This window comes from Phalaenopsis equestris, unplaced genomic scaffold (assembly GCF_001263595.1).
Source record: "Phalaenopsis equestris unplaced genomic scaffold, ASM126359v1 Scaffold000224, whole genome shotgun sequence".
Lineage (NCBI taxonomy): Eukaryota > Viridiplantae > Streptophyta > Magnoliopsida > Asparagales > Orchidaceae > Phalaenopsis > Phalaenopsis equestris.
In genome coordinates this window covers 1,276,129-1,348,217 of record NW_018164666.1, presented here as the reverse complement: position 1 = coordinate 1,348,217, position 72,089 = coordinate 1,276,129, and the positions used below count along the sequence as shown (strand labels likewise).

At 34.8% G+C, this 72,089-nt stretch overlaps 5 protein-coding genes across 5 annotated transcripts in view; 3 read left to right on the top strand and 2 right to left on the bottom strand.

The window, feature by feature from the left end:
* The window catches only part of LOC110023302, a 29,653-nt gene extending 27,088 nt beyond the window's left edge, over positions 1 to 2,565 (top strand). Inside the window, exons 2-4 of the mRNA XM_020722624.1 lie at positions 819 to 887; positions 1,635 to 2,001; positions 2,136 to 2,565. Coding sequence (XP_020578283.1) covers positions 819 to 887; positions 1,635 to 2,001; positions 2,136 to 2,182 — 483 coding nt within the window. The 3' untranslated portion in view covers positions 2,183 to 2,565. The remainder of the gene's footprint in view (positions 1 to 818; positions 888 to 1,634; positions 2,002 to 2,135) is intronic.
* Positions 2,566 to 11,128: 8,563 nt separating this feature from the next.
* LOC110023488 (protein BRANCHLESS TRICHOME-like) lies at positions 11,129 to 12,102 on the top strand. The gene has a single exon (XM_020722938.1). It carries the CDS (start codon positions 11,255 to 11,257, stop codon positions 11,927 to 11,929), a length of 675 nt encoding a protein of 224 aa, XP_020578597.1. The 5' UTR covers positions 11,129 to 11,254; the 3' UTR covers positions 11,930 to 12,102.
* Positions 12,103 to 19,122: 7,020 nt separating this feature from the next.
* Positions 19,123 to 25,424, top strand: LOC110023384 (COMPASS-like H3K4 histone methylase component WDR5B). Its single transcript, XM_020722776.1, has 3 exons — positions 19,123 to 19,942; positions 24,635 to 24,947; positions 25,121 to 25,424. The coding sequence occupies exons 1-2, from the start codon at positions 19,271 to 19,273 to the stop codon at positions 24,926 to 24,928; spliced, it is 966 nt and encodes a 321-aa protein (XP_020578435.1). The 5' UTR covers positions 19,123 to 19,270; the 3' UTR covers positions 24,929 to 24,947; positions 25,121 to 25,424.
* A 12,794-nt stretch (positions 25,425 to 38,218) lies between these two features.
* Positions 38,219 to 59,467, bottom strand: LOC110023382 (5'-nucleotidase SurE). Its single transcript, XM_020722774.1, has 10 exons — positions 59,229 to 59,467; positions 58,888 to 59,151; positions 56,336 to 56,430; positions 53,704 to 53,771; positions 53,571 to 53,614; positions 46,703 to 46,780; positions 44,902 to 45,055; positions 39,198 to 39,374; positions 38,496 to 38,564; positions 38,219 to 38,403 (listed from the first exon to the last, which is right to left on the bottom strand). The coding sequence occupies exons 1-10, from the start codon at positions 59,405 to 59,407 to the stop codon at positions 38,290 to 38,292; spliced, it is 1,242 nt and encodes a 413-aa protein (XP_020578433.1). The 5' UTR covers positions 59,408 to 59,467; the 3' UTR covers positions 38,219 to 38,289.
* A 7,814-nt stretch (positions 59,468 to 67,281) lies between these two features.
* Positions 67,282 to 72,089, bottom strand: part of LOC110023507 (zeta-carotene desaturase, chloroplastic/chromoplastic) — a 9,751-nt gene continuing 4,943 nt past the window's right edge. Inside the window, exons 7-14 of the mRNA XM_020722964.1 lie at positions 71,932 to 72,089; positions 71,496 to 71,583; positions 71,080 to 71,122; positions 70,842 to 70,998; positions 70,304 to 70,432; positions 70,145 to 70,217; positions 68,165 to 68,329; positions 67,282 to 67,553 (exon numbers count right to left, since the gene is read on the bottom strand). The exon at positions 71,932 to 72,089 is cut by the window's right edge and continues 87 nt beyond it. Coding sequence (XP_020578623.1) covers positions 67,395 to 67,553; positions 68,165 to 68,329; positions 70,145 to 70,217; positions 70,304 to 70,432; positions 70,842 to 70,998; positions 71,080 to 71,122; positions 71,496 to 71,583; positions 71,932 to 72,089 — 972 coding nt within the window. The 3' untranslated portion in view covers positions 67,282 to 67,394. The remainder of the gene's footprint in view (positions 67,554 to 68,164; positions 68,330 to 70,144; positions 70,218 to 70,303; positions 70,433 to 70,841; positions 70,999 to 71,079; positions 71,123 to 71,495; positions 71,584 to 71,931) is intronic.

The window sequence follows — 72,089 nt, the reverse complement described above, 5'->3', positions numbered from 1 at the left end:
AATTTATTTATTTGTGTATGAGATTTTCATGCATTGTTTTAAGAAAAATTTCTCTCTGCCGCATAAACATTTCAACAGAAGAACTAACATTTCATTTTGTATTAAACAGTAAAGTAATAAAAATATTAATAATAAATAATGCAAAGGCATTTTGAAAGTCTTTATAACACACACACACACTCACAATGATTTAAGTATACTAATGTTGCTTTGAAAATTTCTTTTTTATAAAATGCTTTTAAGTTGTTTTTTCTTATTTTTCCTTTTGAAAACGGTGAAAACTTGGATCTACATTATCCATTTGGTGGTATAAACAAATTCAGATGTTCTTACATTCACCGATATAGGTATTTGGATAATTTTAGTGAACTGATTACAACTTAAATTCACCTTGATTATGACTGTGTTTTAACCTATTTATGAACTGGTGATGACTTGTTAGCATAACAAGAATGACTCAACAATAACTCGCTGACTCCAAAATAACTTGTTTGTGGATTATCATCTTATGGATGAGTTCTTTGGTTGGTTCATCCACAATTCAATTATTGAGCCTCAAGGAAAGTTAAAAAAATTTCATTTTGTAAACGTTCAAACTTAGCTGAGAGAATATTCCGTGAACTAAAATGATTATATGTCCAAGTTTGTATTTTCAAAGTCTTTTGTATCAAGACCTTCATTCTCTCAGCACCAGTAAAACTGATGCCCCCACCCGCCTTTTTTTACTGCTCATAATGAGTAGTAATCCATGATTTTTTTTTTTTTCATACTGATGACATGATTTGCATTTTCTTCATTTTCTCTGTGGCCTTTTGCAGCATCATCCAGATGTCAGCCGGGATCAGCAAGCTGGTGAAGTTTTCAAGAAAATTCACTTGGCATATGAGGTTTTCTTACTATTTCCTCTATTATTTCGAGTTAATTGATTATTTCAAAATCATATTTTGAATGTTGGCAATGATTAAAGGTGCACTTTTGTTTTTTTACATTCTGTTTGTCTTTTTAGAAAGTACCTTCGGCACTGAATATCATCCACTGGAATACTTTTTCTACTTGCTTTATTGCAGCGTTTCCTACTAGCTATCAAGGTTTATTCTCATGCCTTTTTTGTGTAAGGGCATCCTTTCACCTTTTTTCTCATTTATAGACGGAATTAAAGATTAAAAAGCTATTTTCACATCCATTTGTGTTTCCTGGTCCATTTATCTCAAAACTGATCACCAATATTTTTCTTTTGATGATTCTCTTGGGTTTTCAAAGGTGATATGGCACAACCGGTAACTTTTTTTTGTCTCAAAGGCTACTTTTTTTTTCTTTTATAAACAAGCAGATACAGGTCACAAGAGCTATATCAGGGGACATTTACATACCAACCACTTCTTATGTATTTGCATATTTAACTCCCAAAGTGTGTTTTTTTACATTTATACCCCCCAAATCATTCATATCACATAAAAAATACCACTCTTTTAACTTTTAAAAAGTGAAATACACCTTCTCATGCATAAGTATGGTACAATATATGAAAAAGTATATGTTTAGATTTTAGATGTATAAATTCATAGGAATTGAGCGGTATTTATGTAAATCTTCCTTATATCAAGCAAAAACCCTAACTGCCTTTCATCGATCAGGTGCTATCTGATGAAGTAAAGCGTGCAAGGTATAACCTGACTTACAGGTTCCCCGCTGTCCCTAACCAATCAAGGCGAAAGATCTACAATTGGGAAGAACTAAGGCAGCAGATGCACGCCAAAAGGCAGAAGAACAAGGATGATTCGTGGACCTATCAAGCCCAAAAGAACCAAGATACAACTTCCTACGAAAGAGAACCATTTGTCGAAGTCCTCCGATTCGCCTTCTTCGCTCTCTTCTTCATGCAGACCATCGGCTGTCGTGCGTCCCTCACGCTATGCGGAATCTCCGCTTTCCTTGACAGGCAATTGGATGCGGGGTATAAGATGGGGTATGTGATGGCTTGGTTTTTAGGAGGCAGGACAGGTATTTTACTTACCTTGTGCATATATTTCGCAAGCTGGTTGTGTGGGAAGAGTAGCAGCGGCATTGTTGCTTTGGTGGTGGTTGCTATGTGGATTGGGGCTAACGTAACCAGATTTGCTCCTCCTCTTCCTCAGGGTGCTGTTCTTACCTTGCTTTACATGTCCATGAAGCTGCGGCTTGATTCTGAGGGAACAAGGTAAGTAAGCACCATTGAATTTCTCTTTTTTTTTCTAACCGTATATTTTCTGTATATATCCGTGTGATTGGGAGCTGATAAAAAAAGAAAATATTTACTATATTTCTCAAAGTATTGCGTCTTTTTTTGGTATATGGTCGATGAAAACTCAACTTAAGTGAGGTTGAGTGAGACTAACCACGAGAATTGAAACAAATGGTGAAAGTTGAGATTGTGAGAAGGGGCATATTGATTTCCAAACTCAAATCCTTTTGAAAGTTGTAGCTTAATGCTATATGCCTCGAAAAAATTGGAGTAATTACATACATCCCCGCTCAATTCCTATGTATTTTTGCATCATGACATCTTATTTATCTATACATGAGAAGTTGTATTTACTTTTAAAAAGTTAAAATAGTGGTATTTTCTGTGTGATATGAAAGATTTGGAATATATATATGTAGAAGGTAAAGTTTAGACATTAGATATGTAAATACATAAGAATTTGGTGGTATGTATGTAAATGCCCCCAAAAAAATTCATGTTTATCTTGGATGATTTTATGAACTATGTGATAATATTAGCTTTTGATTTTTAGAATTATCTTTACATTGCATTTAGAATTATCTTTTTATGCTAAAGTTTAGCATAAATTTGTGGGATGTCTTTTATGTAACATATTCAAATTCATTCAAGGGTAAAATATCCAATAGGTTCTTACATCTTTTGTTTTGCTTCGAGATGGTTTATATTCCATCCCTCTCTTGCTTTTAAAGACGGCTAGCTCTGTCAATCTTCGAAAGATTCTTGAGTAAACTTGGAGGATGATGGTATTTTAATTATGAAAAAAATTATTTTATTTTAATTTTAATTAAAAAAATTAGCAAATCATCAATTAGTTAATGAAATATTTAAAATTGCGACCATTAACGTGAGGTGGGCCCGAACTTATTTTGGGCTCAATTTTTGCCTAAGCTTTTGTTAAGACCAACTCAAATTGGGCTTTATTCAGTAGCCCACTTTCTTTCTTCGTTCGCTAAAATTTAAGAATGGATATATATGTATATATATATTTCAGCTAGTCGCCTACATTCCATCGACCGTTGATTATTTACTCAACATAGTGTGTATGAAGAAACCAATAAAATGATTAATCTTGTTAACATTGCAAAGGATGTTCGGATAAGGTAAGTGATATTCTAATTGTCCTTGTATGCTTCTTAACAACCATCACTATTATACCTTGTGTTCATGAAATAAATAAGAGCATAAAATTATAAATATTTTTTGAAATTTTTATGATGTATATAAACTTTATTATATTTTCTTATCTTTGTATTGCATGGTTCTAACCATATTTTTTTTAATTAATCAGCAAAATTCAAGTCGAATAAGCCTTATTAACTTTCTCTTTGATTTTGTCAGAATTTTAATTGAGCCAAAAATAGATCAATTCAATGTAAAATAACAGTCTACTCAATATTCAACTCTTAAGTCATTATTCCTTAATTTGGAATTTGGTCAAATTTAAAGCACAAGTCCTCATCGATGTTGTCGGTGTGCAACAGTCGAACCGATGACCGTTGCTGCCAGCGTGCCATCGCCGACCGTCGCAGCCATAGTTGTTGTTACCAATTGTCATACTAACTGCGGCTCGCAGGCGGCCATTGCCGATGACTATCATTGTTTTCGGCCATCGCTATTAGCCACCGTCAATAGCCACCGTCCTAACGACACTCATTGGGTCGCTTGCAGCTTTTCTCGGCTACTAAATATGCATTACATTGTAATATACTATTTTTTGTGCAAGCCTAGAGAGAGGAAGAGAGAGAGAGAGAATTATCCACAAAAAAAATAATTTGGTTTGAATGTAAATGGTAAAATATTTTCTTTTAATTTTATAAAAAAATAATTATCTATAACTGCGTTGTTTGTCTCTTACAAAATAATATAGAATATCTTATACACCATAATTTATTTTCTTATATTTCATGCATATAATATACAAATTCTTGTAACAAGGCCCAGCAAATCTTCAGCAATAGCTTCTAAGCATGCACCTTTTTTTTTGTCTTTTTGTATTTATTTGTGATTTATAAATCACTTACAAATGGCTCTGTTGCATAGTTTCTGTTGAATTATGGCACTATACTTTTATTTTTTTTTTTCAAAATTTCGTTTTTTTTAAAATATTTGGAACAGCTTTCAGTAATTTTTTTTTATTTTTTTGAAAATAATATCCATAAATAATATTTTGCTTCTTTTTATCATCCGCATGTGGCAGCAAATCATAGTTAGATTTATCCAAAAGCATAGTCTCTGTCCATGATATTACAACAGAAAAAATTAAATAAATGTGGATATTTACATACATGCCACCCAATTCTTATGTATTTGCATATCCCATGCCTAAATTTTAATTATTACATTTATACCACCAAAATCTTTACACATGTTCAAGAAAGTGACATTTATGTAAAACTTGAATCTTTAGGGGGTTATATTTGTAAATACAAAAGAATTGAGTGGTATGTATGTAAATATTCTTAAATGAAGTAACCAAAAAAATTGTTCTTATTTGAAAGAAATATTAGTTGACGTGTGAAATCACCATATGGCGACTATATGGCTCTAAAAGTAATTTTGAGTATATATATCTTACAGTATCCTGAGTTACCCCTCATTGTTATTAAAATATTTTTATTACCTAAAGTCGACAATTACTATAACGCTGAAAGTGGATTAATTTCTATATAATAGAAGTTTACAAAGTCAAACACTTTTATAAATATTTTTAATGAAAATAATAATAATTTGCATGAAAAATGTTAGTGTTTAGTTAGAATATATGAAATTTTGTGCATGCATTGGGGCTGCGGCGTGGTGTCGATGCGGTTCGCATCGCATTTTGACAGGTTTTTTTAAAAAGCTGTCGCTGAAATATGCATTTTTTACTTCACCTCTGGTTATGTGAGGTGTTAGCTTTGTAGTGACGGTCAGACTTAAAAAAAAAAAAAATATTGTAATAATCATCACAATTTTTTGAGCATAAGATTATTATTCAGCAGTTTCACAGCTTCCCCAAACATATCCTTAATAGTATCGATATATGTGGATCTATCAATTAATTGTTAGATTTTTGTTGGTTTGATTATAATACATGATTATGATGCAAATCATCTAAAAATTGATACCAATTATGATTGATATTTAGGGTTATATCAATACTAATTAATTTTTCGATTATATTATACTTTCAAGCTCACACTATTTTCACGAGTATTTATTAACATGTGCGCATGGTTTAATTTATCATTAGCAAGGACTCATCGTGATAATTTATCTTTCTTATCAAACTCAACTCATATTATTATATAATAATTAAGTCAACTGAACATAATTGTTGTGGTTAGGCCAATCAAAATAAAATCTTGGAGTCAAGAGATTCGGCCCAATCCAATCCAACCCAACTCAACCCAACCCCCAGATCAATCCAAAACTATATTTGATTGTAGGACACTTGGGTTGGGTTGGCTCAAATGCATCCAGCTGGAGCGCCAAAAACGAGCCGAGCTTGAGCGAGTTCAGGCTTGGCTCGTGTTCAGCTCGTGAACAATGTGTTCGTGTTTGGCTTGATTTAAATATTAGTGTTCGTGTTCGGCTCGAAATTGGCTCGAAAAAATTAAATTGAAAAAAATAAATGTAAAGTGTGGAATTTAGACCTGGACCAAATATATACAAAAAAGACACTAACCACATTACTACACAAGAGGTTATGATTTAAATATATATATAAATATATATAATATATTATTACATAAATAATTATATATATATATTTTAATTTCGAGCTAAAACGAGCCGAACACTAGAGAACAAAGAGTTCTTCGAGTTCGGCTCGGTTATTTAATTCGAGCTTTAAAAACTTGTTCGTGTTCGGCTCGTTTACTTAACGAATGAGCCGAACAAGAGCTACTTAACGAGTCAAATACGAGCTCTTTGCGAACAACAAACTTTTTTGACAAACCTACCGGCCCAATCCAGCAAAAAATAAAGAGAAAAATATGGCTGACTGAAATAAAACGTGACAAAACCGGCGAAGCATATTCAGAAGCAGTTGACCTAGTTGACCTAGATAAGATAGCGGCAACCAAGTCATTAAAAATAACATATAATAAAATACATGTTTACCTGCATCAATATAGTAGTTGAGGATATAATTTTGTCACAAGAAGATTATAAATTTAAATTACATATATTATCCTTTTGGTTGGCTTTTCTGAAAAAAATAAGTATAAAAGGATTTGTTAGAAGCTATTAGACGAGTCTCCCGATCAACTTCATGTGCCTAATAATTCTATTCCGCATATAGACAGAATCAAACCCGTGACCCCATGGGTTTTATAAACTCTGCTAATCAAAGAGTTACGGTAGACTACACACAAACAAATATATATATATATATATAGTTCTTGGCCTGGTCTTCCCTCATGCGCTATAATTTGAGGATCACACCCTGCACTTGGAGGGAATCGAACCTCAGATCATGAGAGACTTACAACTGACAAGCAGATGCCCGACCGACTGATCTGAACATATCACACCGTTTTGATGAGAAGATGTATTTCACCATATTTATTAAATAATAATAATGTTTATTTTGATTTGACATGAACGATTTGAATATTATAAATATAACAATTAAAATTTGGATATTATGTGTAAATTTATAAGAATATTTGTGTGATATTTATGCAAATGCCCATAAATTAAATGACAAATCATGAAAAAATAAAGTAAAGAGTGAATTTTACATTTTTTTTTAATAAATTAAACTCGGTCTTGTAAGAAATATTCAGATCGTGATGAATTGATTATTAATTTTCTCCTTACAATTTCCTAAATTCAAATTTCTGCTTCTAGTGGTTATATTAAATGCTATCAAATTGCATTTGTATACTCTAAATTTTAAAATATATTTTTAAAAATATCATAGATAATTTTTTTATTTAATAATGTTGGTACACAAATCAGCTCATTATTCTGGCTTAAGCGATGCATCTAAACATTCTGATAATATTGCAGTTTGAAAAATAATTTGCTGATAAGATCATCTAATACTAGATTCGACGGCCTTAACTGGGACACGTGGCGAAAATCAACCTCGCCGAACATGAAGAACCCCCAGCCGGCACGGTGCAAATTGTCAAAGTAACCGGGCAGGTCTGGGTGAATAGGCTAACGAACTACTGTTCAACATAGAAGCGAGAAAAGAAACACTCTGATCCTAAAAGATGCAGCGAAAGTAACGAAAGCCTTGATGGTTACTGATACGTGTTAGAAAATTATGGCAGAACAATTGCAATGCCTTGATACATATCCAAGTCAAATCTATGTAATGATTAGTTCTTGGCCTTGGATGATAAATCTCGTGGGCATTTATGAGATAGTCATTGATGCTTAATTCTTCATTGTGTCGGATTAATGACGGGGTCTGGCGTAGTTGAGGAGACCCACTTTAAACTGAAGATGACAATGTAATGATTAGTTCTTGGCCTTGGATGATAAATCTCGTGGGCATTTGTGAGATAGCCATTGATGCTGAATTCTTCCCTGCGTCGGATTATGATAAAAAGCAGATCAACGCCCTCACTCGACTTGACAAATTCTAATCATCGGTCGTACGACTTTCGCTTAGTCAACTTTCAACCCTAGCTTAAGCGGGTTTGCACATTATTAGATGGGTTTTTTAGTATTCCAACGGTGGGTGCTAAGCCTTCTAATGTTGACCCCTAGTCTTTCGTTGATGAACCTTTGATCTTCCGTCTGTGGGCCCTTACTCTTCCACGTGTCAGCTCTCTTTACTCGTGCTCTTGTGCACATATTGTCTGTTGGATTTTCTTGAGATTCATGCAAGCACATATCTCTTGTAAAAACTTATTAAATTTTGATTTATCCATGAATTATATGCCGAGGTTTAGTGCGTAAGGAAAGAGAGTTGAGAGAGAGAAATGAATAGTGAAACGTCTTGTTTATTCGTCTTTTCTCATAAAATGATCTCCCTATTTATAGGAGAAACGATACACTTTGTGATATTATATTTTCACCAATTCTTTAATGGGGTCGATAGAAGATATTTTAGAAATTTCACACACAAGAACATGTTGCTCCGCTGCCCTATGACTAGTTCAGTTGGGCTAGCAGTGCTTCGGCTTAGTAAGATTGCTTATGTCGGTTTGATTGAATTGGTGTTGTCGATTAGCTGGATTTAATTACCTTTAGGTTCGCAAAACATACTTGGCCGACTATATTCCTGTCAGTTGATTCAGTTTGACCTTTGACCTACAATCTCTAGATGAGAAGCTCATGTCGGTAGAACAACACTAGGCTATTGAGTAAAGGGAGTTATATAGTGTGGAACTAAAGCGTTTCAAGCAGCATCTAAGGCTGGCGCCTAGGGGGCAGCCATGGATGCTCAAGCGTCCTATAAAGGGTCGAAAATAGAAAGGTCAGTGCCTATGCATCGGGCTTTTGGTGCTTAAGTGCCCTACATGGTGCGGGTGCTACTCGTTTTTCGGAGAGACCGACACATAAGCACCCTTTTATTGGCTTCGATATAAAGCGCTTGGCACTTAGGCACCAAGTTTGGGGTCCTAAGCGCCCGATACAATTAGTACACAAAAAACTTATTTTTTAAGCCAATTTTGAGCAGTTTTCTAGCTACTGCTTATTTCTTTCTTCTGATATCTTTGACGAGCATCCCCGTGAAGGTGATGAGTGTTGAAGAGGTTGATCTTGGTGGTTTAGCGTGATTTTTGTGTTGGATATAGGAGGGAAGATTGTTAGTGCAAGTCCTGTAAGTTTTTTCATATGAGTGTGGAGAGGAAACATGTGTGAGTTCTTTATAATACTTTCTGAATTTTGTAGTAAAATTTATGGTGGTGTGGCTTCGTGGTATTTTGTCATTTTTTGGTTTTTCCTTATAAAATTCTTATGTGCTTTCTGGTTGCTTTTATTTTGATTTCTTAAATTTTTTGTTCTGATTTTCTCAAATCTCGTGATCTTATTCTGCGGTGAAATTGGAAGGTGGCTCTTTCGAAGTAGTTTCCTTAACAAATAGATATTTGAGTGTGGTTCGATTCGAGTGGGAGCAATGGCCGAAGAAGCAATGTTCAAAGTGGAGAAGTAAAATAAGACAAACATAGTTTTCTAGAAGATGCAGGTGGAGGACTTGTTGTATAAAAAAAAATTATACTTCCCACTACAAGGAATCACAAAGAAGTCAAAATATATACCTTTGGAGGAATGGTAAGCGTTGGTTTGAATGACACTAGATTTGATTTGGTTGACACTTTTCTCATATGTTGCGTTCAACATTGTGAATAAGAAAATTATGGTGGATCTCATGGTGGCAATGGCCAAAATGTACGAATAACCTTATGCTTCCAACAAGGTTTTTCGTTATGTAAAAATTATTCAACACGATGATGGTGGAAGGCGGTTCAATGGTAGAGCGTTTTAATAACTTCAACATTGTGAAAAGTCAGTTGTGTTATGTGGGCATCAAGTTTGATTATAGATTTGGAGCACTTGTGATATTATTTTTGTTGTCGGAACGTTGGGATGGTTTGGTAACGAAGGTGAATAATTCTTCTGAGACTTCGAAATTGAACTTTGATGATATAGTGGGTCTGATGCTGAATGAAAAAGTTCACAGAAAAGCAGAGAAATGTGTTTTTGTGTAAGTTGTGAAAAAGTAATGGAAATTATAATTTTTTTTTTCTGTTTTACAGGTTTGCGTCGGATTTGTGCATGTTTTTAGACGCAAAATCTCATGCTCAAATGACAATAATATTTCTTCGTTCGGTGATATTTCTGACAAAAAAGAGATTGCAATCCTATGCTAATATTCATCGTCTGATATTTTTAAACGCAAATGTCAACGCAAGTTATGTATAATCAAATCCCATGCTGATACATGCATAAATAATTTTTCGTCGGAATATTTCGACGTAAATTAGATGGATATAAAATTACCGATCCCAAATTTAACGTCAAAACAAATCAGACGCTAATTCTTAAATATCGTCAATTTTGCGACCAATTTACGTCTGATCAAGCTAACACAAAGAAGCATAATTCCTATAGTGAAACCTGCAACGAAAAATAAACATAACAACACATAAACCAGAAACAAAACCGAACAAAAAAAAAACATCAAGGGAAACTAAAGAGCTCACTTGCACGAAAATATTAAAATTCTGTCTAAAATACCAATTGTCGTCTATATAACCAACTAACAATACTGCAGTTATCAATAACAAACTATTCACCAATTATGACATATGTGATTAATTATTACTGTAACTTCCAACTACGTCGTTAATGACCAATTGTAAATATCATTGCACCGCGACGAGTCTTGTAACACACAAGTATATAAGCATATGATTTACTTAATATATGAAGCATTTATTAATTCATGATCTTAAAGTAGAGTTATGAGTTTCTATTTATTTCATGAGAAATTATGATAACTGATGTTTCTTTATTTATTTGTGTGTGAGAAATTTAGCCTTGTTTAAATAATAATTTCTCTCTGCCGCATAAATATTTCAACCCATATTGTGTATTTAACATAAATATTATTTCTGTATATTGGATATATGATCAAATTATATTAATTTTCTTATAATATAGCGTCAAGTTAATTTTTATGATATAATATAAGAAGAATGGTCTCGAATTATCAATTAAATATTTTTTTAAATTAAAAAAGTTAAAATAAAATCAGGATAAATATATATTACTCAACTCAAAATTGCCAACATGTGGATATGTAAATAAATAAAATTTGTGGGGTATGTATGTAATTTTTTTTTAATTTTTTTTTTTTTTTTTTTTTTTGAAGAGGTCGAAAGCCGACCATGGGGACACAAACGTTAAAAAAATATATTATTAGTTAGGTGGGACCCACCCTTCATGATGCCTCCTTCCTCCTCAAATACAGCGCAGGGTCCGCATCCACGGCAGCAAAAGCAGAGAAGTTCCTAATCGATCAGACAGACGATCACAGACATGGATTCTCCTTCTCTCCCATGGAAGCTCTACCAAAACCCCCATTTCTCCTCCGAAAGCCACCATGATTCTAATCCCCATCTACTCCCCTTACATAACATCGAAACCGATCCCCACCCCTCTTCGCAGACGAACGACCTCCGCACCGATCTGGAGGTCGAGCGCCGCCTTCGAAGAGACGCGGAATCCCTAACGAGATCACTCTCCCTAAAGCTCGCCGAGGAGCGGCGCCTCCGCGCCGAGGCCGAAGCTGAGGCCGCGCGATGCCGCGATGAGGCCGACCGCGCCGTACAAGAAGCTGAAGAAGAGCGCCAGATGCTCAAATACGCGGATGCGTGGCGTGAAGAGCGCGTGCAGATGAAGCTCACCGAGGCCGCGATCGTCCTTGAGGAGAAGATGATGGAGATTGCGAAGTCGGGTGTTTCCCGATCTAGCGAGGTCGATGGGAAAGGGAGGCAGGGGAGGGAGAATCCGCTCATCAAGAAGTGCGTGAAGGGGTCTGCGGAATCACCCAAGACGGCGGGTAAGGCTCGGTCGCCGGGATTCGTGAGGGAGAAGGAGCGCGCCGATAAGAAATTGGAGTGTCAGAAATCTCAGATTGGGGCTTTTCTGAGGCAGAAGAGTGCTTCGAATTTTGGGGTGATGGCTAATTCGCGGAGTTTAGTTGTGCGATGATTTTCGTTTTTGTTGTTGGTGTTGATGTTCTTGATGCTTCAGCTGCTGCTGCTGCTGATTTTAGTTTGGAGAAGTTGGGTACCTGTTGAGGTACTGCTTAGAATAATTGTATTTTTATCAAGGTTTTTGGCAATAAAATTTGCCTGCTTCCGGTTACAATTTGTCTGTAAAAATGGCTGCAGTTTGAATCTGATTTCAAGCATGATAACAATCATGCATTATTCTCATCACAATTCTTTTTAGTCACACTCCAGTCTGAAGGGTGGTACATCTAATAGCACAGACATGATGAAATGAATTGAACATGTTTGGTATTAATGAAAATTTGTATGAAAATTAAAAAGAATATATAAGATGATGACAGAAGCTAGTTGAATCAAAACGGAAATGATAATAAGAAAAGACGACCGATAACCAAAAAGAAAAATACAATAGTAAACGTAGATGCCGAAATACCAAGAAGGGTTAACTTAAACTCGAAAGCATGCTCTTATGGAGATGATGCTGCTAGCGACTAGCGACTGAATATTGTCTGTAATGCAAAATATCATAGAGCGGGTTTGATAAATAAATTGAGTAAATAACGACTATCTATTAAAACATAAATAACAAGAGAAATGAGACATATGATATAATCAACATATAAGAAGGATTATTATGTGGATATACAAGACCATAAGCCAATAAAGAAGTGATAAAAATCAAATATGTTTACATATCATAAAAAAACATTGAATGATTTTCAATCAACTTTATCATTATTCAATTTAGTATTTATTATTTATGTAGTCGATTTTAACTTACAATCTAAAATCGGGAAGGACAATATCAACCTACAGAAATCCAATAATTTTTTTGTAAAGGCGTCGCGACGTGGCCTGTCCCCTCGGCTAGCCAATATCCAAAAAAAGTTCCACTAATCTAAATGTTATCACGCAAGTATATCAAATTTTTCACAGGTGTTGCTTCACATAAACTTGTGTTATGACATGAATTTACATACAATTTCAATAAAAGTAAAGTGTAAGGAAATGAAAACTTTATAAATACAAAATTACTCATTTATGCAGAAAATTTGAAGTAATAAATTAAGACAGTTAGTTCTTCCATTATTAGCAATAATTGAAGTCTATATCAAGTGCAAAATTATAATTGAAGTAGTAAGAATATGACTGACAAACTTATAAAAATAACAATCATTCTACTAAGAATAATAATGATTAACACTTCTAATTACAAAATATATGTTTATCTTTTAATGAAGAGTAATTATTTACCTCAAGACGACAAACGCGATACTTTTACGAATTCGACGACTTGACTATTGTTCTTTTGCCACTTAGAAAAGAAGATATAAATAATTATGCAGTTAAGTTTTATCTTTAAATTAAGTATTCTCTAATTGACATTTATTATTATAATATTATTATATTACTTTTAAAGTAAAATAACTTAAATCATGATTCTAACTTATCTTAATAACAAAGTTATATTATATAAAAAGTATATGATAAAACTGAGAAAAAAATGGCATGCATGTAAATCTTTCTAGGGGGAGCCACCATAGCAGGAGTAGATAGTAGTTTGTGTGACATACATACGCCTAAGAGAACTCAATGAAAATGAAAATGAAAATATAAAGTAGAAAGGAGCTCTCAAACTTGTTTTTTTTAAAAAAAAAAAAATCATTTATTTAATTAAAAAATAATTTTTTTTCAAAGTGAGAGAGAGAGAATTAGAAGGGTGCTTCAATTAGAAATATTTTCTGGAAGATGGGGAGTCTAGAGGTTATGGAAATTGGATTAATCACCAATTCATATTGTAGTACATCATTTGGCCAATTGGAAGGCTGATTTTAACCATTGAAGATTGATTTTATTAATTCTCTCATTCATTCTTTTTCTTGGAGTGAACTGTTTGTATGACTTTGTGTGTCTTATTGTGCGGATAAACTATTGTCTGTCATTTGGATGTTTGAATGATGGTCTGGATCACACCGTGTTGTGTGGGCAGCGGTGTGATGCGATCCATGTTCGTCTTCCAGAACTATAGAATCAGGATGTAATATTTTACCAAGAGATTGAGATATATATATATATATATATATATATATATATCATCCATAATATTTAAAAAAAAATATATATATATATATAGAAGGGGGTAATTTGCATAATTAAATGAGAGTGATTGATTAGAGAGAGTGAGGAAACAAAATAATAGGACATGAAGTAGGGGCATTTGCATATTTAATGCCCATTACTATGTATTTACATATCAAACATCTAAACTTTACTTTTTATGGTTGTAACACTAAAATTTTTCCTATCTCATTTAAAATAGCTCTATTCTAAATTTTAAAAGGGGAATACACATTTTCTTGTAAAAGTAAAGTGACATATGTAAAAATTGAGGTTTAGGGTGTTAGATATGTAAATATGTAAGAATTGAAAGGTATAAATGTAAATATTCCTATGGTGTGATTAAGAACATTTTTATTTTCTCATATAAAATTCATAATTCAAACATCAATCATTTAATCCATATTTAATCTCAAACTTGAAGCAAAGAAGATAAAAACACCAGCCTCCACCACCAACCCTGCTTTAAAATATGGTCCCATCTTCTAAATCTGTTGTTCTCGGTTATTTTTAGCATCTCGAAGTCGTCAACTTGTCTATTTATGTGTCGTCGTATTATTCCCCTATTTATCGTTATCTAACAGTATTGTGGCATGCGGCAACGGCGGCGGCCGATGGCAGGTTGCCGGCTGGGGACAAGATGCCGGCGAGTGTGTTTTAAACTCGATCAAATCGACCGAATTTTCAATTCGGTGAAAATGAGCTAAGCGCTAAATTTTAAATACATTGGATTGAATTTGTTCACAACATCAAACCAATTGGCTGAATTTTCTAAATTCAGGGATTTAGAATACAATACATTAACAATTTCTCCTAACCAAACAATAGAGAAAAATAAATAACATGAAGCCAAGGTTACTTTAATTAATTAATTTTAATTTTAAAACCAATTATTTTAGGCTACTTCAAAAATATTGGGTCAAATTTTCTTAACTCTATCTCTTATGCCTTTGATAAAGTCACATTATGCCATTTAGATATACTTGGTCAGTCATTCAAGTTTATAGGAAAGACGTCAACCATCGGCAACCACGTTGTCTGCCGATGAGGTATTTGACGATGTGGCGGCCGGTGATTGATTGTCCCGACAGAATTCTTTTTCCCTAAGTTAAGTTGAAACTAATTCAAGGTAGGCTGCAACTAACCAATTTATCAATGGTTTAAATGTAAATTGTACAATTGTTTATGACCTGCATGTTGGAAATAAAAGCATGTTTATGTAATAAAAACAATGAGCCTTTTAGACAAAAAAAAAACAAAAATAGTTTAATTCTAAGCTATTTTCTATGGAGCTTAAGAGTTCAAATTAGGGGCATAAACAAGTCATAAGAAAATTATAATTTTATAAATTGTAAGTCAAATATTTTTATAAATTATTGTTTATCATTTGAAAAATGTATATATATTCATCATAAAAAATTGATAATTTTATAATTAAGAATTCTTTTATTAGAATATTTTAATTCAAAGTTACCGCACTAAATCAAATATTTTAATAGCTTGTATGATTGAGTCCATGCTGGCTTGGAAAGTGTTATTTGGGTGACGGCCGGATTCAGGTCCAACTCAAAATTGACCCAACTCAAATAGGTCTGACTCAAATCGGACCCAAATATTATACAAGCAAAAATCCCAACTTGAATCCAACCCGCCAACCCAAAACGGACCTGGATAACCCGTTTAACATAATGAATAACTGTTATTTGGGTTAAAATTGGATAAATTTATGGACAACTTCAAGTCAATTTTAGGTCAATTTAGATCAATTATGAGTTAGCAAGTCAATTTTAGGTTGTCGGGTCATTTTTTGGTTTCATGGTTAACCCGAAAGCAGGGAAAAAAAAAAAAAAAACTCTAAACGAGTTTAGAAAAGTAATCAGGTTAATTTGAACCAGAATTTTTCGAGTCAGGTTTAGGTTTGAGTTGACGTATCAAAATTCGAGTTCCAGTCGAATTGATGTGTTGGGTCAACTTTTGACACCCGAAGAATGTAATATCTTTTATTGCGGTGAGTTATAATTGTTAAATTGCATTTTTTTTAGTTCACTTTATCACATTATCCCTATTGTGATTCAATTAAATTACATTAACTTGGTAGTTTGCAAAATTAAATTTTGCTAAAATGTACAATATTATATCTAATTTAGATAAATCCTAGTCGAATCATATATAAATAATGATATATATATATTCTTAATCTAATTTTCTTTTTTCTTTCTGGAATAATGAAGCATAAATCCGATAAGTTGAATTTACTCCCGAAAAACGACAATAAAGTTTTGAGGTTTTATCACCATTTTTTAATTTGCACATCTCACACTCAAATTTTAATATTTACATATATGACATTTTAGTGCTTTAAATTTATGTATAAGAAAATATATTTCACTTTTAACAAGTAGTATTAGTGCTTCATGTGTGTCGTCAGGTCCTCGACGATAAAGGAATGCATTATGATTTTAGTGTTCCACAAAAATATAACACGCACTCAGGTAATTAGTAAGAGGAAACACTTCAATTTTTACTTGAAAAACTTTAGAAAGGGGAAAAACCCACCAGATCTGACTCAGTTGAAATAATTCATTGTGAATAATGAGTACACATGTTAACTCTTCTTTCGAATTAGAGAATATGGAGTTACAAAGTTGATCATTGTTAATGTACAATAATAGTTCATTGATAATAGTCGTAGTCTCACTGTAAGGAATGTAGTTATCGATGATAGTGGATTGTAAGGTCGTAACCGAATGTTATGGAATCAATAATCTGTCGTGAATGTTATAGGTGGTGGTTGTAGCTTCAGTTTATTATATAGGTCGTATTTGAAAGCCCTGCAAGTAGTTGGTCATGTAAGCAGCAGAATGTTGTTTTAAGATCGTTGGTTGATTATAAAAACCGTAGTAAGAAGCTGCAAGAGTTGTAAGTCAAGTAGGTCGTATTTGGTCTCATAAGTCATAGTAGTGATTCATGATGACATTCGTGCGCTGCAATGACTAGAATTGTGAGCTACATGAGTTGTGAATCACATAAGTCGTAGTTGGTCACATAAGCCGTAGTGGTGAATTGTGATGACTTTCATAAGTCGTAAAGGCCGGAGTCAAGAGCTGCACGAGCTGTGGATCACGTATCTGTAGTTAGTAGCATATGTGTGATCTAATAAAGAGAGAGATTTATGAGTCCTGAAAAAATCACCATCTTTGTGGTGCATTTTTACATTATTTTCGGGAAGTATCGTTGAACCATATTTGAGGTGTGTTGTCACACTGTCATTAGAGTGTGTCGTTACATCGTATTAAGGGTGCATTGTAACACCATTTTTTTGAAGCTTCGTTACACTATATATGGGGTGTGTTGTTCGCATGATGCATTGTTACTCTGAAATATATTATGGGATTTCACAACACACGTCGTGATTCCACAACACATGTTGTGATTCAACAAAGGATTTCATCTAAACAAGTCAAGGGTGCCCGACGATGCTCGATAGTGACGAGGGGGCAGTGATCAATAGTAGTCAGTGACACTATAAGTGAGAGGTATCTGTCGGATCTACGATGTAGGAATGATGTTGGGTTACAACTCCTCCAAGCTCCAATTTTCTTCATGCTCTAAGTTTGCCTTCTCTTTAAAGAGGGGGTTACGACTGCTTATAAAGTTTGGGAGAGTTCTCCCAACAAATAAAGAATATATTCAGACCACTCAATCAGATGACTCAGAGAGATTCCCTTGATTAAATTGTGTTCGATGAACATTTGAGTGCATTAATGATATTAGAATTGAGTGATATTGGACTTGTTAGATTAGTCTAGCTTAGTCATTTGATTTGAATATAAATTGTCAGATTTAGAATCTGCTTGACCATTCAATTAAGCACTGAAAACTTCCAAAAAACAAATTAATGACTTGATTTGGGCTTACTTTGACTTGGATCAGACCAATTTTTGAACCGTTGAGTCTGTATCATCGAGCTGTTAAGTTTGACCGTAGGTTTGCTAAAATCAGAGTTCTTTAATCAAAATTTGAATGTTCATTGCTCAAACAATGCATCAAAATTCCTGTCGTGCCTTGAGATTTTTGTCGGACAACAGAAATTTGTTGATGGGGATATGAGTGCTATTTTTGATATAATATTAAAGATTTTAGACCTATGTATGTAAATATGAAAGCTTGGTTGTGAGATATGTAAATACATAAGAATTGTTTGCTATAAATGCAAATGACCTTTTTTTATAATTTTAAAATATTTAAAATTATGAAAAGTTTTAGTTGACCATTAAGAGCACTTTTTGAGCGATTTTTCATCATATTTCTATTTGGCTACACTTCCATATTATTTTTTGAAAATGTTTGTGGTGCAGGTATTGTTTTTATGTAATTAGTGAGTAATAATTATAATAAAAAAATATTATTTACTTTTAAAAAAATAGTATTTATAATAACTTTTTCTTAAATTCTATTAACGAATAAGTAAAAATTGCCAAATGAGTTGACAAAATTTAATTTATTAAATTATTTACCAAATAAGTAAAAATCGCCAAATAATTCGACAAATTTTAATTGAATTTATTAAATTAATTATCGACTAATTATTACAGTTTAACCTTCTTCAGTTAAAGTTTAATTCATCCCTAAAATTTGTTAATAATATGCTATTTGAATGTACCGATATAGCGAGCTCAGGCTCAGCTTCTGTTCGGCCCGTTTATATTTTAAGCTCAAAAAGTGTGTTCGTGTTCGAGACGTTTGCTTAGCGAGCCGAACACGAGCCGTTCATGAACAACGAGTCGTTTTAATAACCTTAATCACGTAGCCATAAGATGCTAATGATTGGGACAAAATTTAAAAATTATTGTTGATATTAAAACATCATTTGAATCTAATTTAATAATTTTTATTTTATTTTTCTAATTAATATTTTTTATTGATTATAAATTTTTATGGACTTGTAGCCAATTATAATTAGTAGTATTTCGAGTCAAAATGAATCCGACTTGTTCGTATTTGATTCTTTAATTTAGGGAATGAGCCGCACACGAATTTGTTAACGAAACAGCCCAACACGGCTATTCCAGAACAACCAGCCGTTTTGACAGACCTAATACTGAATGTTAGTAATTTAACTCTAATCCGCTGATACAGGCCTAGTTACCGATTCTTCACACCACCGAAACTACCACCGCCCTCCGCCACCACGATCGCCATGTCCACCGCCGTCGCCGGAAGTGGCGGAACGGTACCGCCATTCCGGCCATACCGTCTGGCCCGAACACTGACCGCCCACACACGCGCCGTCTCCTGCGTCAAATTCTCCAACGACGGCCGCCTCCTAGCTTCCGCCTCCCTCGACAAAACTGTTATCATCTGGTCCTCCTCCTCCCTCTCCCTCCTCGCTACCCTCTCCGGCCACTCCGAGGGTATCTCCGATCTCGCTTGGTCCTCCGATTCCCACTACGTCTGCTCAGCATCCGACGATCGCACCCTCCGCATCTGGGACGTCCGATCGCCAACCTTTGAATGCGTCAAGGTCCTCCGCGGTCACTCCTCTTTCGTCTTCTGCGTCAACTTCAACCCCCAGTCGAATCTGATCGTCTCGGGTTCCTTTGATCAGACGATTCGGCTCTGGGATGTGAAGACGGGGCGGTGCGTCAGAGAAATAGAGGCGCACGATTTACCGGTCACATGCGTGCATTTCAATAGGGATGGGTCGCTGATTGTGTCGGGAAGTCATGATGGGACTTGCAAGATTTGGGATGCGGATAAGGGCACCTGCCTCAAGGTTTTGATCGATGATAAGGGTGGACCTGCGGTTTCTTTTGCCAAGTTCTCACCTAATGGAAAGTTTATACTTATCTCCACATTGGACAGTACCCTGGTATGTGCTAACCCTAACCGCTGTATCTTTTTGAATGTATTTGTTCCAGTACCAAATTGAGCTGCTGATATACACATGGTTACAGACTTACAGTTACTTTTCGACTTGCATTGATTATGGATAAGCTAATAGAATAATAGATTCTACTGGTTTAGATGTGTAATGCATTTGGTTGAACTATTGAAAATGCTCTATTAAGATGTGTAAATATTTCTATTATTGCAAGATTAGGAAGAATAATAGAAGTAGATTGAAGGTAACATGAATTCAAGCTGTTCAAAGTACTAGCAAAATATAGGTTTAGCATCTAATGCACCACTCGACAACGTTAAATGATGAATGGGTTTCATAAGAAAATCCAAATGGATTTGGTCAATGATATTGATGGTGATGATGAGAAGACCCTTCAGATATTGCTTTCCTGGGTATTGTTCTTGGCACTGGAATGCGCTGCTAATTTTTGTATATAGAAAGCAGGATTCATAAGAAAATCCAAATGGATATGGTCAATGATGATGATGGTGATGTGAGAATACCCTTTAGATTTTGCTTTCATGGATGTTGTGATTGTCACTGGAATGTCCTACCAATATTTGTATATAGAAAACAATGGTTATTTTTATTTATTTGTGATGCTTATATAATCTTCAGGATTCAATTACAGCTTTGTTTTAGAAGCCAATTGTTTAAGATAGGAATGATAGCCAGTTGCTTCGCTCAATGTGTTTAGTTGGTATGCTTTTCCAGACAATTTGTTTTTTCTTTAGAGGTCTTAATTTAAAGTTGGATATGATGTTTAATGGTGTTAATGAAGGTTCCATTTTAGTGAGGCCTTGGTCCCAAAAAATTGCACACCGAAAATTGTTTCTTTTTTTTTTCATTCTTTTCGTTGATAGCATGATTTTGTTCAGGAAGATGCTCTTATACTTTGCTATCTATTGAAATTTTGTCGGATAGAATGATGGAAGCTTTAATTTTAGGAAAAAATGATCAAAATAGTTCTTGTAAAAGGAAACATAACGGTATGAATTGAAATGATAGAATTATCTCAGTACTATCCTGCATTTACATGCTACATATCACCTGAAAATTCTTGCATGGTTTGAACTATGTCTTTGTGTGTGTGTGTTTATCTTGCCTGATTTTTGTCGAGCATGAAATGGACTTGATCCTTACTATGTTTGAATAGAATTTTATCTGAAGTTTCAAGTTTATGGCTTGACCTACACTAGCTTTTATCTGATATTTGTAAATTAATATCTTATGATTGAATGGATATACCCTAATCAATTCATTTTTAAGATGGCAAGATTTGATCAAATGCATTTTATTTTTTTGTGCTTAGGAATATATAGAAACAATATAGAAACAAATGAAGGACCTTCATATGGTTTTTATCAATCTTGAGAAAATGTATGATCGATTGTCATAAGAATTGATTTGGTGTATGTTTAAAGAAATATGTGCATCAAATCTCTCTCTCTCTCTCTCTCTCTCTCTCTCTCTCTCTCTCTCTCTATATATATATATATATATATATCTACAAACACCCACACATATGTGTAAAAAAATAAAAATAAATAAATATAAAAATAATATGTGTGTGTGTGTGCATGCGTACGCGTTTGCTATAGAGAAAAGAAATATATTTGAAGTGAGGTACTTGGTGGATGTTAATTGTAGATTATATTTTTTTGATAGGTGGGATATATATTGAAATTAAAACTTCAAAAAGAAAAAGTAGGGAACATTTTAGAAGATAAGATAGAATTAGTATGATAAATGTTGAGTATATTATATGCATTTTTAATGGACATGATATTAATAATTATTAAATTGTGCTAAAAGATCATTTGATACATCGTTGATATATGTTCAAATATGTTGAATATATCTCATGAAAGTGGGGGAGTATAAATTTTGATATATTTTCTAAAATTATATGTTTAACATAAAGTGTGCCTAAAAAAATTATGGTGTAGAAGTATCATGGACATTTTATGAGCAATTTCAAACTCTAGAGGTCTTGAAAAACACATGATGCTCCATTAAGAGTAGCAATTTCTAATACTCCATTTATTTTAGTAAAAGTTTTAGGTTTGCTGTTTTTCCTAATAAATATTCATATGAGATTACTTTACCATGAGAGATAATTGTATTCTCTTATTATTTCCTTTTAGAGTCTTTGTTGCACAATTGAAGGCTTTTGGCTTGGTATTTTGGAGCCTTTTTTCCTTTAGTTGTCCTTCATCAATACCAAATTTAATGCTATACATGGAGGTTACCTAAGGCTTCATTGATGAAAAATTTCATCTATATATGGTGGTTGACAAAGGCCACAACAAGACGTAGAAACAGAAGAATTTGATGGTGATGAAACTAAAATAGGAGCACACCTTTCTCCATAACATGTGCTCTACCATCCAATAAAAATACAATTACCCAAAGGACTATGGGATCAAGCACTTTGCTTAGCTATTACTTAAACTGGAACAAAACATAACACAAGTTAACCACTTATGGTAAAAGAAGCGAGATCAAGATATAAACAGTAATGTTTGGCTTAAAGAGTAGTTTTTACTTGATTATGCGAGCATTGACCCTATGAAAGGGCCCCACATCAAGGGCTACCATTTCCACCATTAAACACTTAATAGATTATTCTCCGCACTATTTTTTGAGGTATCAAATTGGGTAGAATAATATTTGTAGTTTTGTATGTCTGTAATTGTTATTTGTTTACTTGTTTATGGTTTAATCTTGTAATATTGTTATGGATGGTATCATGTAGAAAATAAGTTAATAAAAATAAAAAAAATTAGAGAATAAAATTTTAAATATATTTTACAAATTAAAACCATATTTCTATTTTACAGTTTTTATCATGGCATATATTTAGAGGGAGCTATTTTTTTACTTGTCCTACCTCCACATTTTATAGAGTATGGATTACTAATATGTGTTTGCAACTATAAAAAAGTAGAAGATTGTTAGCCTCTATGAGCCTCAATGTTTATTTGAGTTTAAATGATAATAACAAACACATTTTGGAGATACTAATGGTGTTATTAAGTATAAGACTCAATAGCTATTGTTGGATACTCATATCAAAGCTTTCAATTTGTCTTGTGCAAAAGCCCCCAAAGTATCTAATCACGAACAACATAAATTCTAGTTTTTTTTTTTTTATATATAATAAAATATCATGTAATAACTCAAGAAAAAGATGTGACTTAATCTAACGTACACTAATGAATATTTTATGAGCTATAAGTATCACAAAATCAAATTTTCATTGAAAGAATTGTCTTGGTTAAATCACACATATGATTTTAATTGTATGCACGATTGATGCAGCATGCATAGAGTTAAAATTTGTTTATATTGTTTACCATCCAAAATTCAGCATTCAATCGTTAGAAAACACATTCCATATATATAGTCGTAGCCTTCGAAGTACATGTAGTTAGCTGATTACTTTCACTTGGTAGAGTGCCTTCTCATTTCCAATGTCAAATGCTTACAAATGTCAGTCGATTAATTTGTGTGATACAATTAAGACATGAAAGTAGCATTAAATAAATTGGAGTTTTAAGATCTTCCCAACTAAAGGCATCCATGAACACCTACATATAGGTCTTACAGAACTTGTTTACCATCTGCTTCTTAGTTTTTGACTTGGATCCTTCTGATTTTATCCTTTGTTTATTAGAGACTAAACAAAATTGCGGCCATCATCTCCTCGGCATTACATTTTTTTGTTTTCTTTTTCAAACATGCTGACTACACATTATACGAATCTTTTTATAGTATTCATTTATTTCTTATGCATGGCATGCCACACAAGACACGCAATTTTACACTTTGATTGCTTTTAGACACTTTTTTCAAAATACAACAAAGCAATGTGCTGCCTTTTATTTATTTTCTTTAAGTCATAGAATAGGAAAAACTTTGCTTTAAGTACCGTCCGATACTTTTGAAATTGAAAAATAATATATTTTATTAAACTAACTACATTCCCTTAAAAAACAAGCTATAATGTTAAGTTAAATAATGCAAATAATAATGAAAAATGTGGAGAAGGATACTTAAAACACACGAACTAGGAAAGTTACTAAAGTAAATCATGTCCATGATAAAAGCTCTTAGATAAATATAAGCTCATCACTTCTTTTAATGTTAAACTCTATCTACACTTTTAAGGAAGAAACAGTTTTTATCTTTTTATAACCTCTTGTTCTATCACATATATTTTTTTCATTATCATTTCCACCATGTTCAATGTATTTGTTAGTGACTTTCGAAGATGATAAATAACATTTATCGCTTGGGAGTGAGTGAGAAGTTATTATACTAGAAAGATTAAGGGGTTAACATTTATTGAAGATTTGATTCTTGAAATTATGTTTAGGTGATTTTTCCATTTATAGAGGACGCTACAAATTTCATTAATAAGATAGATAGATTGAATGGGGAAGCAAAGGAAATCAATGCATACACTAAAAATGATTGTAGCGAATCTTGAATTTGCACCTGATGTTAAGTATTAAATGAGAATGAATGGAGAAGAAGCTTTAATTAAGCTAGCTTTGAATTGTTAGTTAAGGCTAGTAATCATGAAATTGTGCATTCTAATTTATTTTATGTTTATGTGAGCTTTTATAGTTTCTATTTGTGGTTTCATTGCAGAAACTATCAAATTATTCAGTTGGGAAATTTCTTAAAGTTTACACAGGGCATGTTAACAAAGTATACTGTATCACATCAACATTTTCTGTTACCAGTGGCAAGTACATTGTCAGTGGATCAGAAGATAAATTTGTTTATATTTGGGACCTCCAAGGCAAGAATATCATCCAGAAATTGGAAGGTCATAGAGATACTGTTATATCAGTATCGTGTCACCCTATTGAAAATAAAATTGCTTCGGCGGGCTTAGATAATGACAGAACGGTCAAGATCTGGATTCAAGCTGCCACTTGAAGCTTTATTTGTTGATAAAGTTAGTGAATCTTCTATTTTTTATTCATAATCTTCTTCTTCTTATAGAGCACTGAATATGCTTCATTAGTCAGAACCATATGTTTTTTCCATTTTTCTTGTTCCTGATTTGTCGTCGTTGATTGTTTGTATAATTTTTAATGATACTTTCTCTAATTTCCGTCTTATACACAGGTTAGGGATCAAATTTTCATCAATTTGTGTGTAGTTTTTTTATGGATAACTCGAGCTTGTATTCTTGCTTATACAACCGTTGACCTTCCGTCTGGTTTCTAAAGAAACATTCTAAGGAGGAAGTTTTACAACAAAGCTGGTAAGTGCACCACTATGTCTGATGTACACCTTAATGGTAACTTCTTGTTGTTCGTTAGTTTGTTGATTGTCAAGCCCGGTTTACAAAGCCGAAGCATTTGCAGACTTCTGTATTTTTCTTAATGAAGAAGCTGTAATTTTCTTAATGGAGAAGCTCATCTGTTGTTGAAAAATAGCTTGAAAAGATCTCCTTTCCTACACGCATACTTTTATTGTGAACAACTTCTATTCGCTCTGTTTGGCTTTATTATGTTTCTTAAATTTTGGTGTTTAAATTTTTTATAGTAAAAAAATTGATTTGTTTTTTTAATTTGACTGAATATCATATATCATCTTGGATGAAGAATCTCATAATGTTTGAGGCTCTCCTTGATGCCTTTTTGAAATGTTTTTTTTCGTACGGGGAGTCGGGTTGGCAAATTTTAACATTGCATGCTTATTTGAATTAGTCACGGCAAGGGCGGCAAACGAGCCGAGCCATGTCGAGCAAGGCGGTGCTCAAGCTTGAGCTTATTTTTATAATCTGAGCTTGAGTTTAGATCAAGCTTTTGGGATTGTGTTCAGGCTTGTGCATTTTTATAAAATTCTAGTTCAGAGTCGAGCTCGAGTTCTAATTGAGATTTGTGTTTATGTTCAATATTAGTTTTTGTTGTTCGAGTTTAGTTCTTGTTTGTTTCATATGATGATAATTGAATCATTATCGAACAAATTAATAAATAAGTAAATTATTGAGCTACTTAATTTCTATCTAAACAATTTTAATTGAGCAGATTAAAATTAGTGCTATAGTGTTATTTATTTTCTAACCAAATAAGATTTATCGAACAAAATAATGAATAGTATGGTTAAGCTATTTATTTTCTAATCAAATGAGCTTTGTTGAGCTTATAAATGTGTTACTTTTTGAGCTTATGTCAAACTCTTTATAGAAAAAATTAAAACTTAGTACAAACCTAGAGTGGCTTCTAAAAATTGATTTCTTCATCCTCATCCAGCCGCATGATGAGCCTGAGTTGGATTTTCTCGAGTCAACATCGTGTTCCCTCTACTGTTAGCTTTGTCTTCAACCCAAAGTGTGGTGAATTCATATTGGCTTGATTTCACCTAGGTTTGACTTTGGTTAAACAAGATTTGGCCTTAATTATGTTTGACCTGCTGGATAGACTACGAGGATGCTTTGGACTGATTTGCAGGGAAATGACTTTTTACACTTTGACATGCCATTGATTATTTATGTCATTCCTTGACTGGTCAGTTTGATCCCTTGCTTGGGATAATAAACTGTGTCAAATTAGTTGCTATCACACTGTTACTTATACTTATATTCTTCATAGTTAAATTGGAAAACATTCATCAGGCTATCATGAACCTGTGATGTGGTCAAATTCTTACATTGTTGGCGTTGTATAACATTATGATGTTGAATATGTTTCGCAAAATTGTAGTTGTATGGATTGGAAGACTGATTGGTGTCAGATTAATTTCGCTTTTGGTAATTGATTTGATTGCCAATCATAGTTGTTTTAGAGACAACTCATCCTTCTTGCCTGTATTAATTACCGTATTTGGTGAGCAAAATTAGCACACACAAGAGCACATGATTGCACGAGTAATTTAATACTTAAAAAGATATTATCTAAAAAAAAAAATGATTTTCATTAAATAACAAATAGAAATTAACAAAAAACTTTATTTGAAGAATAGAAATTGATAGCTTATCGAGTGAAAAGCTATTACAATTATTGGCTATGAAAAGTGCTGAATAATGTTAACTAAAGGCCGTTTTGGCATCACTTTTTAATCTTAATTTAAAAAAAAAACTCAAACTATTTAAAAGATAGTTTGCGTGTTTTCTAAAAACAACTATCGCAACCAAATATGTGTTTAACTCGAATCAAAACATAAACAAAATATAATAAAAATAAAAAATAGAAAAAAAAAAAAAAAGAAAAACAAGTGATCCCAAATGGGGCCCAAGTAATTAAAAGGAATTTTTAACTAGGAGAGAGAGATCTATGCCTTACATTTTTCCAAGGCATTTTTAATTGATTATTATTTGATAAAAAGAAATTTGTTATAATGGACCTAAAAGTGATTTCTACCATTCTCTCGAAGTTACAGAGAAATTGATTTACCATCATGGAAGTTAATTCGATGCATTAAATCAAAATAAATGTATGTATAGCACAACTTATATAATCACTAATCAAACATTTTTATCCTACTATGTGATTTCTCAACCATGTCAAACTCGTTTACGAAGTGAGTAGGGCTGTCAATTTGGCTTGTTGTTCGTGAACAGCTCGTGTTCGGCTCGTTAAACAACTCGTGTTTGGCTCGTTCGTTAAGCCTAACGAGCTGAACACGAAAAAATTCTTAAGCTCGAAATGTAAACGAACCGAACACGAACAACAGTTTGTTCGCTCGTGTTCGGCTCGAAAAAAAATTATATAACTCTTTATATAACAATATATTACATATATTATTTATATAATAATGTATTATATATATTTATGTCTAAGTTTAAACTATAACACATCATATCAATTCGTCTAATAATGTGATTTTGCGTCTTCTATTCTATAGAGTTGGAGTATGTTTGAATCTAACACCATATATCAGTTTTTCTTATTAATTTTGAGCCGAACACGAGCCGAACACAAACACGAATATTTAAATAGAGTCGAACACGAAGAAACTGTTCACGAGCCGATTTCGAACAAGAGCCGATTTCGAACACGAGCTATTTCGAACGAGCCGAACACGAGCCAAGCCTGAGCTCGCTCAAGCTCGGCTCGTTTACAGCCCTATTTGTCACTTCTCCATTTGCGTATTCAAATATTGTAACGGCCAGCTAAATAATTTCAAAAAAAAATTAAAAAAAAAATTGAAAGAAAAGGGAAAAATAATATTGAAATATGCAGCAAAAAATGGTCATCCGATAAATTAAATTAAAGGGATAATTACATGCAAATCAGTTGAAACATTGATATTTACATGCTTGTTCGTAGAAGAAAGATATGAGAACATGCTAGAAAAAATAGAACAAGGAAGAAGATTGTTCAATGTTTCTGCCTATCGCCATCTCCTCTTTCTTCCTACACTTCGACCGTGAAAAATCTTGCTGAAAAGAGCTCCAATGCCCAGAATTTTTTGTTCATATGTACTCCTCAGAGTTTCCAATTTAAAATCTATAAAATTCCCCAAAGTGCACTTCAAAATACTGATTCTAACACGATAATTCATTACTCTACCGACAAGATCAGGAAATAGAGATTTTTACACATGAAGCCCCAAGCAAATCCTATAAATTTCACAAAGACGCCCTGTAAGTATCAAACAAACAATTGTCTTACAATATCTACCAGTCGAATCCAAATCCCCCGGTAGATCGTCTCCAAAGAATAGAGCGTGTTGATTGAGGGAGAGAGAGAGAGAGAGAGAGAGAGAGAGAGGAGGAGGAGGATGTGTCTCGTCGGGATGAATGGGGTGTTCCCGGGCTCGTGAACTCATTTTATTCCGTAAAAAATATAGGTTACAAGTGGGAGATCCAAAAAACTCGTTTTACATGAAAAGACTCTCCTATTTATATAGATGATAGGAAGACAAAAAAATAAATTTCAATATTATCCTTACTTTAAAAATGATTAGTACAAGATATTTTAATCTTTTGTGTTGGTGTGTACTGCTCGGTATCTCGTCGACCGCCGGATCTGCTCTTCTGTAGTTGGGAGAATCATCGGGTTCTGGGGGCCGGTAGGAGGAAATGCGCTCGATTGATGGAAAAGGTGGCCGATTGGAGGGAAAGGCGGCCCGTCGATCTTTTGGGAAGCTGGACTGGATCAACATTGAGTTGGCTGGCTGGGAATTTGGAGTGGCCAGTTGAAGTGGAGGCATGTGGAGAAACTAAACGAAAATCGCTAGTTGGAAGGTTTGGTGGGTTAAAGTGGCCGATCGGGTGGTCGCCTAATGGGGAGAATTGAGTGGGAGGAGTTGGATGTCGGTCAATGGATGGCCGACGGCGGTCGGCATGGATTTTGGTGGTTTGCTGGAGCGTCCAATTTTAGTATACACACCAATTTCTTGTATTGCTTCATTTTACCAGTACAAGCGTCCATATCCATCACTTTACTAGCTTATATTCATGGAATATTGTTATTGGATTATAATTGGCATGTGCTGTACATGATCTGAGCCTTTTTAACTAAAGCCCATTATTATTCCTAAGAGACGAATAGCATAAAGTGCCCCTCAAGAATCAGATTCTGTAATTTTTTATTGCTTTTCTTGCTCTATTCTAGTGCATGAGGATCCTTGTTGCAGCTATCTGTATGATCATGTGACTGAGAAATTTCTGTTCCTTTCCCAAATTTTTCCTGTAGAAAATGCTCCAGAATTTGACTTCATAATTGCTTTATTATTGTGATAATGATAGGAAATTTGTTTATATTTTGCTGGTTATAGTTATTATTCTTGGTCATTTATCTGCTATTTATTCAGCCTATATTTCATATATTTCTGCTATAAATCACTCTGAACTTTAGGAACATTTTTCTTTTATGAAAGAAGAGTTATTCTGCACTGTACCATAATCAGTATTGTATTCCTGTTCCACTCATGATTCCTTTTTTCCAATCTTTCTTTTCACTTAATCCCAGTAATTTCTTCTATTTATTTATTTATTTTGGAAATTCATAAACATACCATACAATTCTCATGTATTTACAAATCTAACGCCTAAAATTTTATATTCATGTGCGTATAACAACTTGGTGTCATAAACGTGTCGCTTCACAGAAGTTAGCGATAGTGATATTTTTTTATGCGATGTTAAAGATTTGAGCGTTATATGTGCAGATATGAAATTTTTGGATGTTTAGATATGTAAATACTTGAGAATTGTGTGGTGTGGATGTAAATACCCTTTTTTATTTAGTGCACCCAATTTATATATTGTAATTACCTTTATCCTGTTTTCTCTTTGTTGACATGACATTCCAACTAATTTGACTATTTATATTGTGAAGTGATGTTCATAATAGTCTAGGTTTTTATATTAATTGCAGCATTGTTCTTTAATTAAATCATGATTTCTTTATAGGCCTTCTTTTTGAATTCATTTTTGCTACTTCTATAAAGCAAGAAAATTATTAAATTAGAATCAATGTCCTGATCAATATGATGAATTTTAAGGCTATTGAAATTGTTCTCTATGGAGGATTATATTAATAAATATTATTTTATTCAATTATTAGGACTATAATTTGGCTGCTTTAAATTTTAAATAATATTTAATATTTATTTAATTTATTTTGACACGATAATTATAATAAAAATTTTGATTGGTCACATATAGGGGTGTAAACGAGCCGAACACGAGCGAGCCATGCTCAGCTCGTGTTCGGCTCGTTTATAGTTCGAGCTCAAAAAATGTGTTCGGGTGTCGCCCCGTCGCCTTACAAGAGAGCCGAACACGAGCTGTTCACGAACAAAAAGTTGTTTTGACAACCCTAATCACATAGCCATAAGACGTTTAGAGTTTGAGGTTCTTTTAAATATTCTGAATTTAATAATTTTTTATTCTATTTTTAATTAATATTTTAATTGATTATAAATCTTTGTAGCCTTGTAGTCAATTAAATTTTTTTAAAATACTACTCATATATATATATATATATATATATAAACTTGATGAATAGTATTTCGAGCCCAAACAAGTCTAACACGAACCAACACATCTTTGATCGTGTTCGGCTCGTTAACTTATCGAACGGAGTTAACGAGCCGTTTTGACAGCCCTAGTCACATACTTCAAGCAAATTCAAAAGACAAATGTTCATCCTGATGGAAGTATTCATAGTTTCTTAAAAGTTTTTTTTCCGAATGCTAATCATATAAAATAACATAATGCAACATGAACAGAAGTTTATCTAGCAAGGCACATTTAATTATTCATAGTTGTACTAGATTGCAAAGAAGTTAGGTAAGAATATTCTCACCTTAGATTGACTAGCGTAAATTATATAATTGTTAGATTTATTTTTTAGACGTGTGTGTAAATTTCATGATTGTAAGGTTGTTTTTGCTAAATTTGAATTGAAATATTTATACCTAAATTAAATAATTATCTTATTCATATATTTCTGAAAGATATAAGTAAGGTCATAAATAGCTTCTGTAAGATATAAGTAAGGTCATAATGCTAAATATTATATATATATATACATGTAATTTAATATGCAATTGTAACTTGTAAGCAATCCCCTGACACGATATATTATAGAAACATGAATTGCTTTTACTTTAAAATAGTTACTGCCTTGCCAACATGTCATTGTGTCGGCCATATGAATGTTCTTTCTTTTATTATTATTTTTGTTTAAAGCTGACATTTTGTGCAGCCCTCATCAAAACTCAGTAGGTTTTTCGCCTCCCCCCATTAAAAATAATAAAAAAAAAAGACCTGAAACACATTAATCAATCTGATATCATTTTGGTAACTTGTGACTTTCGATTTGCTCTCATTCCATTTTGATGAATAATTCAAAGGGAAGGAGGCAAAGATGTATCCATCAAAGGGAGACACAGAGACATGGAGATTGAGAGAAATCTTATTGTACAAGTCTGAAAGGTGGAGTGTGACAATTTATCAAAATGATGTCAGATTGATTAAGGTCTTTCAGGTGAATATAAAATAGCAGCGGTGTCTGAAATAGTGACACAGACTTCACCCAACATTCAAGCAAACCCTTTCTTACTCTCTCTGTTTCCTTCCTTTTCCTCTCTCTCTCTCTCTCTTCTTCTTCTTCTTCTTCTTCTTCCTATGAATCTATAATGGGCTGGCTTCAGTGCCTCTTCTCACCATTGAAGAAACTGTGGCTTCACATTCATTCCGCCAAGAAGAAGAGTGAGTCTTTGCTTCTTATAACTAATTTCTTCATTTGATCTCTTAAATGAACATTTGCATAGAAATTTTTTTGTTCTTCTTTTCTGTCCTTTGTAAACTGTTCTTACCACTTCTTCAGTCTTCTCCATCACTTCTCTCCATTTCTCCATTTTTTTCAATGTGATAGTGATGATGTACTTCTCTTAGCTTTCCATGCTGTTCATTATATTGTTTAAATTTTGTATTGGAGGGGGGAATATATATGTATCCTCTGTGTCTCCATTTTTCTACAATTTGTTTAAGTTTTCATATGTTGTAACAGGAATGGATATATATATACTCTATGAGGATGTGAAGTCATGCCAATGTGAAGATGTGCATGTGCTATGGTCGATTCTGGTCGAGTCGCATTCGAAATTACTATCGCCTCCGCCTTAACCGCAATCGAAGCAATGAGAGTTTTTCGTCGTTCCCATGCTTGATATACATCCATGATTGGCATGCAATAAAGGACTCGAAGACTAGTAAGATTATAAAGACTATATATTGGTGATGATATTGTAGTTGTGAATGGAAGAAATGGGGGAAGTTGTTTTCATATGGTAATTCAACAGTTGTTTTGTCTATTTTGGGTTGTTGAAAGGTTGTGAGGATTTCTCTTTCACCAATCTTTGTCATTGGAGTGAATGATTGATATGTGGTCATTTATGTAAATAATTATTTTGAAAATGTAATATAAAGTTTATGGTTTTGTCTTCTTTTCTTTTTAAATAAAGAAGTTCATGTGCATGGTGGTTGTTGGTTTATAGGGTGTCCTAAAGAAATTTATTTTGCATTCATGTGCATCTTTCTCACTCTTATATATATATATTCATATTATCTTTTACCACACAAATCTTTTGTATTTATATATTTAACGCCGAATTTTCAATTTTTAGATACATATCACGTTAGAAAGTTAGAAGTGATAGTAATTTTGATGCAATATAAGAGATTTGGGGGGGATAAATGTAATAAAAAAAACAATATTTAGGTGTTAGATATGTAAATACATATAAATTGGGTGGTATTAAGCATAAAAAATATGAGCAATAAATAAAATTATTTTTTAGGACTAAATTCAAATCCAAATTATATTATGCTCATCTCTACTATGCTCAATTTTAACCCTAGTTACACTCATCAAAGCAAATCTAATAATTAGAAGATTTCAAAAACATTCAACTAAGAATATATATATATATTAGGCCCAATTTTCAGTACCTTTTTGACAAAATTTGCTCCATTATGAAAGCACTTAATGATGGTGGACATTTACACAAAAAATTTGAAATCTATAACCACTTTAACATTAACTAATGAGAAAAATATATTATGTTCGAAGTCCAGATTCAAGCTAAGTCTGGATAATGACTGTGATCCACTGGAGATGATCTTTTTTCTGCTCCACTCCTTCAAATGGATCTCAGTTGTTGTTCAAAAGCAAGCTGTGTTCTGACAACGACTGTGATCCATCGGAGGTCGTTTTTTTCTCATCAGCTCTTTCTGATGTTGCATCAAAAAATCTTTATTATTTTCAAGGGAGATTTTCATAAATAGCACGAGTATCTTATGTATTTACATATCTAACGCCCTTCTAGCTTCAAACACCTAAAACTTCTAGCTTCAAACACCTAAAACTTCAATTTTTGCATACATATTACTCTAGTTATGCATGAAAATAGGCATTTCACTTTTTAAAAGTTATAATTGGTATTGTTGATGTGTGTTTTGAAACTTTTTGGGTGTTATAAATGTAAGAAATAAAACTCTGGAATTAAATATGTTACTTTTTGGAAGAAATGAGTAGGTGTGTAAATGAGTCTAGTCAAGGTCGAGCCATGCCCAGCTCAAGCTCAAGTTCTGCTCTTTTGTCAAATTGTGAGCTCGAGAGCTTGGCTCATAGTGGTAGGAGTCGGCTTGCAAGATTGAACTAAAAACTCAATTTTTATAGGAGAAAATATTGGTGGCCGAAGGAGGCTGCAACCGAAATTAACCAGAAAACTAGCAGTAAGCTAATCACTCTATCTCATGACTCCATAAGCTTGGATGGTAAGCTCGTTAACGAGCAGGCTCGGCTCATTTACACACCAAGAAATGGAAAAATTATTGCATACGGACACCGCACGCATGCAGAGATGCATGCGGTGTCTGATCCTGACCGTAGATCACGGTGATCTACGATCAGGATGTATTTCGGTTTTTTTTTAAAAAAAAAATTAAGTGAGGCCCACCGAAATACATCTACGGTTAGGATCAGACACCGCATGTATGTATGTAAATACCCTCATTTTGCCAGATTCGAGCATTCTCATTGCCTAAAAAAATAGAAAAACAATTTTTTTTTATAAAAAAACAAAAAAAAAAGGCAGTTGTGTTAGGCCAACAAGAGCAAGAACACACGAGGATTTCAAGGGACACAAATTAATTATGAAATAGGACCAATATTAGATTTATTTAAAATATAAAATATATAAATATACAATATATATGATGAAATCTCCACTTCCCCTAAACCGAAAAGGAGAGGGGAGCGACAGCAGCATTAAAAACTCAAATCAGAGAAAGATCATAAAAAAGATTGGTAATTCTGCCGACAATTTTCATTGCATTTAATGTCAAACACTAATCACCCTTTCAAAAGCATAGATCGCAACATTGGAACAACTAACACTATTCATTCAACAAACACAAATTGCACCTTGATTTCTTTTTATTTACATCATATGTTAGTCCCCGAGACTTATTAAATTATGATTAAAACAGTCACCATGAAGAACTGTTAGAGCCAAATTTAAAGAATTGGTGAGGACTAATTTGAGACTTCTATAAACTCTGAGGCTGAAGCGGCCGACCTCCCATGAAGATAGTCATGAGACTATTTTGGAGCTTTACTCGTCATTTTATTCACAAAAGCACAAACTTGTCGAGCAGCTGGCATTGATAAAGATTATTAATTTTCTGGTTTTAGAATGGGAAAATTTATATGCATAACACTCAATTCTTGTTTATTTATATATCTGAAACCTCAACTTTTAAATTTTACGTGTATGACATCATATGCGTGCATGAAACGTTGTTTACTTTTTAGAAGTTAAAATAGTAATAATTTTGATGTGATATGAAAAATTTGAGCGGTGTAAATGTGAAAAACAAAGTTAAAAGTGTTAGACATGTAATTACATATGAATTGTATGGTATGTATGTAAATGTTTCTTATGATAACATGGAACAAAAGTTTGATAAATGAATTGAAAATGGAATATATAGAGTCCCACAAAGGCAAATAAGTTGGGAAGATGATGCCTGGAAAAACTGAATTTATGAGACCAACTCACTCCATGTAATCTTTTCAGTTTTCTACAAGTATTAATTTGATGCATCTTGAAATGCAACATAGCATGAAAACAGAATGAGTTTTTACACATATACCACAAGATTCTTTTGAATTTACATATCTGACACCTAGACGTTAATATTTACATTCCTAACACTCAAATCTTCGACATCACATAGGTTATAACACCAAGGTGAGCTCGATAAGAATTGTGTGTGGTATGTGTGCAAACTTTCCTAAAATTTGACTCTCACATGCCATAAAACGTAGCAGTATGGTTCACAAAATAACTGAAAAAAAATGCATTAAAAAAACTGATAGAAGAGAGTTTTAACATAAGAAAAAGAAAAATGCTTGAGAAATATAAACGAGTTTTCAGCATGCATTTGTGATGATTTTGCTACTTATTCTAACCCCTTATAAAAGTATTTATAAATAACTATCATAATATCCAAAATGATCATCAGATACTTCTTCAATATATAGCTTCTACATGAAGATCGCTACTGAAGCCGCTCAATCCTAAAGAAGCGATGATGCTACACAAAGCAGAAATCAGGCCATTTACATACATACAACCCAATCCCTGTGTATTTACATATCTAATGCCTAAACTTCACTTTTTACATTTATACCAACCAAATTTTTCATACGAAACCAAAAATACCACTATTCTAACTTTTAAAAAGTGAAATAAACCTTTTCATACATAGTTAAGTTGACATATATCTATATCTATATATATATATATATATATTCTAAAATGCTAGTTGATATTTTCCTTAGGAAGGTTAAGCCACAATGGGGTGTGCTCAACATCCTGAATAGGATTTGGTTTCTCATTTGTTCTAAAAACCTCACAATCCAATGGTGTTTTACATATAGAGAGGGAAATAGGCTTGCTGATTACTTTGCAAAACATGGTCACTTGGGGGTAATTGTTGGGGTGCATCCTGATGCTAGGCTTAAAGCATTAATAGCTGGGGATCCTCTGGATATCCCTTATATCAGAGGTCGAAATTTGCACCTGCTTTTCTATTAATGGGCAGGGGTTTTTGCAATGTGGTTTCTCCTACTCTGTTATACATGCCTGCTTGCTTGCTCTTTGCAGATTGGCTGTACAGGTCTTCTGTTGATGGGTTCTGCTATGCTGCTTTGGGGAACTTCTGTGCCAATTGCCCTGCCTCTTTCTATTAGCTGAGGAAATTGTATTTCCTTCCTAACTACTCTTATCTGTTTCCCTTTTCCCGGGCTTTCTGAATTTGCTTCCTCTGTTGGCTTTTGTTTGGGCTCTTATTTGCTTTGTGTTCTGTTGTGCCTTCTTGGCTTGGGACCTGCCTCCCGGTGGTTGCAACTACGGAAATCTGGGTGGCCCTGGATTGTTACATATTTTTCGACTATTGGGGGTTTTCACTTTTATTTATAGAATGCCTCTATTTTTCAGAACCATTGATTTTGGGTTGGCTAAGGAGATTTAAGCTTTACTGTGGAATGACTCATTGGTTGGATCTGGTGTTTCTATTTCTATTCTGGTTGGCATTGAGGGATAAAGTGCTTGGGTATTTCTGCTGCAGGTTCAGGGGGAATTATTGCTGCATACTGTTTTATATGCTTGCAGATGGAATTTGTTTGGTGTTGGTTCTCCCGGGCATTGGGTGGCTGTCGTATTGTCTCTGGTTAAGGATTTGATTATTTCTTCTCTATTTGCTCGATGTGGGAATTCTATGTTGCCTGCTATTATGCTGCCTATAAGAGCTGTTTTTGTTTTTTGGTCATGTTTTAAATGGTTTAGCCTTGCCCTCATCATTCGCTGCTGCTCTAGGATATCCTCCCGGTTTGGAATTGGTATTTTTATTTGCAATCTGGTTGGCTTTAATTGGAAGTGTCTGGAGTCCTTTTATGCAGGTTTGGGGAACTGGCCTATTTTTCACAGACAGGACCTAATGCCGTGCCTCTGCTTTTCTTTGGATGAGATAGACTGTGGAGTGGATTCAGGTGGAGAACTTTCCCTGTTGCTGGATCTGGTTTATCGGAGAAGTATATTGTCTGTTATGTTGCTTCAATGCTGTGGGCCTCCCTTTTTTCAGTCTACCTTGGGTTCGCTTTGCTATTTTCTGGGATTTCTGTTTTACAGAAAAAGAAATAGAGTATACATGGAGTTTTTTATTATTTTGACTTTGGAGTATATGGAGATCCTTTTTTTTGTGTGGAGTTGGCGGAACTCCTATGAGCGAGTATTGTATCTTTCTTTGTTTCTTACTAGTGGGGATCCACCTCCACACCCCCTTGTAAATCTTTTTTTTTATGATATAAAATTATCCCCGGGTTTCTTTTTATATATATATATATAGACAGTGGATGGTTATCATACCAAGAATGCATGATATGAGTTCAGTACCTGTTCAGTGCCAATCAAGATATAATAATAAAGTTTAAGAAAATTGACATGATTAAATAAACTAGAAAAACACTCATTTAGAGAAAAAAAGGGGAAAGAATAGAAAAAGTTTGATTCAAACAAAATATATAAATGGATGCACGATTAAGATGTCAGAGATAATCAATAATGACGAAGAACTAAAAAAATAAGAAAAGGGAAAAGACCAATGGTAACATGTATAGAAATTTGTGAAAATAAAAATGTACCAAAACAAAATTTAGTACAACGGATAAACATGTTATTTAAATATGGAAGATATCCTGATTAAAAAAGGGTGATACAAATCTAGAAAAGAAAATAATTGAGACAGATCAACTATACTGACTTCGCTACAGAGAAGAGGAGGATGCAGAATGATCAACCAAATGTCTCAACCAATCTTTGAAGTAAGTTACATCCTCTATTTCTGTCAGCGAGAGGGCACCGAGGGGTGTAATTGTAATCTACAAAAGAGTAAATGTGTTAATTCAGTTAATTATAGATGCATCTGAGCAAATATGTACTAAAAAAGTAAAATGTGAGAAAACAAACTAACATAGCCATTCTGGAGAGACCGGTAGTCTGTGTCCTCGTCATCTTTTTCTCCAAAGCCAATACGTGAAATCTGAGATAGTGTAGAATGAAAGAACAATTTTAATTTACATGCGTAGTAAGATGAGGGGATAGAGAAGAACCTTTGTGTTTGTAGTGTGAGATTGGAATCGAAATACATAAATCACATATTTAGAAAATGAGCTCAACCATTACAACATATGAAACTGTTGGCTATTGCAAACATTCAATATCAAATTTTTATAAAAAAAGATTTGGATGTAATTATAATGTAAAAAATGACCAAAGCTAATTCTTAATAGGATAATATCTGAAAGTAAAAAAACTTCAGACCAATCTCAAGGGCCAATTTCGTTTGGAGAATTTGAGGTGAAATGTATCTCAAACGAATGCAAAAAGCTGAATAAATAATCCACGCAAAACATTGAAGTTTCACTTAATAAAATCATAGTTGTAAAAAATTTGAAATGGAATCAAAAGGTCGCACATTTTAAATATACACAACTATTTTGATCGTTTGATTCAGGTTGTCGATGCTACAATGGCTGAATCAAATATGCCGCACGAGCCATGTTAAGAAATCAACATATGGAGTAATATCTTCAGAGATTGTTTGGTTAGCATTTTCGTACAATAGATTATTGTTGTTTGAAGAGAAAATGACTAGAGGGGAAGACAAACTTACCACTCTCTTGAACAAAAACTGATCTTGTACTGGATCTGAAACGACATCCATTTCAGTGTCCATAAAAGTTCCCTCTAGATTTGCTGTTTGATAGCTTGCAATAGCTGGTGTATTGAGGCTCGTCTGCTTCCACCCAATCCTTATCATGTAAGTACCCTGTTTTGTTATCTTGAAACCCTAATGGAGGAAACAACAATATATGAGAAATATGTTATACAGATAAGTAGAATATTCTATCTTTTATTCCCTCCAAACTAGAAATCAAATGCTTCGGCCTTATGATATTCATATATACGAACAGAAAAATGGAAGTGATTTGCATCTGAACCATATGGAGTCATTTGGGATCACTTTTATTTTTTATTTTTGTTTTCTTCATTTCATATTTTATTTTGAAATAAAACATATTTGTAATCCAAATAATATATGATGGTTTTAAATAACACTTAGGGGCTATTTGGGATCACTTTTGTTTTTTTGTTTTTCATTTTTGTTTATTTTGTTTTGTTTATATTTTTATTTAAAATAAAATATATTTGATTGAGCTAGTTGTTTTTAAAAAAACTTTAAAAAACAATTTGATTTAATTTTTAAAACAAAAAAATAAATAATATATAAAAATTTGATCCTAGCACCCACTCACTAAAACTTTTGTATCTTCTTCCCATCAATGAAATTTTTATTTTGGCGAATATATATATATTTTCATATTTCAGTTATTACATGGATAACCTTCAATTCTCTGCTTCCCTAAACATTCTTAGAACAATACTACAATATGTTTTAACTCATCGCATAAATAATATCTTCCAAAATTTTAACAAATATTTTCTTGAATGAGAGATTCCACGGCACTGATTGGTATCAACGGTTGGCCTCTACCGATTTTGTTGTCGTAGTCTTAGAATAAAATTTTGTTCTTTGAATTAAGCACTTCTAATTTTTTAATAGCATCTTCCTATTATCAGTCTCTTATTTCAACCTTATCATCTACAAAACCTGTTCCAGAAGTTCAGCGCTTTCACTAATTCGACAACATTTTGAATACGCATAGAAATCAAGGTTTGTCTCAACTGATTAATTAGCCATAAATTTATAACACTTCTCACTTGGTGTATTAATAAGGTGTACGGCATATCTTGATAATAATGTAAGTTTTGTTTTTCACATTGAATCACTGTTTTTGTTCTTTCAGTTAAATTTACAAAACCCTCTTGCATTGCCTGTGTAATAGAACTAGGGCTGTCAATTTGGCTCGTTGTTCGTGAACAGCTCGTGTTCGGCTCGTTAAGCAGCTCGCGAGCCGAACACGAACAACAGTTTGTTCGCTCGTGTTCGGCTCGAAATGGCTCGATAAAAAAAAAATATATAATTTTTTATATAACAATATATTACATATTTTATTTATATAATAATATATTATATATATTTATGTCTAAATTTAAATCATAACGTCTCATGTAGCGATGTGGTTAGTGTCTTCTTTTGTATAGATTTGATCCAGGTTCGAATCCCACACATTACATCTATTTTTCTCAATTTTAGTTTAACGAGTCAATTTCGAGCCGAACACGAGCCGAACACGAACACAAATATTTAAATCGAGTCGAACACGAACACACTGTTCAAGAGCCGATTTCGAACACGAACTATTTCGAACGAGCCGAACACGAGCCAAGCCTGAGCTCGCTCAAGCTTGGCTCGTTTACAGCCCTAAATAGAACGAGGAACATGCTCGAACTAATCCAAAGTAATATGCTACTGAGATCAGCCTTCAAACTTCTTCAAGTGTTGATCTCTCCACCAATGGTCTCTCTAACCCTCAAGTACAAATGTTATAAGAGAAATTATTCTATCAGTGGAGTATTTCATACCATTTATGATTTTAATTCTAATACTTCAATCCTCAACAACTCTGGCATCTACTCTTCCTTCAAATAGAATTGACTTTAAACATTGAAAGTACATCGCATATTTTTCTATGTCCACACTAATAAAAGTACTCGTATTTGGAATTGCATGTGTGATACGTAATAGTGCCTGTGGTACAATAGGTGTTGCAAGTGCAATAAAAGGCTGCATCATTTTCATCATTTATAATTGCATCATATTTTCTGACATTATAGTTGTAGAATCGGGTGCCAATTGTATCATATTTATTCCTTATTGTATTTTATTTCATTTTAATTTCAAAACATGTCATGTACGATTATTAGTTTATTGGTCAGCATCATAAACAACTCAAAAGCTACATCATCAAGTTCAATAGAGTCCTGATAAAACCCAACATTATTGTGGACCCTTTTGTCCCACGGACGTAAATTTCATAAACATATCACTGCCAATTTTTCCCAATAAGATCTTTTTAAGAGCCACATATTTTCATAATTTAATATTTCAATAAACATGTGATTTCATTTTAAATATGCTATATAACAGTAAATAAAAATGAGAAGCATACGTATAAGAGATATTTTCTTTTAACAATCACCAATTAAAATATTATATAATCAAAATATATTTAATTGTGAGCTTATATCAACCAAATTTTAATATGATTCTTGACTCATGAATAATAGGTTGTAAATATGTTGACGAGGCCTCCCACACCAGCTGGACCTGTTCAGCAAGGGGTATCATAAGTACGGATGGTCCTTGTCTTGGGAGCTAGGGTTGTCGCCCAAGTGAGGGGAGTCCCCCTTAGTTACCTATTACTATTTATATGTTGTTTTACCTGTTTTTGGTTTAGTTTTTGCTTGTGTTTCTATTAGGATAGTTGTCGGCGTCCCCTATTCTCCTAACTAGGGCTATATCCGAGGACAGATGGTACTCTGAATGCATCCTGCTCCTAGGTGGTAATTATCTCCCCCTCAATCATTTGTGCGTCCCACTTCTCCACCCCTCCTCATTGTCCTCCAACAGACACACCCTCCTCTCCCAGTTTTCTAGCAGCCAACTGCAAGATCCTATCTTGTTGTTGTCGTCAAATCCAACAAACACCCAACCAAATACTGCAAGTCTTCTCCACCCTACGGGCTACAGCGTCCACCTATCTGCATCCTTTCGGTGATCCTAGCGACAAACCTTCACCCCCAAATCCGCCACCCCCACCCCCACCCACCATGCCAAAACTGTCGCTAAGCATCTGATCTCCCTGCCCAACAGCTAATCTCATCCCAAACCCCCACAGCCATTATAAGCTCCTCCTAACTCTCCTGATATTACCATTAGCCCATCCAACCCTAACGCCACTTTACAACCTCATGTACTGCTACCCTCAGTGAGAAGAAGCTTGAGAAGAGTAACACACCTATTATAGTCCTAGCCAGAAAATGCTTCAGATGCCACGAAATTGGGCACATTGCCTTCAGTTGCCCGATGAGTCGAATTGTGCCTTTTATCGAGCAAGGAACTGTGGAGGAGGTTAATGATGTGGAGACATAGCCGAGGAAAAGGGTGAAGCGTATCATCTTTCATCGGATGAAGAAGAGGCGTCCGTGGTTCGACGGGTCCAACAAACCGAAGATACGAGTGATTTGCAGTGACTTCATCACATATATTATACACCTATTGCATCAAAAACGGGAAGGTATGCACTCATCATCGATGGAGGAAGCAGAAAGAATGTGGTGTCTACATATATGGTGGATAAGTTGGACCTCAAGATTTAGAGACACTCCCAGTCTTGTTCTCTGACGTGGCTAAAGAATGAGAGCAGAGTCAGCATTGACTGGAGATGCCTTGTGGGGTTTTCAATTTGGAGCCAGTTGTAGAATCAAGTGTGGTGTGACGTGGTGCCCATAAATGTATGTCAGTTGTTGTTGGGGAGATTGTGGCAATTTGACATTAGAATTAGCATGAAGGATTCAAAAACACCTACTCCTTCACCGAGGATAGAAATCACGTAGTCTAGCGGAGCCCAAGATCAACTAGTACTTGCCAACAGAGCAGCAACAGTGGGATTAGTTTTGATAATGAGGATGATAGAACAGGACATTAACTCCAGACATTGGACAATACAGAGAGCATTTCAGAATATCATGGTCGACGATTTACCACCATGGCTACCACCATTAGGAGAGGTTCAGGCTACCCGCACTTCCGATCAGGTTGAGCGATAGTGGATTACTTTAGGAGTATTCAGCAGTATAGGCGAGATGCATAGACTCGGTTCAGTTCATTAGTGTACCACCACCAGAGTGAATCGATATGGATGTATGCTCGCAAGTGGAGGAAAATCCTCAGGTGCTTTGGGAGACAGTACAGCCGACAGTGAGATCCAAATGTTAGGATTGCAGACAAAGAACCAGAAGCTTCTATGAATGAATTCAAAGCTCCCTCAATCCCAGAAGACTGATGCGGGGCTTACCCTAGGGCTGAACCGGACTATTGAACCAGTTTAGTAAGGGGTCTCATTGGGGCGGTCGATCCTTGTCTTGGGGCTTACCCAAGTGAGGCGGTCCACCCTAGTTACCTACTACTATTTATATGTTACTTTCTCTGTTTTAGGTTTTAATTTTAGCTCGTGTTTCTGTCAAGAAAGTCATCGACGTCCCCCATTCTCATATCTAGGGCTGTATTCGAGGATGTGTGGTGCTCCGTCTGTATCCTACTCCAAGGTGGTGACTATCCCCCCCTCAATCTTTTGTGCATCCTACTTCTCCACCATTGCTCGCCGTCCTCCAATCAACACACCCTCCCCTCCCCATTTTCCAACAGCCAACTGCAGGACCCCGTCATGTTGCTGCCGCCAACTCCACCAGATGCCCAGCCTAATACTGCAAGTCTTCTCCACCTTGCGGGCTACGACCACCCACAGTTCCCCTTCCTGCTTGACCACCCACAGTTCCCCTTCCTGCTTGTCTCCTGCCCTACCTACGACCCCATCCTTCCAGCGATCCTAGTTGCAAACCTCTTCTCTCCACCCACCCCCCCAACACTCCAACTGTCCCAACTGTCGCGAAGCATATGATCTCCCTGCTCCCCAGCCACTAATCTCAACCCAACCCCTTTATAACCTCCCCATACCTCTCCTGATATTACCATCAGCCCATCCAACCCTCAGGCCACCTTACAGCCTCATGTATTGCCGCACTCCTCATCCCTTTCCCTGGTTGCCAATGCAAACCAACCTGCATTTCCTTCCAACCACAGCCCACTGATTCGTTGTCACCCTATAGTGTTATTTGTGTTTTGTACTATTTTATTCTTATTTTAAAGAGTCTACATTGTAACCTTTGAATTTCAGTAATAATATTTATATTTCTATGGGTGATTTTGGTTAACTCTGGTATCATATGTACTCCACAATATGAAGATTTTAAAATACATTTCAGTCATCAATCTGCTATACATGTACGTATGCTTGCAAAAGAATGAAGAGAATTCATTCTCTATATTAGAATTTGTAAATCTTACCAATGAACGATTTTACCACTGCAAAATCGACTCTTCAAAACTTATTCTTTTTGTAAACAATAACAGAATCAATACTCCTCATACAAGCTTAATAACCTACAACCCCAACTATAAATTGATTCATTTGAAGAATACCCAAAAATCCGAATTTAAACTAAGATATTCATTTTCTTACCTACTGCACGGTGCTAACTGCCAAAATTATTTGCAATTAAAATATACTAAAGTTGTATCAGATGACTACCATAATTTATTTCATCATTCCGAGCAATGATTTAAAGATTACCTTATGATTAGTAACATCTGTTGGCACGTCTATATTCAGAAAGGATCCCTTTGGATATGTCTTATTCTTCAACTCGTTTAATACAGCGTTTATTACTGGCAAGCAAAGCTCCACAGCGAGTTTCAGATCTTGAACGTTGCTCTTACCTCCAACCCTGAAATAACAGTCAAAGAGAGCCAAAGATAATGATGGTAAACCGTAAACATTTCTGTAATCTAGCACGAAAACACACAAAAATGAAAAAATATTTGTGACCACAATGGCAATAGATTTATATTAATAAACTAAATCTACTTGAAATGCTAAAGAAATTCTTCGCAGAACAATTATAAGCAAATTAAAATTGATACATGCATTAATGCCTTAACTACGAGCAATAGTTTTTTATTCTCCAAGCCCAAGAGTTCTTATTTACATTATTACATGACCAGAAAACAACTGAGGAACATCTCAAAGTTCGCGGTCATTAAAAATGCAAAATTTGTCAAGATGAGAAATCAAAACGTTGAGCAACTATTTGATTTTTAGATGTTTTGGTATATTTTTGTTATTGTTCATTTAATAATAATTTTTACGTACACACCTAAGATGTTACACATCATGTAATGTTTGATTTGTAGATTGATCATTATTCCATCTTACTATTGCCAAGAAGATTCCTTGTAAAATTCCTTGATGATTGGGCTCTCCTTAGCAATCCGTGACCTTGATATCCAGCTTTATGCTTTATACTTTATACTCATCGAATCACACTGGGTGGCGCCTCTCGACTTCACGCTGCACTCACATCAGTTGCCACTCCCACTAGCAATTGTAGGCCGCAACTATTACACCCGTGCTATTGCTCCACCAGTTTTCCTTCTCGTTGGCACCATCTAGGTATTTTTTTGTATTTGTTTCGGATTTTTCTTCCTTTTTTTTCCTAACATTTGCATTTCTTATTATCTTCTTGACTGAAATTTTAGTTTAGGATTACTCTAAAAAGGTTAAAAATTCTGCAAGCAGAAAACGAAAAAATAAAAAGAAAAAAGAAAAAAAGACTCAATCGGAATGCCTATTTGTGTTGAAGTTGGAGTAGGAGAGACTTTTGTTGAATTCATAAATTATAATCTTGACTTAGAATACTCATTGATGTTAAAAGTGGAATGAGAGAGGCTTGTTATGACTTAGATACTAGTACGTTACTTATTATTTTATATTTTTATTAATTTAATAGTTTAATTATGAGTTTTATGCCTCGCCTCATAGATAGAACATGCCTTAATATCTAATTGCACAATTTCAAAAAATACCTAAATACCAAATTCTGTAAATTCAAACCTTATATTTTTTATGTTTTTTTCTTTATATTGCGCATGTACAAACAATGTAAACTTATTTTTTCACAATCATATTTTGAATTGGTGCTACTCCGACACTTTCTAACATAGTCTTTCAATCCCATCTTCCAATTTTTCACCAAAAATCCATTATAGCATTCTCCTTTTTGCCACATTCAACTTTATTGAGACTATTAGATACTTCTTTGTTGCCCAACTTTTTTTTTATCCCAAACTTTACTTTTTTTTTTTTTTTTTAGCAAATTCAAACCTAATAGCTTTACCAAAAAGATAACAGTGTGACTAGGAACGTGGGAAAATGCATAAAAAGTTGACAATGTGTGGTTTGAAAGCCTTAGAAAAAGATTGAAAAAAAATTAAACATAATAAAATAGTTGCCTACACTTTTCTTTCACCAAAGAATATTTAAATGAGATAATTTGCATTTCTGATTTAAAATACAAATTAAAATTAAAACTCACCAGTCGTATGATAAAGCAATGGAAGGAACACCACTCAAAAAAGCCTCACGGGCACCAGCTACAGTACCAGAGTATACACTGCAAAACAAGGGAAATGCCCAATAAATAGGTGCCAAAAGGCAATCACGTGCAAGTTATAGGTAGCATGATTTTTATTAACTTTAATCACCTGAAAGGTTTTTTTTTTTTAGGTCTTAGGGGTTGTGGGAGCAGGCGCTGGGGTGTGTTATGAAGGTAGAGCCAGTGTATATATATCTCAAATAATGTTGAACAATTCTTAACATATAGGAAAAAACAGTATGTATTGATAAACCAAGTTTTTTGTATAAAGGCAAAGCAGACATCCCACTGCAATAAAATCAGAAATATCAAAGTGGAGTCATCCCATTGTGAAACAAGATAGAAATACCAAGTCCAGATCTTAATTTGATCAAACAAAATGAAATGCCTTATTTTACATTCATTCGCCAGGTAGTTTAAGGAATAAATAGTAGGAAAGATGGAATTAAAACAACAGAGCACGTTTTCGAGGAACTGGCACTGTCCAGTATCCACTAAGGTGGAATAACAACTCGTAAAGATCTGCTAGTCTAAGGAAGGGCTAATGAAATCATATGGCTAGAGTGTTTGGCTATATGCAGGTTTATTCCCATTATATCACTTACCGAATGATACCTTGATAAACAAATGATAGATGCTAGGGCTTCAGAAATTAAAGGAAGTAGCTGATTTGCCTTGCAGTAGGACAAAATAAAAATAAATCTTAACAGAGAATGCATGCGGATAAGTTATTGAAAGATTCAAACATGGTGACATCATATCTGAAACTCTGAAGTAAAAATGTACATACAATTAAGGTTCACATTGCATGCACAAAAAACAGTTGCCTCACAATAAAATGTTTTGTAAGTCAAAGAATGCAATATCTATAAGAACCATTCAATCTTCATTAATGGCATATAAAGCCGATATTGTATATCCTATCAACTGTTGCGGGCTCCAAGATTTTACACCTAGCTTTTTAGAGAGTTTGTTCCAAAGTCAAATTTCCAGAGAGCAGATCGAATTTTAGGATTAGATACTATTTGGAGATCTCATCATCATTTTAAGATGACTTCAACATCTGGTTCTAGGTTTCCTATATGTACAAGCCCCTACTGTTAATTATCTGTCCAAGAGATAAGAGAGAATTTTCAATTAAGGAAAATCGATTGGCACCGAGTGTTTGCCTAGTCGACATCAAATTTGATTTTAAATTTAGAAAATATATTGCTTTAGCTTAGAGCAAATAGTAGAAGAAATCATGACAAGCCCAAGAAAAATCTCACAGTTCTAGCATCCCTGGTTATTGTGAGCCCTATTAAGTTTAGCCTGACAAGTTAAACGACTCAACCAAACTAAAGAATTCTTATCAACAGTCATGGGTTACGTCTTACAAGAAGATTTTATAGACTTGGTGAATATTTATCTAAAAAGATAACTTTAAATCGGCTTTAACTAATAGAGTATTTTATGTCATATCAAATGCATTCTATAGTTCATTACTCGGGGGGTTTAGACCATTAGGGGACTTGGTGACCAACTTTAGTCATGCTCATAATTTAATAGCAATATTTTGCAATGAATCACCCATTCAAAAACCCCCAATCATATTCGTATTTCTTGTGCAATTTGATGGCAAAGCCACCCAATCAATAAGTCATGCTACATCCTCCCTTACATAGAATCTTCCGGTGACCATAGAAATATATCTGATATGACACTAAAATTTTATTAGTTGGGATTAAATTTACCACCATTGATAAATTATTATGTATGATTAATGAGTATTTTTTTTTAGTTTTTTGCATTTTGCAAAAAAAAAAAAAATTAATTTGTGACTTTTCTTGAGATTATTTTATTTTTACCTTATTAATTAGTATTTTTTTAAAAAAGTCTGCTTTAGGTAAGATATTTTGTCAATGCGGCTATCATCAGAATAGATTGCATTTAAAACATTTATATTTGAAAGAAATTCATTTTGAAAGTGCGAACATGCAATATGATTGTGATAAACCCTACCCATCATAGAGGTATGATGCTTGAACTTAATTACTTTAAACCTCATCGTCTCTACCTTCTTTCTTTTAGAGAGATGGGTTCATTAATTGCATTACTTAAATTAACTTAAAATTTCATTGCAGTACAAACCCTGTCGACTCTAAGAAATTAGAAGTTGTGAATATGACTTATAAGCGTGATTGCTAATAAATATTTTTTATAAAAGGCATTAAAGACCGAATGCAATCTACAAATAATTCGCAGTCTATAATGATCTCAATTTTTTTTATTAGATCAAGAGAAAAAATTAAAACCACTCTTTATTCACAATTTGATGAAATTCATTTATATACTGGATATTGCCAAAAAATATCAGTCTTATCAACTTCAATTCTTACGAGGAAGAGGACTAAATTCGCTAACTATGATTTAAATCAGTACCTGGTAGATAGAGCAACCCACTCAAGAGCGTGCATATAATATGTTAGTTGCTTTGAGTTTTGAAAGTAAGTTGGTGAAGTTCAAAATAATTGACTTTTCAAGCCAACATAACATTTGAATACTTCATTTCTAGTTTTACAACAATCTAAAATATTAAGTTTTAAGTGTTTTACATGTTTGTTAAATCGCATGCAAATAAATTTGCATGATTTTCAATTCAATTGCATGACTTTTTGTGCACCCATATAATGCACAAGCCCCATTTTCGATGTACTTAAATAATGCATACCTATATAATACATTTGTGCGATTTTTTTTGTACTTGCACAATGTAGTTACATGATTTTCAAATCATTTTGAATGTTGTCTAATGATCCGTATGCATGACCATCAATGCACTATAATTGAGTTGGAGTTCACTCTGTAAGAGACTTGCATGAGTAACAAAGTGTTGCAATTGAGTTGAATTTACTTTGTGATAAAGGATTTATCATTAAAATGTAAATAAATATTCACTTGCGCTTCGACATTCACATTTGATTTGCTTGTGTGTAGACATTATGAATCCAATTGTGATTATTATGAGTTAGGATATTCTACTTATTTTCAAAACATCATAATTTCCTTATTATAATCCAGTAAGGAATCATTTTTTTCCGATAAATAAGAGTTTGTTAGTTCATCTTTTTTTAAGGCAAAACAAAAACTGAGTTCATCTTATTTATAGTTTGAGCAATATTCTCTGATGTTAGATTCAGGTGTTTCACATGTTTGCCAGATCACATGAGAATACATTTACTTCTCTTGCATTTGCATGATTTTCAATATATATGCATGATGTGTTTATATAGTTTTTGGAGCTTATATAATGCATTTGCACAATTTTTTGTGCACTTACACAATGCATTTGCATGATTTTTAGTTTACCTACACTTGCACGATTTTCTTTGCACTTACATGATGCATTTGTATGCTTTTCAAAGTATTTTGATAGTTGTCTCATGATACACGTGCATGACTATCAACACAATATCATTGAGTTGGAGTTTGCTTTACAGGAGACTTCCATGACTAATAAAGTCTTGCCATCGATTTGGATTTAACTCATGATGTGTGTGCATCATTTGAAAATTATCCTGATATAACTCATTGTGTGATTAATTTATAGTTAAAATGTAGATAAATGTATCATTTAGCGTTTTGACATTCATATTTTGTCCACTTGCATGTATATATTACAGATCCAATTGTGGTTATGATGAGTTGAATACTTGTCTTGAAAATGTCATAATTTTCTTCATATATGATTTATTTTAATTCAAGTAGAACCCAGGAGAAATCATTTTTCTTCTATAAATAATAATGTGTTAGTTTATATTTCCATAATCAAATTCATTGTGTTCATAGCTCTTAAGATTCTAAGAATTCAGTTTGGGCAAGGAAGCTCCACTCTTGCCCATAAACAAGTCACTAAGTCCATTGCAACTTCTCTGTAAGTGAATTTTCATTCCTCATGTACATCAATTTCACTTTCGTCCTCATTATTTTGAATGCAATTTACATCTTTCCTTCGTGCAATGAATTTGATGATATGAGCATCCTTTCTATGCAGTTTCAAGATTTTGGAGGCATCGACATCTGTTTCACGAATGGGCAACACAGTCTGTTTCACGAATGGGCAACGTTTGAGAGATTTCAAGGCATTTTAAATCCAATTTACGCGATATAGCACCTGTTGCACATCATCTTATTCATGTTCTTGCCCTTTTGCATAAGGAAAGATGTAAAATTTCATTCAAAATAATGAGGACGGTCCTGTTTGCAATAATTGAGTGTTATCATCATGGACAATGCATTTTAGTTTGATTTTGTGTGATGTTTCATCAATGATCCATATTGTTTTCAGCGTGCTAGATAGAACCGAGTGTAAGGGCCCTTTCTTGATAAGTTTGATGTCTCGAACACAATAGTGTGTTCCATTCTACAAAATAAACTATTCTAGAGAGCTTTTGATTATGATTGCAATTCCTCAAAATTCTTGTGTAATACTAATCATATTGAGCTATGGAGTCTGCATTGAAGTCAACAACCTTCTTAATTCTTACAAGAAAAACTAACATAATACAATCACATATCACACCCGCGTTATAACAGTTTAATCATCACATTCAACAAAGTAAAATCATTTCAAAATGTGAGTTGGTGAAGATGAAAAAAAAAATCTATTATCAGAGTTACTTTCTGACACGGAAGCAGATCTGAGGCGGGAGCAGGGGACGCGAAAGCGGAGAAATCCCGCAGCAGAAACTTCCGCTGCTAAACCGGCCAGCCTAGGGTAAACCCAAGCGGAGCGGCCTGAGGGCGGGAGTCTGACGGAGCGATACTGCCGTCCGCCACTCTTCTCCTTTCTTTTTTGCTTCCTCATATGGAAGCATTTTAATGGCTAATTTCAGATATTTCTTACCTCCCCACCCTTTCGTTTTGTGTGGAAGTTTCTTTTTTTATTTATTTCCTTTTATTGTTCATGTAAGGGTCTATTTATTTGTTGTTTTCATAGTTTAGGGAAAGTTTTGATGTGTATTGATTTCAAACTCCTGTGTGAAGTCTTTTTTCACTTTGTGGGTTGTATCTGAGAAGATGGTGGTGCTCCTACTGTATCCTACTCCAAGGTGGTGTATATCTTCCACCCATTTGGCTATTCAGCCCTCCTCCTTCCCCATAATCGCTGGTCACCCTGGTTCCCCTTCTCCAGACTATGCAGCATCTCCTGCATTTACATTGCTGTCCAGCACCATCCTGCCACCCCAAAACTGCCTGCATCGTTTCTAACGTAGCTTCCGACCCACCGGTCCTTGCTGCCTCCGCCCCAAGACATCAAGCCTCTGTTGTTCCTGTCATTTTTGCCCCAATTTCTTGTCATCGTTGCACTAGACAATCAACCCTCTAGCTGCTCCTGCAGTTTCTCACTCCACCTTTGCTGCAGCCACAACCTCTAGTCATCTCGATCCACCTAGCCAACTTCCAAAGCCCGTGGGGTGCACTTTCGAGGTGTTTCCTGTGTGGAGTCATTTTTTGGGTTATATCCAAAGAGGTGGTGGTGCTCCAACTGTATCCTACTCTAAGGTAGTGTGTATCTTACTCTCTTTTCGCCATCCAGCCCTCCTCGTCCTTCCCCATAGCCGTTGGTCACTCCTAACCCCCCTCCCCAGCCTTTGCCGCCCATCTCCTGCATTTACCTTGCAGTCCAACACCTTCGCGCCACACTAAACCTCCTGCATTGTTGCTAACATAGCTTTCGACCCACCAGTCCTTGTGGCCTCTGCCCCGGAACAGCAATCCTTTGTTGTTCCTGCCATTTCTGACTTATTTTTTTGTCGTCGCTGCACTGGACAGACAGCTCTCTAGTTGTTCCTGCAGTTTCTCACTCCACCTTTGTTGCCACCACAGCTGCAAGACATCCCGATCCACTTAGCCAACCTCCACCGCCCGTGAGATGCAAATTTGAGGTGTTGTTTGTGTCATTTTATGTGTTGGTGATGTTATCTTCAGCTTGTGTTGTGTTGTAATCCTATTTTTCTATTAAAAAAAGTTGTTTTGTGTGCTTCCGCTGTTTTTCCTACTATTTCCGGTATCACTTTCTAATAAGTGTAGAGCACTGCATGGCGAAAGCAAAACCAGAAAATAAGATAACTGACATGTGATATCCACAATTGTTTCCAATGTTGACGCCACTGATTAACTGTTATTTACATAATTATATGGTCATTTATTCTTAGCACAAGCAAACCCAAACATTTCAGACTCGTATTCATATCAAAATGAGCCTTACCAGGTAGTGAGATGCAATTTTGAGGTGTTGTTTGTGTGTTTTATGTATTGGTGATGTTATATTCAGTTTGTGTTGTGTTGTAATCCTATTTTTCTATTAAAAAAAGTTGTTTTGTGTGCTTCCGCTGTTTTTCCTACTATTTCCGGTATCACTTTCTAATAAGTGTAGAGCACTGCATGGCGAAAGCAAAACCAGAAAATAAGATAACTGACATGTGATATCCACAATTGTTTCCAATGTTGACGCCACTGATTAACTGTTATTTACATAATTATATGGTCATTTATTCTTAGCACAAGCAAACCCAAACATTTCAGACTCGTATTCATATCAAAATGAGCCTTACCAGGTAGTGAGATGCAATTTTGAGGTGTTGTTTGTGTGTTTTATGTATTGGTGATGTTATATTCAGTTTGTGTTGTGTTGTAATCCTATTTTTCTATTAAAAAAAGTTGTTTTGTGTGCTTCCGCTATTTTTTCTACTATTTCCGGTATCACTTTCTAATAAGTGTAGAGCACTGCATGGTGAAAGCAAAAGCAGAAAATAAGATAACTGACATGTGATATCCACAGTTGTTTCCAATGTTGACGCCACTGATTACCTGTCATTTAAATAATTATATGGTCAAATATTCCTAGCACAAGCAAACCCAAACATTTCAGACTCGTATTCATACAAAATGAGCCTTACCAGGTCAGGAACTAAACCAGAAAAAAGCGCTCCGGAGACTCCTAGAGAAGCACAATCTGAAGGTGTCCCTGTAAATTGTGGAAGAAATTAAATATCAACTTAAGTTGGGTGTTTAAGCCATAAGCAAGAGGCCTTCTTTTATATCCGATTAACAATGTTCACAGGATTAAACATGGTAAAAATGAACAAGAAAATGACTATAATATTCTATAAAATTTTTAGATATGCTCAATTAAATTTCAGATTTTTCTTGATTAGTCTCTCAAATCAAATCTTCTCTAATTTTAGCTTGCCGTCAATTTTGTCCTTTATTTGGAGAAAAATTTGTGAATGGGAGCTTTATATTAGACCATTTTTGACTTTTTAAGCTCAATCATATTAATTTGAGCTGGTATTAAGTGATGAGCTTAAACCTAAAGTAGTCAGAATGCCCTATTGAAAGCTTATCTATAGTAGTTTTCATGCAGAGAAATGGTAAAATTGACGGTGGTATTATTAGGAGATTAAAAATTAAATTAAATAGGTGAAAAAAAAAACCTGAGACCAAAATGGACACACTTACAAAAAATTAGAGACCATTTTAATCATTTACTCAAATTAAAATCTTGATAGTAAATAAAATAAAAGGATCAAGGCTCGGCCAAGGTATGCATGATTTCCCCATGGAGAGGATGATGAGGTCTAGATAAGTTCAATCATAGTGCTGCTCGTATTTAGGGAATCAAAAGAAAGGTCGTCAGTTTAAAAAGTTCAAAAATAAAGAAAAAACAAATAAATTCACATCATCAACAGAAAATAAAATTAAAAAACAAAAGTAAAAGAGAAAGAAAATAAAAAGCAAGACAAATAGTGTGTCATATGATAGAAAAACCTCACTAACAACAAAGATATCACAATTTAAAAAATTAATAAAAAGATATAACAATTTCCTCATCAAACATCTGAAAAAACTGAAAACAAAATCAGTTTCACAGATGGGCAGCACAAAGTCTCCTACTACAGACGTTGAAAATATGGGTTCATAGTGCTTATGAAAGTCTCAGTAGCTCAAGTTTGCACAATTCTTGGATACCAGCATCACCATTGTTGCAAGCATGTGAAATTGACATTTTAATACTACTTTACCATCCCTCGTCATTACTTCGATTTACTTAAATCATTGTCAAAATATGAAGGCCCGGTTCCAGCCAAAAAGGTTAAGGTTTAAGGTTGGTTGATTGCTAAAATATATTTTAGATTAGTTGGTTAATAGTGCTTAGCTTTTAGGATGGTCGCCTAAGGTGTTTAATGTGAGATTAAAAGAAAAACCTTCAAGTCCAAGTCCAACCATGCGGTGAAAATAGGCCAATTGTTATGTTTGTTTACTGCGGTCTCTCAAACAGCATATGTGCTCGGATTTATCCTCCTAAACAACCATTGCCTTGACAGCTGTAAAGTGAAGGAGCATATTCTCCCCTCAATCTATTTGGTTGTTACACTAAAGTCCAGCACTTTCCTTTTCCTCTAATATATACCATACTGTTTAAATTATCTTTGTTAATGATAAGTGATTTTATTCCTGTAGCATTGAAAACCACAATCAGAACTCAGCTGAAACACATGGATCCCGACATCTTCCATTCACTTCTTTGTAGTGAAAAGATCAATGTAGCTAGTGACACACTCAAGTTGTACACTTACCCAGATGGCCCTACAAATCTCAAGGAAGAGCTTACCGAGCTCCACCAGAGGCGGAGGATGAAACCAGGAGGTTGGCGGACCACGTGGAATAAGGTCGAAGCTCTACCAGAAATATTGTAACGTGTCAAATCTGTCACAAATTGAGTCATTCAGCAGACAATTGTTGGCACCGAGCCAACCTAAAGTACACTCCAACCTGTATTATTATACTTCTAAAATACATCAAAATTATACTTCAATAGGATCATTAAATTGTATCTATTATTAATATGTTTGCGCCTATCATAAGAAACTTATAATTTTTTCTAAATTTTTTTATAGAAAAAGATGGGAACACCAATAACATTATTAATTAATTGCCTACCACCCAAAAACTAATGTATAATTTGAAGAATAAGATGTCTAAAACACGAGCATGCTTTAAGTTGGGATTTGATATCACTTATGGCTGAGTTTGTATCTAATTCCCCCATCAATAGATCTACATACATATAACTCGATATAAAATGTTCATAAAATTTCAACAAATGAAACTTATAGATCTAATTGAACTAACTGTTGATTCCATGCCTAATTAATTTGCAAAGTTTTCACGGGAAATTGATAGTTAATTAGGACAATTATTATGTCTATTCTATGTGTGAATAATAGATATATGGAATTGCAATCAGGTGATAAGATAATGATTTTCCAAATCAAAGATCCATTCAAACCTTAGTAATCTTCCCCATAAAATAGCTTATAAAATAGCGAAGGAATATTTGCATATGTGATTCACATGTGAGGTTTCAAGTAATTCCAACAAACCAGTCAAAACAATAAAATTAGACATAATCACCCAAAAAACATGTATGGGCATGACTTGCAATTAAATATAAACCTCCAAGCAAGTTAAATTATACACACACCAATTATCCTTCAATTTTTAGTTGGAAGAATTAAGAAAAGGTACCTGAGACTGCATAGGCTGAAGCTCCTTTGATTTCAACCTTTTTTGCAGAAACAGCACGGCGCCAAGTGATGCTATGACTTACACCAGAATTATCTCTACAAATAGTTTGAAGAAGAAAATATTAAGAAGTTCCCTAAGATTGTGAGCAAATGCAGTGCTTTATTTATGGGTAACATTTCACTAAGAAAATATATGACAAATAAAAAATAGGCTGCTCTTCAAAGCAACCAAAGTAACATAGGCCCAACTTCAAAACAACCAAAGTCACTTGTACATGCCTTAAATGATTAACCTTGATAAAACGTATCCACAATCATTGTTGATCAAAGTCTCTTGTGACGTCATTGAGCCCTGCATACATCTTATGCCTAAATACCAGCCATATTTAAGTTTCATGGAACAGACAAATTAATGTATAAGAAATATCTCAACTCCCAGTCTCCTAACAATTATCTTTATCTTTTGGCAAAGCATGCTTTTCAATAAAGATAGTAAAATCTCCTATCTCAACTCCCAGTCTCGACCGAAGCTCATTGCACCAATGAAGTGGTGGTTGAGTTCCCTTCCTCGGCCCATATTGGTTTTCCTTCTTTTGTAAGTCTGGTTTGCCCCATAATCAATTTGTCCCTCCCCATAGGTTTTGAATTGGCTTCCACCCGAAAGGTTGTCGTGGTTGACTCATCAAAAGGCCTCAGTGCACTTACATGCAACCCTTGACTACGGTCTCATCTACTATAGTTCTCAGTTCGAGGCCGAAATCCTTCAAATTGATCTTCTTCAGCCTTTAATCGCATGTCACCATCTTGTTCCACGTGTTATGGCTCGCTCCACTCCTCCTGATGTCATGTGATCTCTCTCGAAGGCCAAATTTCTTTAAATTGGTCTTCTACAAGCCCAAATGGCATTCCATCCGACTGCTTTCGCTCGTTTTGAGCCTCCAGATGTTGTGGGATACCTTTTTGTGGCTATTGCTTGAGTCCGCTGCAAACCCTGTAGTTCGATCCCACGGCCCCAAAGCCACCTAAGGCAATAACATTTCACCTTGCGCTACCCATTGAGGAGTGGAGGGCTTGTGTGGAGCTCCGTGATCTTCTTCATCCTTTCTTCCAAGTCCGCGAATCGCCTCTCTATGGACGAGAACTGTCCCTCCACGGAAGAGAACGTTCCTCCATTCCCAATCTGATTTGGCTTACCTCTTCCTCTAATTTCTCCTCCAAGGCATCGACCTCTTGGCATCCATTACTTTCAAGTATGGCTCTGATACCAATTTGATAGGAACATGATGAGTTTTCATAGAAATTAGGGCATAAATAATATGTTATATTTCACCAGTACTGAAACAAAACAATACAATCATGAATATATAAAAGATAGGCCTACAATTCGAGAGGTATGCAAGTCTTTCCCAAACCCTAAATCCTAATATTCCAAACAACAATCACATACCCGAGAGATGGTTGTCAACCAGAGACAATGTTCTTCTTAGCCTATGTCTAAGACATGAGAAGAATTGGAATCCATATTACAGGTTAGCGGGACTTAGCCATGCAGCATTTCCTATGACTCTTTGGATCTTCTATCTACATTGCAAAATCCTACTGGCAATATATCTATTCCACTAGGTTTTTATTTGTTAACCTACACGTTCCACTAGTTGACGATCAGAAGCTCTAAAAAAAACACATAACCTAGCCTTAATGATATTAAGCCATATTTATACCAAACAATAACAACAATTGAGTAAATTGCCCTTTTACCCTTGTGACTAAAATAAGTCTTCAAATTATATGACGAGCTAGCCATTGAGGAAAGCGCCGTAGGTGCCGGTGTAACAGCAACCTACCTCACCCTTTCCTCTTGACTTCCCTTAGCTACATGGCAACAGCAATAACCAATCCCACATAAAAATGCTGTCAGTTTCATCACTAATCACCACAGAAAATGCTGCCTGCTTGCTTTGTCTGCTTCCCAACAACTGTGTCGCCCATCTCTTTGCATTTAGTCACACCCTTGATCCTTCCAGAATCATCAATTCCACTTGTCATGGCTCTCTTACTATTGCTCTGCATCTATTTTCTTCTTGCCGTCCCTCATAGCAGGAAAGCTCAACCCTCTCCAAGATGCTGTGAGAAGTTTGCCAATTCTAGATAACATTAAACATGAAAATGAATAGCTGAGACGGGCTGGTAGCTCGCTGTGGCTGTTGAAGAACCTACAAAATAGAGGGCATACGGAGGAGACGGGGAAGGAAAAGGGATTAATGACAAAAGCCGGAGTGGGAGATAGGATTAATGGCCGGAGAGGGAAGAGAAGGACTAACTGTTTTGTAGGAGGACAAGGAATTGTGTGGTCTGCCAGTAAATAGCGGATTTTAGGCGTTAGGGATGAATGTAAATCCACCTAAAAAACAAATGACCATTGATGATGCTCGGAGCATATCATGAACCATCACTCAAAATGTTCTAAAATCAAAATCTCCAATCGTTTAATCCCATTTCAGCGATTTTCAAAAACTAAGAGAACATAATAAAATTGAAGAAGATGCGACTCACACATCGGGGGCACAAACTAGAACGCGGTATCGATTGGCCGCTACTAGAAGCTGTGCGAGGTATTGCAAGCCCACTGCGTCGATCCCGTCGTCGTTCGTCAACAGCACCGTCGGCCGGAAAGTGGATTCGGTTGCGTCACCCGACCTTGTTTCCATCGTCGCCGGCGATCGGCGCAATCCCAGAGAACTTGTTTGGGTTCGTCCGCTTGTCGTTATTCCCTGCGAACAGTGATTCCAGGCATGGAATTTATTCGCCGAACCAGCCCTGCGGTGAGTTTAAAGAGATTACATTTTTATGCATTTACATATTGAACATCTAAATTTTCATATTTACACATTTACTTTGTGTGTGTAAATATAAAAGTTAGGGAACAGCGAGAGTGCTTTCGCCGGCGAAGGTCCTTTGGGTGGAGATCCGTCGAATTTGCCGGAAGCAACGGCCGGATTGAAGCCGGCGAGGTGGCCGGCGACAACTTTATGGGTGGCGTGCTTATGAAGGACGAGATTTGTGAAGATAACATCGATAGTTATCTTCAGCTTCAGAGAAAGTGAAGTCGGCGGGATCATGCAATAATGTAATTAGGGGAAGGTTTAGGTTGCTATTTTTTTATTGTTGTGTTCTGGAGTTTTAAATATCGTCTTGTAAATAATAAAAATTAGGCATAATTACATACAGTTTATCCGAAAACACCGATGTATTGGCACGTGTCATTGGGATTATTTATACATTTAAGTTACGTCGATGTTGGATGACCGGCTCATGGTGAGCAGCTGGCTGAAGTTGGGTGTCTGACACGAGGGGCCACTGATCAGGAGCTGAGTGGCAGGCCAAAAGGGGGAATCCCTCCTTGAGCGACTCTGGCGACGGCTAATCTTGGCTCGACAAGGTAATATTTTTCAGTTATACATAAAGCATCCGAGCTATTTAATTATTAGAGAAGAAAATGAGATTAAAATGAAAAATTTATAAGTACAAAAAATACTCTTTCATAAGCCTCTAGCTAGATTGAGTTTTATAATAGTCATTTCATTAGACTTTGATGGGTATATTTTTGAGAAGTTTATTGGTTAAGTTTTAGATTTTTAGATATCATATTCCGTGGATCAATTTTTGAGAAATTTATTTGTTTGTGAATCAATTTTTGAGAAATTTATTTGTTTGTTCGTTCTGAAGAAGTTTTGTTTGTTCATCCTAAAAGAGAGGTTTTGTTTGTTTTTTCTGGAAGAGAAACTTTGTTCGGGGGTTCCGGATGAGAGGCTTTGTTCGCTCGTTCCGGGGGAGAGACTTGGGATACTCATCTCGAAGGAGAGGCTTAGATAGAAATAGAGAGTGATTTTATTATTCTTTTGGAATGTTTTCCCGAATAAAGGTTTGAGTGAGAAGCAAGAGTTGTTCTCCTTTTCTGTACTTTTTATTTGCCTTTACTTTATTTTTATTTTTCTTTTCTTTTATTTATTTTTCTCTTTCTTCTTTAATGAACAATAAATAAAAAAAAAGCGGAGGTGCTTATATTCCTTTTTCCTTCTTCTACGTAGATATTTTCCTCTTGGAATGAGAGTTCTTATTCTTTTCAAAACCCACATCTTTTCTCCTACTTTTTCTTGTTTCTTAAATCTTCTTCTCGTGTTTTCTCTTCTTTTTTCTTCTTTTTTTTTTTGTTTTGTTTTGATTTTTATTTCTACATCGTTTGACTTTCCTCAACGCGGAAAACCTTTCTTTTTTTTGTTGGCAGCATGTTGCACGCTCACCGCACTTTTAGGGTGTTGAACCCAAATATATTCTTTGGACCGTGCCCAAAGAATAAAGCCGGATTCCGAGAGAATGAAAAAGAGAGAGAGTGTGTGTTCCCTAACTCTTTGACCCCATTTTATTCCACATAAGTTGAATGTTACACGTGGGAAGAGAAGGGGATGGATGTCCCTATATTATAGGAGAGCTTTATGGACCCATTTTACATGCCAATGGGTTCTCTATTTCTAGAGAAATAAAGAGGATAGTGAGGGATTACATGTTAATCTCTTGTTTAAATGGGAGCATTGAAGGATATATTGGTTCTTCTATCATTCTAAAGCATTAGAGTACGTCGATGTTGGGTGGCTGGCTACTAGGTGTTGCCGGTTGGAGCTAGGTGGCCGACCCGAGGGGCAGGTGGACGACCCAAGGGGTTGGTGGCCGACTTGGTTGGAACAAGGTGGCCAATCAAAAGGGGGAAGCCCTGCTTGCGAGACTCCAATGACGACTTATCCTGGCTCAGTGAGGTGGCATTTTCCCGATATAAGAAATAAGGGAACTTTACATACAAACCACATAATTCTTATGTATTTTTACATCAACGCTTAAAGTGTTTTATATTTATACTCATAATATATTTGTTCCATAAATTTATGCAAGAAAATGGGCATTTAACTTAAAGAAATATAATGATGGTGAGATGTTCTATGTAGTGTTAAATATTTGAGTGGTATCATGGTATGCATGTAAATATGAATTTTTAAGTATTAGACATGTAAATAATTGTCTTGTATGTATGCAAATTGAATTTTTCTGGTGTGGATCAACCAAAGGTCTATTAGACATTATTGTCTTATCTTGTTAGGACTAAGAATACTATTTTTATTAGTTTTAAATTTTATTATGATAAAGTAGCTTACTTTTTGTACTCTAATATGTTAATTTCATGTGGTTCTTAATAATTCAATTTCAATTCATAAAACACAAAATATTAGTATTTAAAAAATTTACATACATAGCACACAATTTATATGTATTTACATGTCACACACCTAAACTTTCATATATCACTTTGATTTTTTAAAAATATGCATGAAAAAGTTATATTTTATTTTTAAAAATTCATAATAATTATTAGATATAGCACAACTAGTGGTCCCCAACATCAATAATATCATTCTATAACTGAATGGCAACGGGTGTGCCCATAATAGCTTAGGAAAAGTTATTGTTCCCCGTTCTCATGGTATCAGAGCCAACATAGGAGAAGAGAAACTCTCTTCTTTGCCTGGTAAGCTCTCGGATCATTCCTTTCACAACTCCTCTAGCATTTTCTTTGTGAATGGAAGAATAGGCAATGTCTGAATCCCAAACCCCTCTCATAAATACACAATCCATCAACATACCTTCTTCACTTAAATTTCTCACCTCACTCCTAAAATAGTTCTCCCAAAACCTTCTTACCTTTACAATCTATCATGTCTGACGTGCACACATCCTAAAGATATTTACAACAAATAGATTTTTCGACTTCCTAGACAACAATAATAGCTGTCCCCCACAGTTCAACGCAAAAGGATATGAAAACCCCCAATTCCAAGAGTTGAATCTTATCAATCAAAACCTAGTGGCATCACTATACTCCACAATCTCATCCATTATTCTTCCTCATGTCATTAATCTTCATTCCACCACGGAGATTTAGGATACCCTGGAGCGTCGATTACAATCTATAAACCCGTTGAGGGTTATTCAACTGAAAAATGAATTGAACCATATATCTATGAGGGATCAAATGATGGAGCAAATATGATGGGAATTCAGCCACTTGTGGATAAATTACCATTGTTGGATCCAATTTGAACCAAGAAGATGTCATCTTGTATTTACTCAATGGATTACCTTTAACCTGCAATGCATTCAAGACAGCTATTCAATTATCACTTCATCCCATTTCTATGAATGACCTCTACTCCATGCTCTGCAACGAGGAAATCAATATCAATAATGAGAATGTAAAATCTCTTGCTACCACCAAAACCCCCCATGGCATTGAATACATATAGAGGTTGCAACACAACCACCGCTAAAGGAAGGGGTCGAAATCAGTCAACAAATCCAAAAGGAAGTTACTCCAATGTTTCATGAGGAGGAAGAACATAAACCGCATCCAATATAAAATGCTAAATATGTCATAAAACTGGTCAGCCTACATCTGTTTGTTGGCAACAGGTGATTCTCAAATATGCACCATTAATTCCAACTCAAGCTCTCAAAGCTATCTCCAAGGAATGGATTCTAGACTCTGGCACAACTACACATTTCACATTCGACCTAGGCCAACTCCAACCAGCTATAACTTATATGGGAATGAACAAGTTATGGTAGGCAACAGACAAACAATTCCAATTTGGCACAAAGGCGAGGATCTTCTTCCCACTCCAAATCGTAAGCTCAAAATCTCTCAAATTCATCATGCGCCTCTTCTTTCTCATAACCTCTTATCTATAAACAAACTAACTAAAGACAACAATGTCATAGTGTCATTTGATCTTCATGACTTTGTCATTTCTGATCATTAGATTCAACAAATACTTCTCAAGAGTCCCAGTCCTAGATGGCTCTACTGCACTTCAATAACTACTTATCTACCACATGCATTTACTACATCTCTTTCCAAAATATAGCAAGCTGAATTGTGGCTTCGATGCTTGGGACATCCACACTCTGCCATTATGGTCGCCATATCTAAACGCCAATCTCTACTCATAACATCCAACTCAACTTCATGTACCAACCTTACTAAGAGCCAGAAGCATCCGTTTGTATCTAGCATAGAACAACAATACAAACTCCTAAAAATTATTCATAGCAATATATGTGGTCCCTCCCCAATTACCTCTTATAAAGGCTAAAGGTATTATATTGTGTTTATTTATGATTTCTCTAAATTATGTTGGGTGTTTCCTATGTGTGCAAAATCTGAGACCACAAATATCACTACAATTATTATATCCCTCCAACATCAATTCAACACAAAAATCAAAATTCTTATGTCTAACTGTGGAAAAGAATACAATAACAACACCTTAAATATCTTCCTCAATTATTGGCATTCTACACCAATCCTCTTGCCCCTACACCCCTGAGCAAAAATGGAGTTGTCGAACAGAAGCATCGACACCTCATTGAAACCACTCGAGTCTTACTACACCAAGCACACCTCCTTACAAGTTTTGGATTGACAACCTTCAAACTGTCATAAACCTTATTAACTAAATGCCCACAAGAAACACTTCTCACATATCACCATATGACCACCGTCACTAATCTTCCCTATCCTACACTCATCTTCGGTTTTTTGGTTGTGCATGTTATCCTTGGCAAAAATCTCAAACTTCCCACAAATCTGAACTGCGATCTGTTCAATGCATATTCCTTGTTTATTTTTCTCATCATAAGATTTATAAATGTTTAAATCCTTCCACCAACAAAATTATAGTGTACCTCCATGTCATCTTTGATGAACATCTTTTTTCCACTTCAATCCACATCTACTACAATGCTAATTAGCCATCAGCTTCCCACTTCTCAAATTCCACCATTCATATTAGCACCCAATACCTATCTATCTCCTATAGTTTCACCTCCTCCTAATCCACCTATGATATCCTATACATCTCCACTTCCCACCACATCTCCTACAACAGTTGCATCCACCACCCAACTGAAAATACCCAGGGTCCAACCCCCTTCACATCACATGACAACCTGCTTAAAAATGTGCAATCTTAAGCAAATCCAGAAACTTATCTCTTACACCACACACAACCCCTTCCTTGATCCTACCTCCTACACTCGGGTATCCAAACACTCCTATTGGCAAAAGACCATGCAAGAGGAATTTAATACTCTTTAGTGACAAGGAACATGGATGTTGGTTCCCCGCCTAATCAGACAATTATGAGTTCATGATGGACATACACTACCAAAGTTACCTCCCAAGGGATGGCTACATGATACAAGGCAATACTTGTTGCCCAAGGTCACCAGAAAGATTTTGGCATAAACTATCATGAAACTTTTAGCCCCATGGTTAAACTTACTACAATCCCCATAATTCTCACATTTGCTATCCACCATAATTGGAATATAATTTGATTAAACATTTTCAATGTGTTCCTCTATGATAATCTCAATGAAACAGTGTATATGGAACAACCATCGAGTTTTCACAATCCACAATTTCCAAACCATGTATGCCTATTAAAGAAATTCTTATAATATGTGCTAAAATAAGCCCCTCGCCAACGGTTCCTAAACTTCTCTGAATTCTTTATTACATCGGGTTTTCAAATCAGTAAAGCTGACCCATCGTTGTTTCTATACAATCAAAATAATGTTTGCATCTTCGTACGCCAATATGTGGACGACATTCTTATCATAGGCAATAATTCCAAACTTATCTCCCAACTTGCCTAAAAATATGGTTGTTCGATTCCAACTAAAGCATCTCACACCAGTTGGCTGCTTTTTGGGAATTTATGTCCACAAATCTAATAATCACTACTTCCTCAGCCAACAAAGATAAGCACTCCAACTCCTTGAGTCTGCAGGATTACAGGATTGCCCACCCATCAGCACGCCTATGCAAGCAAAGCAACCTGCTGTTACAGTCCCAAGTCCTCTTTTTCATAACTCGACCATGTATCTCCAGCTAACAGAGGCACTTCAATATCTCATAGTGTCACGTCCGGACATTGCTTATGTTGTTAATCAACTCTGTCGGAAGATGCACTTGCCTACGACATTCGATCACAAGCAGCTTACTCATATGTTTCATTACATATAAGGTACGAGTCACTTCGGTATTATCATCGCACTAGGGAACCTCCAACTCACATCTTATGTTGATGTCGACTGGGCGGAGGACTGCTCAGATAGCAAATCCAAAATTGGGATGTGCTCATTTTTCGGCGACACTCCAATTTCCTAGCAAGTGAAGAAACATTCTACGGTGTCTCTATCCTTAATCAAAGCAGAATATCGTTCATTAGCCACGACTACGACCAACATTCCATGGCTCAGGCGTCCTATGGAGCCATATCCGATAACTTAGCCTACACGCCTCTATTGCGATAACACTTCAGCAATCTCTCTGGCCAAGAACCCTATAATCTATGCGAGGACCAATCATATAGAGATCGATCATAACCTTCTTCATGATCAAATCTATCTTAAAAATATTCAACTCTAACACATTCAATCTCGATAGCAACTGACCGACATTCTAAGCAAAGCCCTTCCCAAAAATCAATTTCATGATCTTTGCACCAAGCTTATAATTCTCCCGAGAACCATCAGCTTGTAGAAGGGTATCAAAAATAACACAATTAGTGGTCCCCAAATTCAATAATATCATTCTACAACTGAATGAGAGCGAGTGTGCCCATAACAGCTCGTAGCAACAACTCTTACGTGTTTGCATATCTAACATTGAAAATTTCATATATACATGCACAACACTCAAATCTATAATATCAAATAAAAAATAAAAAAAAAACTCTTAATAATTTTTTAAAAATCAAAAACAATTTTCGACATCAAAGGGTTAAAAGTGTAAATATTAAACTTTATGAGTTAGATTTGTAAATACATGTATGCAAATGATGGTATGCATGTAATTTTTTTCTTCTTTTTCAATCTAAGTATGCATATCTTCCACGCATTCTTAAATGCTACCCATCAACACTATTCAAAGAATCTACAGCTAGCAATTTTGGACGTATTTTCAATTTTATATATGGAGTCCGCATAACCGAATATTCTCTCGGAAACTACAGTATTTGGTCATAACACATTAAACAAGTAATTAACTAATTTATAAGTTAAAATATTAATTGCATGCATGATATTTGTATGAAAAAAGAAAGGAACGTTTACCTACATACGACACAATTTTTTAAGTATTTACATATTTAACTATTGGATATTAATTTATACGTGAAACACGCCCAAGAAATATAGCATAAGTTATGAGAGGAGAGAGAGATAAAGCAGTGTGAACAGTGATGAATAGTAATTGTCTTATTCATGAAATGATCTTCCTATTTATAAAGGAGAGAGAATAATATGATGTACAAGATATATTTGATATTTTACATGTATGAGTCTATTGTTCTGCTGCTTTCTGGCTCGGCCAACTAAGTTTAATTGGCTTTAGGCCTGTATGATCGGTTTAAACGGCTAGGCTTGATCGACATTGTCAGTCGGCTGATCTAGTCCGACTATTAACCCTTGATATATTATATGGCGGAGACTTCCAGATGAAAATGTCGAAGAACTAGGTATTCCCTTGGGTTGGCGTATTTATGATGGTTGGCTCAGATGTTTCTTTATCTCGTTCCTGACCGAAAGATTTAAATTCAGATCTTTCAATAGTTTTTTATGGCTTTCAGTCAACTCATCATTGTTGGCTTTAGCTTAGACGGCTGCATTTGATCATATAAATGGATCTCACGCTCCTCTATTGGTGGACTCTCCCCCGTCATATTCTTGTCTTTTGGACTGTCAGATCTCCTACGAATCAGCGCTGAAACATTTTTGATATAACCTAAACATCTAAACTTTAATTTTTATATTTATGCACTTATATCTCTTATATCATATAAAATTATCATCAATACGAACTTTTAAAAGATGAAACACATCTTCTTAAACAGTGGTAAAGTGGCATGTTTTAATTCCACATAAACTAATTGAGAAAGTTTGCTAAATCACACAAGGCTCAATGTGTTCGGAGCCTCGGCGAAGCCACTTGCTTTGTCGGCGACGAGTTTCTTGCGAAGCAAGAGTAGTTCTTCGCCGGAACCACAGATGTAAGCCGCCGCTCGCCGACCCGAAAGAGTTGCCCCTTCCATGCTATCAATGTAGTCCTGCATATAGTATATAAAACTTGATTCAACTCTCTTGTTAAGTGAAATGAGATACGTAAAAATGAAAGTTGAGATGTTAGACAAAATATTATTATGGAATACGAAAAGATAATGAAGTGGAACTAAAATGAGTTGAGAGGAATTAATATAAGCAAAAAAAAAATAAGCTTATAATATATAAAACAAATTGAGGTTATAAGATAAGGATAGAACCACTAAAGTCAAAGCAATGTGCTAGACTTTTTATGTATATTCATTTTAGTCCTAGACTTTTTTATGTTTTCAATTCAAACCCTCAACTCATTAAATCATAACTAATATGGCCATTCCATCAATTTAGTTGTCTTTAGGATGAAGATTGTAGAGAATTTTGAAGAGGCATCTTTGACTTTTGAAAGTCAATCACATTAACTTCAACTAGTATAAAGTTAAAACTAAATGCATTACTCAACATGAATGAATGAATGAAGAAAACTAATTCATAAGATCAATATTGAATAGTTGGGACAATCTTAAATCAATGTTATTAATGACTAATATTTCGAAGCATCAAATATTTGCTAACATCATCATCATCAACAACAACAAAAAGACATAAAAGCTCAACTTACTTGCTTTGTATATGAGCCCGCGAGGAAGAAGTTTTTAACCGGAGTCTTTTGATCCGGTCTAAATGGATCTTTTCCGGGAGCTTCGCGATAAAGAGACTGCCCAATCTTGACCACTGAAGACCATAGAACTTCCAAACCCTGAGAGGATGGGAATAGATCCAAGACCTGACAGCAAGTAAGATTGAACACTTCAATAAAATGACTGTCAAAACTTGCAGATAAAAGCCTCGTCACAAAGAAAAAAAATAAACACAAAATATGAGATTATGCTCCACTTTGTTTAGGTGGAGAAATCAACATAAACAGTAGCATATATAATTCTATACCCACTTTAACTGGCCTGCCTAAGTGAAGCCCAATCCCATTATATACATATAATGGGGCATTTACATACATATCATGCCATTCTCAGGTAGTTACACATCTGACACGTAAACTTTCATATTTACATGTATAGCACTTAAAAAAACCTCTTCAGAAGTGAAAGCAATTTTCCATGCATAAGTTTATGAAACTGAAGTGTTATAAATGCGAACATCAAACTGTAGGCATTATATATGTAAATGCATAAGAATGGTGTGGTATGTAACTGCGTCGTCTATATATATATATATATAGAGAGAGAGAGAGAGAGAGAGAGAGGGAGGGAGAGAGAAGGGGGTGGGGTTGTGATGAAATTAGTTTAAGAGATCCAAAGCAAAATTTTGAGGAAAAGCACACAAAACAAGAAAACCACAAAGAACACAATATTTAACGAGGAAGAACCCAAAGTCGGGAAAAAACCACGGAGCCAAAACACATTAAAAAATCCACTATAAAGAAAATGAGAAGAATTATACAAATTATATCATATTCAAGCCTCTCCAACACTTTGGAATGCTTCAAGATGCTGCTCTCCTCTCCTTTGCAGAAGAGATATCGAAATTGCATACATTTCAATCAGCAAAACTGAAGCTTTAAGCGAAGAACAACTCAAATTCAGTTATTTGAGCCAGGGTACCGCGATAGTGCCACTGAGGTGCTCCAACGAGGGTTAGGGTGCTGACTTACAGGCACTAATGTGTTGTGCTCTAGAGTTTTGAACATGGGTTTGGGCGTTGCGACTCCTTATTCTGGGTGTTAGGGTGCTGTTGGCCTGGTGTTGGGGCATTGTTGGTCCGGCACTGGGAAGGTAGATACCCAAAAAAAAAAAAATTTTTTTCAGGGTAGCACCCCCAAACTCAAAAAGGGAGGAGAACCCCCTCGTACCCCAAGACAAACTCAACATCAAGTTCAATCGGGGAAACTTAGGACTTTAAGTGAACATTAATTGATACAATCAGGCTCCACATAATTACAGAAAGGATTTAAGACCAAATATTTGTACTTTTTACTCGTTTTTAGCACTTAGCTCTGAAGTGGTGAAAATTATTTCTCAATACTTAGACACGGGCAAAACTATTTTACCGAACCACAAAAAATTTTAGTTCCATAATTTTGTTATTCTTGTAGAGTTGCATTTTACGTGCAGGCAATTCACTTTTAAACACGATTTCATAAGCTGACACTTCACTGCTACATTTCAAATCCTTTTGAGGAATGCAAAAGTAATTTTCCATGCACCTTTGGTTTGGAAACAAATTGATTCCCAAATTCAACGTGTATGCTATTATAACCAGAATCAGACTTCCATAAAAAAGGAAAACTTAATAGCTTGTTTAGGATCCCTTTTTTTTTTTTTTTTTTTTTTTTGGTTTTGTTTTAGTTTTTACTTTTAATTTTAAAACAAGTTTGTTAAGTATATTTTTTGTTTTCAGAGATAAATTAGCTTATTTTTAAAAACACTTGAATCATGCTAGTTATTTTAAATATTTTTAAAAATAATTAAACATGTTAAAAAATACCAAATATATTTTATTTCAAGTAAAATCATAAACAAAATAAAATAAATAAACAAAAAATTGATCTAAAATGGTTCCTAAGAGAATCAACTGAACTGACCTGTTTCTGAACTCTCCTTATAATTTCAGCATTAGGCAGGGGCATGTAAGGATCACCCGGTGTAAGAACAGCTCTGCAGGAGAAAACTAATTAAGCAAAAAGTAGCTGAGGAGATGGGGAAAAAAAAAAAAAACTCCCTGAACTTCAACAGTCACGTACTGGATAAGGGAACCCTGCCCTTCTCTGTAGTAATCTTCCGGCGACGAAAGAGCGAGATCAGAAAAACACGAGAAATCGGCATCTGGAGTATAGAGGAGATTATCCAATCCCACAGCTTGTCTCAATTGCCAGTGAGGGAAAGAAATTAAGAAATGCTTATGCATGCGAAAGTAAAATGCTAGAGATTTCAAAATAATCAAAATGTTGAAGCAAATATTTACCAAAGGGTAAGTGTCAAAATAGTCCACTGACTGTTTACATTGGACCCTTTTAGTTTTAGAGTTTAAATAAGTCCCCAGAGTCCTTAAATTAGAGTTGAAATATTCCTCGTTGGGAATATTTTAGTCCATATTAAATGAGTGGGATTGAATTGACATTTTTACAAACTCTAGGATTAAAATGACCCCCAACAAAGAGTTGGATGATTATTTTGACATTTTTCTCAATTACCAAATAAAAGTATAAAAACAGATTTTCGGCTCACAATCGAGAGAAAGAAGCACACAGATTGATTTTAGAAATAGCTGCGGCTATTTACCTCGACAGCTCGAGCTCTTGCAACTCTGTTACCCAGCCATTGTAACGAAGCTGAACCGTTATAACAGGAACTCCAACTAACTCGAACAGATTGTTAAACATGTCCCATTCTCTCCATTGTGCTGGAATCAATTTTTTAATTCCAGGAACATCACATGCTGAAAATTATGAAAGCAACCTCAGCTCACAAGATCCAAGAAGACAGTTAGTTGGAAACTTGTATTTCAATATTCACAGACCTGCAACATAGACATCAGCTTTCACAATATTCTTCTCTGTGGCCTGACATTTTCAAAGTTGTAGCAGAGGTGTTTGTCAATTATTTAAACAAGGAAGATTTACATGCATGCCACCCAAATCCTATGTATTTGCATATCTATCACCTAAACTTTAATTTTTACATACATATCATACCATCTTACCTATGCATAAAAAGACATATTTCACATTTTAGAAGTTGAAATAGTGGTATTATTTATTTGATATGAAAGATTTGAGTGTTATGAATGTAAAAAAGTAAAGTTTAGGTGTTAGATATGTGAATACATAATAAGCATTGGGTGGAATGTATGTAAAACCATGACCACTTCTCAACCAATGCCCACCGTCTAGTTTCTATTAGCTCTTTTTGACTCGAAACATAAGGGTCAAATACCTTGGACATGGCAAGGCCTGTAACGTAAGTATCACCACCATCAGATTTCTCAAATAGTATTTGTCTGCAACCCCATCTTAAGTGAAACCTGCAGCAGCAACAGATGCTTAAGGCCAATTTCTAAAACAAAACAGTCTTGAACATCAACATAAAATAGGAAGATTTATATAAATACCAATCAAATCCTATTTATTTACACACCTAACACCTAAAAGTTCAATTTTTTAGGCACATGCCACCTTACCAATGCATGAAAAGGTGTATTTTACCTAAAAGTTAAAATAGTGGTATGTTTTATGTGATATGAAAGATTTTGGGTGGTATAAATGTATGTAAGTACAGAGGAATTGGATGGTATGTGTCTAAATGCCCCTAAAAAATAATGATTTTCTTGAAGATCAAACGCATCATAATGCAAAGTTTGTTGCCCACATACCGACCACCTCTGTTGGTTATATATTTCTTTATAGGACCGCTTAAGTAAACATCGGGAGAACCCTTCAGCATTCGCAAGAGAGAAGCCTCGGTTTTCGTAGCAAAAAGAGCAAAAATGGTGAGCATACACCGGGCACTGATATTATCACAGTCAATGAA

Coding starts and splice junctions, on each gene's coding strand:
- LOC110023382 (XM_020722774.1), bottom strand. CDS start 59,407: ATGTTATCTTCACAAATCTCGTCCTTCATAAGCACGCCACCCATAAAG. Junction 56,431..58,887: donor CTAGTTTGTGCCCCCGATGT/GTGAGTCGCATC, acceptor AACTATTTGTAG/AGATAATTCTGGTGTAAGTC. Junction 39,375..44,901: donor CAGATGTTACTAATCATAAG/GTAATCTTTAAA, acceptor TTCCTCCATTAG/GGTTTCAAGATAACAAAACA.
- LOC110023384 (XM_020722776.1), top strand. CDS start 19,271: ATGTCCACCGCCGTCGCCGGAAGTGGCGGAACGGTACCGCCATTCCGG. Junction 19,943..24,634: donor CCACATTGGACAGTACCCTG/GTATGTGCTAAC, acceptor GTTTCATTGCAG/AAACTATCAAATTATTCAGT.
- LOC110023488 (XM_020722938.1), top strand. CDS start 11,255: ATGGATTCTCCTTCTCTCCCATGGAAGCTCTACCAAAACCCCCATTTC.